The 72,089-nt window shown below is 46.6% G+C and overlaps 2 protein-coding genes across 3 annotated transcripts; both read left to right on the forward strand.

Moving 5' to 3' along the window:
* Positions 1 to 2,458: 2,458 nt before the first annotated feature.
* LOC119170746 (fatty-acid amide hydrolase 2-A) lies at positions 2,459 to 27,742 on the forward strand. Its single transcript, XM_075886789.1, has 7 exons — positions 2,459 to 2,686; positions 11,954 to 12,173; positions 17,329 to 17,538; positions 22,797 to 22,916; positions 25,443 to 25,597; positions 26,564 to 26,659; positions 26,927 to 27,742. The coding sequence occupies exons 1-7, from the start codon at positions 2,498 to 2,500 to the stop codon at positions 27,524 to 27,526; spliced, it is 1,590 nt and encodes a 529-aa protein (XP_075742904.1). The 5' UTR covers positions 2,459 to 2,497; the 3' UTR covers positions 27,527 to 27,742.
* A 1,706-nt stretch (positions 27,743 to 29,448) lies between these two features.
* On the forward strand, positions 29,449 to 57,878 carry LOC119170745 (fatty-acid amide hydrolase 2-A). Of its 2 annotated transcripts, XM_075886787.1 has the most exons (7): positions 29,454 to 29,808; positions 31,591 to 31,810; positions 43,980 to 44,189; positions 48,887 to 49,006; positions 51,830 to 51,984; positions 55,172 to 55,267; positions 56,530 to 57,878. In XM_075886787.1, the coding sequence occupies exons 1-7, from the start codon at positions 29,620 to 29,622 to the stop codon at positions 57,127 to 57,129; spliced, it is 1,590 nt and encodes a 529-aa protein (XP_075742902.1). In that variant the 5' UTR covers positions 29,454 to 29,619; the 3' UTR covers positions 57,130 to 57,878. The 2 variants fall into 2 exon arrangements, with proteins under 2 accessions (XP_075742903.1, XP_075742902.1); XM_075886788.1 differs by lacking the exon at positions 43,980 to 44,189 and having other exon boundaries at positions 29,449 to 29,808.
* Positions 57,879 to 72,089: the final 14,211 nt, after the last annotated feature.

Consider the following 72,089-nt stretch of genomic DNA (forward strand, 5'->3'; position numbering starts at 1 on the left):
GATTTAAATTCGAGTCGCCGGTTCTGGGAAGGCAGCGCCGCCTGGTGGTGATTGCGGGAACTCAGCCTAACGGTCGGCTCTCTTTGATCCCGGCGGCAAAGCGCAGGCACAGAAAATAAAGGAGGCTATGGACAGACCATCATGCTCTTTACTGGCTGTCCACAATAAAAAAAAAACTTGTCGGGACGACTTGGCCGCTGCATTCTCCGGTTACAATCATATGACTTTGACGTCATCTACAAGACTGGAAGTCAACACCAAGATGCCGACGCTTTGTCACGATGTGCTTTGCCGCAGTCTTCGGCGCACGTCACATCCCCTTGTCAAATTGGCTATATGGAAGACGCCTCGTCGATATCATCCATTTCTTCCCTACCTTCATCCACCCGTCCGTCAGTACTTACCACTCACCACTGAACTCATCCCTCATTGCACTGACCTCATCGGTCGGCTTACCGGCGGTTCATCTTCCCCAAATGCCAGGCTCCGGAAACAACTTCGACTATTCAAGTTGGAGGTCGATGTGTTATATCGATACATTTTTCACCCAGAAGGCCACCGATGGGTTCCCGTCGTACCAGGCGCACTACGCACTGAAGTTCAGCGCACTTCCCACGACGACCCGACGTCAGGCCATTTGCGTTACTAGAAAACATACGAGCGCATCCGCATTCGATTCTTCTGGCCAGGTCTTTCCACGACGGTAGCTAAATGTATTGCCTCATGCGCACTTTGCCAACACTGCAAGCGGCCCACTACTGCTCCAGTCGGGACGCTACAACCACTTCCTTGACCAGCAGAGCCAGTCTCTGTCGTCGGAATCGACCTTTTTGGGCCCCTCCCAGCTATATCAGACGGCAAGAGATGGATCGTCAACGCGGTTGATCACTTGACCCGGTACGCTGAGATGGCCTCGACCACTTCAGGAACTGCTTCCGAAGTAGCAACTTTCTTCTTGAATGTTATTTACCTATGTCACGGAGCCCCTCGTGTTCTTTTGAGCGACCAGGGCAAGGCATTTCTTTCAAGCACCCTCAGTGAAGTTCGTCAAGCATCAAAAACAGTTCATAAAACAACATCTAGCTATCACTCACAAACCAATGGCCTAACGGAAAGATTTAATCGCACGCTGTGTGACATGCTGTCCGTGTATATTCGACCGGATCATCGCAGTTGGGATGCAATACTTCCCTTTGTCACGTATGCATGTAATACGTCAGGTCAACGAACCACAGGCTATTCTTCATTTACGCTTACGGACGCCAACCGACATCACCACTCGACGTTTCGTTCTTTTCTGGCCCGTAAACTCTTCACCATTCGTTTGCGATCAGTTTCTTTCCCGTGTTGCTCAATGCCGTCGTCTTGCCCGTGTGAACACCGAAGCTTGCCAAGAAGATCGCAAACATCATTACGATGCCACCTACCGCGTCCTTCTCTACCACCCTGGCGACGATGTACTTCTGTGGACTCCAGCACGAATGCCTGGCATGTGCGAGAAGCTTGAGTCGCGCTATCTTGGCCCCTACAAAGTTGTCGAACAGACCTCACCGATGAACTACCGTATCACACCTGTTCATGCCCCCGCTGACCAACGCTGCTGCGGGACAGCGATTGTGCACGTTTCGCGTTTCAAGCCCTATCGTATGCGTTCCACAGCGTAATTCGCAGCCAGGCTGGCCGCTTCGGTCGACGGGGGAAATTAGTGTAAGAATTCATTGGAGTTCATCTTCCTCATCTGTCAATAACCATCATCAGTCTTCTTTTCGTTCTTCTTCATCATGGGCGCCATCTTGCTGTTTTGCTTGAATAAAGCGTCAGCTGAACCGTGGTATTTCGAAATATATATATATATATATATATATATATACATAGAGAGAGAAAGAGAGAGATTGAATAAAGTGTCTACGGTACGCAAAGACTGTCTTCGATTTTAGTGAGCTGCGCTTGAAACAATACCAGCTGCAGTTAGGATGCGTACACTGAGCGCAGTGCAGGTAGAATTGTTAGTAAAAGGGCTCTCAACACTTTGGTCATCTTTTCTGCTACATCGGGGCTAAAAAGTTCGTCCGTCTATTTTTGAGACTCCCTATAGGCGTTGTGTGACCCTGTATTGCGCGTTATCTACGAGACAGTGAGTGTAACCAGGGGCTCCAGAACTCCAGAACATTGGGGGCAGTGGGGGCCGTCCGTCGCCCCCACAGATTAGAAACCAAGGGGCATGCCCCCCCCCCCGCGCGCACCACTGAAAGCTGCTACGACCCCTCCTCCCCTCCTTTTCCAGCCTTTGTGCGAAGGTATATATATATATATATATATATATATATATATACTTTCCCACAAACACAAACGTCGCGCCCACACTTCAGATATACTTCCGGAGTCTCTGAGTGTGGCTGATAAGGAATAGCCTTCGAACACAACCTAAGCGAGATAGCTCGAAGTGGGAAGCGTGTATATAGGCGGGCATATTCTTGTATACAGCGTTGTTCGTGCAATGGCTACCGTATTAGTAAGTTGTCGTGAGCTGTTACGGGAGTTGGGCACATTCTTGCGGTGCATTGTGGCCAGGGTTGTGTTTGCTTTGTGGTTCTTCTGGAAAAACCCTCTACAACTTCCACCTGTAACCGACAAGCTGCTTCTTCGTTCGGCGGCGTCTCTTGCTGCCGACATTAGAAATGGCAAGGTAAAGTGGCTTGAAAACTTGCCTTGCGTTCAAAACTGTTTCGTATTATAGGCCATGAAATAAGTGCACAGACGAGACATCACGCTCGCTCAAAAAAAAAAAAAAAACTAGTCCACAATTTAACACTGTTTAAAGGGCTGCTTCTTTCTGATGGCTGCCGAAGCACTAAGCGTGAGTTTGTTCGCACAGTTAAAACTACGCCTATGTAAATGTAAAATGTTTTTTTAGTGTATAGCGCAATGCAGCACAGCAACTGTGGTTTGCAAAAGTGCTTGCTTTGGGGCGCGTGTAGGTGCTTGCTATTAATAGTGGTGTAACATGAAGGCAAAAAAAAAAAAACCCGGACACACAGTAACACAGACCATGGGCGCCTTTCTTTTTTTCTACGAGCAACTTTGATGGTCTGTCGTGGTAAAACAATGACTAGGCTCCTCCGTTGCTGACCCGATCATCGCGGGTTCAATCTCTGCTGGTGTGGTCGCATATCGACGGAGGCGCAATGGTAGAGGCCCGTCTACTAAGGACACCAGATGGTCAAGATTTCCAAAGTCCTCCACTACGACGTCTCAGATAACCTTATGGTTGTTGTGGGATATAATATCACAGATATTATTGTCGACAACTTTAATGTAAAGTTGGCCAAATACAGTACATACTGCTCCAAACGCGCAGGTGCCAAAGTGACATCCGGCAGGCTACAGAGCACTCAGACATAGCAACCATTGTGAGCAGTGCAACTGAACAGGACACACGAGAAGGGCGAGACGTATGTTCTTCCTCGTGTGTTCTGTTTAGTTGCGCTGCTCACAATGGTTTCTATGTCAAAACAACAACTCACCGTATAGTAAATTCGTTTAAAAAGGACATAACAGTATGACTATAAAAATGCAAGTTCCACGGCAAACAACATTGTAGAACCTTGGACCACATGCGTAAGATTTGCAATGGTCAGAAACATTTGCAATGTATTTGTTCGAATTGTTAGCGTGCTCCCTCATTCTGTCATTGACGCAGTGGCGAATTTGTCTGCTTGCCACACGACTTCGAGGTTTCATAGACCACGCCGGTGGTGCAACGCACATACCAATTGATCATCATGGCAGCCTTTCAAATGGCGGCTCATGATGATCAAATGGCCTCGAACAACTGACCCTAAATCACATTTGTCCAACGTTTTATGGCACTGTGCAAATATGCACCGATTGGTCAGCCACAAAGCATACCCCCGCGACAGCCTTTTCCATCCCACAAAAAGTTATCGCTCGACGTATCAAAGTAGACCACACAACCAAAGTAACTGGTGCACACGTTGTTGCTGTCTAGGAGGTCATACATTATCTTTCAACAGAGAGATGATATTTTGTGATATCAAACCTGTTATTCAAACCATCGGCTGCATGAGGCTCGCATTATACTTTATCTAGAGCAACCGCACAGCTTCTCGACGTTACTACAAATATTGGCTGTCGTATCACTCTTCATTGGATAGCTGCTCAGAGTGGCTTAATGTGGAATGAAGAAATGGACGCTGAAATTATAATAACTGCAAATAATGGCTCGTGAATGCGCATTGTGTTTTTGCGATTAGGCATTGACGCATTGCTTTGGCACGTAATGGGCAACTGCACATTCGAATACTGGAACGAACCAGGACGTTGGCAATGGTGACTGTATGAAAAGAACCTGTATATTAGCTTCTGTTTGACTCAGGAACTAAAGCGAAACATCGCAACAGACACTGCCATCATCAGCCTGACTACGCCCACTGTAGGGCAAAGGCCTCTCCCATGATCAGCCAATCAACCCAGTCTTGTGCTTTCTGCTGCCACGTTATACCTGCGAAATCTTTCACCTCATCGGCCCACCTAACTTGTTTTTTCCCGCTGGGAATTCATTGCGTTACCCTTAACGATCAGCGGTCATCTGTTGCTCTCTACTTTGCTCTCTACTTGTCTCTTGAGGTGACACGTATCAGGTTACTTTCCATCGCTCGCTACATTGCCCACCAGATACATTTATGCCCAAGTAATTAACTTCAGTGACAAAGGTCTCATTTGTTCTCACTGTTAGGTAAAAGAAGCTCTGGAACATATATTTTACGTCATAGCACACCATTTACTGATGAGGTGTCGTTAAATCCTTGACATGATGTGAACAGCGCAAATGTTTTTATAGGAGCGGCAACAGGAGCGTTCTTACAAGCCACTCGACTAGATACACGCGTTAGAGTTCCCCAGACGTGACGGGACTATTTTCCCCTTCCTGGCTTGCCATCACCATACATCCCTCCTTTGATGCGCAGCATCTCTTGCTGGGGTGCATGTCTCACAGCGTCAGTGTCCACACTCACACTACTCATGCACAACTTAATTCTTTCCTCTCCTAAGCTGCCCTTCTTTCGCCTCGCAACGCCGACGCAGGCAGCGTCTGCTAGAGAGTTTTTTGATTAAAAAAAAACTGACTGCTCGCCAAGCATAATCGTCAACTAGCCATACTCTTTTTATAGTCACTGGATCTTGAGCTCCAAGCTAGTGCGGGTGGGAGATTTCTCCTGTGCGTTTTAGGCATCGAAAATTTGCACCGTGAGCGGTGAACAAAAGCAGGCTGCCGGTCTTTGTATGCAGTCGGAGTCTTCTGTTTCTCACTGTTCATTAGCAGCAACTGGCACGTTCCAGTAGGAAACACGGGTCCATCACTGCGTGTTTTTCGCCTCCCCAAGTGTCTCTCCTGCGCAGCACCGTGACGAGTGCCAGCGTTAACGTCGCCACAAGAGTAAGCGTTAGCGCCCGCCGTTTCGCATCTACACATAGTACTATTTAGTGGAAGAGGGCGTAGTTTTTGCTTCTCTGTCCCCCTTACCCATTGCTGAGTAGCAGGATAGAGCAAACTGTGACTTAAACCCTTCTCTCTGCCCTCTTGTAAATAAACTCACTCCATTTCTCTCTCTTTCTTTTTTTGCTAAGATGATTGATTGATATGTGGAGTTTAACGTTCCAAAACCACCTTATGCTTATAACTTATAAGAGACGCCATAGTGGAGGGCTCCGAAAATTTCGACCGCCTGGAGTTCTTTAACGTGCACCCAAATCTGAGCACACGGACCTACAACCTTTCCGCCTCCATTGGAAATGCAGCCGCCGCAGCCGAGACTCGAGCCCGCGACCTGTGGGTCAGCAGCCGAGTACCTTAGCCACTAGACCACCGCGGCGGGGCGTTTTTTTTGCTAACTACCCACTTAACAAGAGAACCACGACAGCATACAGACGTAGACAAATGAATGGATGAATGGATAGATAGACAGATATATATATATATATATATATATATATATATATATATATATATATATATATATATATATATATATTGACACGTGTTTATATGAAAAAGAACGGTGATAGGAATGTTTCATAGATTCCAGCTAGTGGGTCAGGTGGTTGTTCGGGGACGACAACGAAGCAGGCATCTTGCTGTACAGCTGATCCTGAATACGCTCTTTTCGCTGCCGTAAGCTGCTGTCATCTTTTGTTCGCGTTGCACTGCGACACTGGTGGAGGAGCTGGGCCGTGACACTACTTGATGCTTCACACTCCTAGTGGGAGCCGTTCATCCAGCCCGGACGTGCCTACTGCAACCCCTGTCCATTGATTCAGTCGTCGGCTACGAGGTATTCCTCCAGACTGCAACCCCTCGCAGAAAACCTCTACCGGACATCTAGAAATGGCTAACACCAGCCCCCAGCCTGTACTTCTCGGCACCAGTCCTCCCGCTCCATCCCAGGTAACGTTTTTTCAATCACTGGAGCCTAAACGCTTTGGTGGTGGCGCACACGAAGATGTAGAAGACTGGTTAGACCACTATGACCGTGTTGCGAAGATCAACCACTGGTCTGCTCAGGAAAAGCTCGGCCGGACCTACTTCTATCTCGATGACAGCGCTCGTACTTGGTACGAGAACAGAGAAGGCAACCTGTCCACATGGACCGACTTTCACCAGAAGATGGTTGAAACTTTTGCCAATGTCGACAGACGTGACCGCGCCCACCAACTACTAGAGCTAAGGGTCCAAAAACCCAATGAAACGGTCGCCATGTTCGCCGAAGACATGACACGTTTATTTCGGAGGGCTGACCCGCAGATGACTGAAGATAAGAAGTTGCGCTACCTCATGCGTGGCGTGAAAGAGCAGCTGTTCGCCGGACTTCTGCGCAACCCGCCAACCACTGTAGAAAACTTCATCAAAGAAGTGTCGGCTATCGAGCGGGCCCTTCACCAACGCTGCCGACAATATGACCGCTTGTGCAGCAGTCCCCAAACTCAGGCCGCCGCTTTGACGTTTGACAGTCATAGCTCCTTACGTGACATGATTAGGGAGATTGTTCGTGAAGAATTGCAAAGGCTGGGGACTCCAGTAGTGGACACACCCATGGCATCTGTCGCTCAAGTCGTCCGTGACGAAATCCGCCAAGCATTCTCGACAGCTGATCCTGCCCCCGAACAACGTCCCATGACGTACGCCGCCGCCCTTCGAAGCTCCCCACCCGCTCCGCCTTCATACTACCCCCCACCTGCAACTGTTCCTTGGTCACCACCACAGGGGGAGACATCGTGGCGCCCATCCATCCAGCCCCCATACGACCAGTCGTCTTCTGGCTTGCCATGGTCTTCGTCGCGTGAGGAGTCATCACGGCAACCACAGCTTCGCCGAACAGACACCTGGCGCACTGCCGACAGGCGTCCACTTTGTTTCAACTGCGGAGGTGTAGGCCACATAGCCCGCTATTGCTGGCACCGCGCCGATCCGTCTCGCCCTCTCAGGCCACGGTATGACATACGACATGCCAACGAGTACGTATCCCGCCGTGGAGATGTCGGTTCTCAAGGACCTCCGGTACCTCGACACCTATTCGACGGCCGCCGTAACAATGATGACGAGGCTATACCTGATTACGAGCCGGTCTTCCGACATCGACCACGCTCTCCTTCTCCTGCCCAGTCACCTTCGTTGCAGCGCCGCACTTTTGCCGACACCAGAGGAGCGAGGTCACCCAGCCCACACCGGGGAAACTGAAGGCGGCGACCTCAGGGGGTAAGGTTGCAGGCTGTCAAGACGAAGAAAAAAAGCCCCCATTACTCCGACCTCAGGACGCTGTAAAGCCGACAAGACGTAATACCGACGAAACTGTGACCCCAGGCCTTACCATTCTTGTGGATGGACAGCAAGTCAAAGCTTTAGTCGACACCGGGGCTGACTTCTCTGTTATCAGTGATGACCTTGCCGTACGCCTCAAGAAAGTAAAGACAGCGTGGACGGGACCTCACTTAAGGACAGCAGGCGGCCAATTACTGATGCCTGTCGGAATGTGCACAGCAAGGCTCGACATCGGTGGCTCTACTTTCGTGGCGACGTTCGTCGTTCTCGCTTCATGCTGTAAAGACATGATTATCGGAATGGATTTCTTGAGAGAACATGGCGCCGTGATCAACATCCCTGACAGTGTCATTACATTTCACAACAACAGCCCTACTTTAGTGGATTGTTCAGAGCCGAGACATACGTCTTGTTCAGGGCCTTTGCGTCTGACGGATGACGATGTGGTCGTCCCGCCACGATCGTGTACGCTTGTTTCGGTGGCAGGGGATGAGCCGTTTGACGGCGACGGCATTGCTGACCAAATAAGCTCACTGATATTTAGCCATGGTATTTCAGTTGCTCGAGGTCTTGTCACTGTCACTGCTGGACGCACAAACTTGCTGCTCACTAACTTCAGCACTGAGCGCCGACATCTCCCGAAGGGTACAGCCGTCGCTTACTTTGACACTACTGCAGAAATCCAAGGCAGTTTATCGGGCCTAGACGAAGCACCTCAAGAAGAATCACTACCCAATCTTGACGTTGGTACTACGTTGTCAAGGGACGAACGAACGAGACTTCTTGAGCTGCTAGCCGAATTCAAGGACTGCTTTTCATCGACATCACGGGTCGGTCGAACGCCGCTAACAAAACATCGAATAATTACCCACGACGCTGCAAGGCCTATACACCAGAATCCTTATCGTGTGGCTCCAAAGGAACGGGAAGTGATACAGCAACAAGTCGCTAAAATGCTTGAAGATGATGTGATTCAGCCATCACAGAGCCCGTGGGCATCGCCTGTAGTATTAGTTAAGAAAAAGGACGGTACCCTGCGTTTTTGCGTGGATTACAGGAAGCTGAATCAAGTGACTAAGAAAGATGTGTATCCGCTTCCACGTATTGATGACTCCCTCGATAGGCTTCGAAACGCTCGCTACTTTTTTTCAATGGACCTCAGAAGTGGATATTGGCAGATCGAGGTAGACCCAAGAGATCGTGAAAAAACCGCTTTTGTGACGCCGGATGGTTTATATGAATTTAAAGTTCTACCGTTCGGTCTGTGCTCAGCGCCCGCTACTTTTCAAAGGCTCATGGACACTGTACTTTCAGGGTTAAAATGGAAGACCTGTTTAGTTTATCTAGACGACGTCATAGTGTTTTCCCCGACATTTGACGAGCATCTCAAGAGGCTAGAACTTGTTTTACGAGCCATACGCTCCGCAGGCCTTACATTGAAACCAGAGAAATGCCACTTTTGTTTTGAAGAACTGCTGTTTCTTGGTCATGTCGTCAGCTGTACCGGCGTTCGACCTGATCCCGAAAAACTTGCGGCCGTGACACAGTTCCCAGTACCGTCCGATAAGAAAGCTGTCAGGCGCTTTCTGGGCCTATGCGCCTACTATCGCCGGTTCATCGCCGACTTCGCACGGATTGCGTCGCCGTTAACTCGCCTTACTAGAGACGACGCCACCTTTGAGTGGAATCACGAACAGCAAGCAGCGTTTAATGACCTCCGCCAACGTCTTCAAACACCTCCAGTGCTTGCTCACTTCGACGAACAAGCGCCAACAATGCTTCACACTGACGCAAGCAATGTAGGCCTAGGAGCTGTGCTTGTGCAGTGGCAAGAAGACACGGAACGAGTGATCGCCTACGCAAGCAGGACGCTAACACGCGCCGAGGCCAATTATTCAACAACTGAGAAAGAATGCCTCGCCGTGGTCTGGGCAGTTATGAAATTTTGCCCGTACTTGTATGGCCGCCCTTTCAAAGTTATAAGTGACCATCATTCCCTGTGTTGGTTGACTAATTTAAGAGATCCAACCGGCCGATTAGCACGGTGGAGTCTGAAGTTACAAGAGTTTGATATGACGGTCATACACAAGTCTGGGAAGCGCCATACGGACGCCGACTGCCTGTCTCGATCACCAGTACAGTCAGCTTCTCTTTCTGACGACGACGATATGGCCTTCCTTGGTGTTCTCGACGCGTCCACGATTGCTCAACAACAACGAAGTGACCCTGAATTGCTTGATTTGATTAATTACATGGACGGACGTTCTTCGAGGGCACCGAAAGTCTTTGCAAGGACATTATCGTCGTTTTACTTACGCAATGGCGTCCTCTACAAGAGAAAGTTTTCGTCCATCGGAGCTCCCTATTTGCTCGTTATTCCTGCACCCCTTCGAACTGAAGTGCTCCAAGCATGTCACAATGAGCCGACGTCTGGCCATTTAGGCTACACTCGCACATTGGCAAGAGTACAGCAGGGATACTACTGGCCACGACTCACAGCAGCCGTCAAGCACCACGTTCACACTTGCATCGATTGCCAGCGACGCAAGTCACCTCCAAAGAGACCCGCCGGTCAGCTGCAACCAGTTCAGGTTCCATGTACACCGTTTGAACAGGTAGGAATGGATATTTTAGGACCCCTTCCTACTTCTACTGCAGGGAATCGCTGGGTTATAGTCGCAACAGACTACCTAACCAGGTATGCCGAAACAAAAGCTATCCAAAAGAGCACCGCCGTGGAAGTGGCGAGATTTTTCATAGAAAATATTGTGCTACGCCACGGTGCTCCGACTATCGTGATCACGGACCGCGGAACAGCATTTACGGCAGCTATTTTAGACCACGTCCTCATGCATAGTGGAACAACTCACCGTAAGACCACTGCGTACCACCCGCAAACAAATGGACTAACGGAGCGCCTCAACAAGACGATTGAAGACATGCTGTCGATGTACGTGGATGTCTAACATAAGAATTGAGACGAGATTGTACCCTATATCACGTTCGCATACAATACGGCTAAACAAGAGACGACTCGCATGACTCCATTCAGCTTGGTTCATGGACGGGAGGTACGGACTATGCTGGATGCGATGTTGCCACATCAATGGGACGCTACCGACACAGGCGCTGACGTGTTCACTGAACGCGCGGAAGAAGCTAGACAGCTCGCCCGCTTACGGATCCACCAGCGACAAGACTACGACGCAGGCCGCTACAATGCTCGCCATAGAATTGTAACGTACAAAATCGGTGACAGAGTGTGGGTTTGGACACCCGTACGAAAACGTGGACTGTCCGAGAAGCTGCTAAGGCGATATTTCGGGCCATACCGAGTATCGCGCCAGCTAAGTGACGTCACCTACGAGGTTGTCTCCGACAGTCCCCAATGCCCGAGGCGTCGCCAGCACCAGCCTGAACTTGTTCATGTAGTGCGTATAAAGCCGTATGTGAGTGACTGACTGCACGTTCAAAAAAATACTGTGCGTCTGAATCAGCATCGGGGCGATGCTCTTATAAGGAGGGGCAAGTGACACGTGTTTATATGAAAAAGAACGGTGATAGGAGTGTTTCATAGATTCCAGCTAGTGGGTCAGGTGGTTGTTCGGGGACGACAACGAAGCAGGCATCTTGCTGTACAGCTGATCCTGAATACGCTCTTTTCGCTGCCGTAAGCTGCTGTCATCTTTTGTTCGCGTTGCACTGCGACAATATATATATATATATATATATATATATATATATATATATATATATATATATATATATATATATATATATATATATATATATATATATATATATATATATATATATCAATGGCAAATGTGACTTTCGTCTGCAAGTGTTATTCTCATAATGCCGCCTGATATCGAGTACGCTTCCTTTGGCCTAACTTAACACGCTACATCAGGTCTACTCCCCTCTTTCGTACGTTTACTGTCTGTGTTGTGCTGTTGATGTGCCGATAGGAGGGGGGGATGGACACCTTGTCAGAAATTTAGCAGCTGCTTATCACAAGAGAAATGCATTGGATGATTTATTATCTGGATAAACAACGGAAACAAGTGAAGAATGGTAGCAATTATAGAACCGTCCTGTCCCTCGTTCATGCAGGTGAAGAGCGTGGACCTTGTGTCGGCATACATAAGACGCATCCGGAAGGTGCAGGCCATTATCAACGCTGTCGTCGAGGAGAGATTCGAAGAGGCCCTCAAGGATGCCGCGGAGGTGGATAAGCTGGTGGCATCAGGAAGCATGAGCGCGAGCCAAATGATCGAAGAAAAGCCTCTTCTGGGACTGCCGTTCACTTCCAAAAACAGCATTGCCATCAGAGGTTACTTGGCAATTCCGGAAAACCAAGAACGCATTCATTGCTAGCGAGACCATAACGGCAATCGCTATGTTTGCAGGGGCTGGTAGAGGCCATATATGGAGTACTGCTATTCTTTACGTGTGGTAAAGCGTTACAGGCTAGGGAAGTTGAACAATCCACAGGGAGTTCCATTAAACTGACCGCGCTGTTGGCTTTATGTTACCACTAAAAAACCGCCGAAATCAACCAGCCACTTTTTTCTTTTTAAGTAGTATTCAGGAGTTTGTGTTCCAGACTAGTAGCAAGAAAAAAAAAGGGGGGGGGGGAGGGTGAACGGGAGTATTGCACCCGTTAAATAAATACCTCGGAAATTCTTAGATGCGTGCAACAGTGACAATGATGGTCACTGCTTAACTATTTTCTATTCATATTGCGTTTGAACAAAGGGGATACGTTGTGCCATTGTATAGTGACATTTGTTTGCATAAAACCGTTTGTGGCCACATGGTATGGTTCGCGTAACTCAAATTGAAGTGTTTTTTTTTCTATGCGTACTCATCAAAAATAGAAAAAGGAGACTGCAAGCACACGATGTTGTGTGCTTCAGTTTCATCTTATTCTTCGATGCCTGGGCTGGTATGTTTAGGCAGACTTTGTAAAAAATCTGCAGCTAAATAGTTCCTAATTAGGCACACATGTAACTGCGATTGCGAAACCTTTTTGTAAAAACGTTATACGGAAAGACATAGCGTAAGAAAAAATCACAGCATATCCACGGAGTGAATGATGATGAGTGGGGCGAAGCGTCCGTCAGCCCATCCGTGCTTCTATCCGTCTATTCATTCTAGCTTCCGTCCGTCCGCGCGACCATCCGCGCGTCCATCTATGCGTCCGTCCGTCTGTCCGCGCGTTCGTTCGTGAGTCCATCCATTCATCTTTCTGTGTGTCTACCTTTCTGGTCGTGCATCCACCCGTCCGTACGCCCGCGCGCCTATCCATCCGTCCGTCAGTCTGCCAGTCTGTTTGTCCGTCCGTTCATCCGTGCATCGATCTAGTGAACACTCCAAGTAGCGCCACCTCCCATTTCGCATCCCCTGTGGCACATACCCGCTATAGAGCGGGTATGTGCCACGGGTGGTTACGTACTCCCGCTACATAGAAGGGATAAACATACCCACACCTTAAGGAGCTTCGCCCCTAAAATTAACAATCTGTTATCACATCCGAGATCGATGGCAAATGCTCAACGCGTGTAGGCAAGGAATGTCAAGATGTCATATTATACTACGCCAAACTTGCCTAACTCGCAATTCTGCTTCAGAATAACATAATTTGTGACATTTTCGGCAGAGCTGATTTGTAGTACCAGCGCAGTGCGGAGCTTGTGCCTGTAATATCTAGCATTCAAAGCTGACTATTATCAGTCAATATAGAAACCGGGGGGCGGGGGGGGGGGGGCTGGCCATAAACTGTGAAAAGATAAGACAACCACCCGTATTTAGCATGAAGCCACAAGGATTCGTGCGGATTTCTGAGAAAAAAAAAGCTTCTTAGTTGCTGAAAAATTCGTCCTGGTCGGCGGATCCAACGCCACTACTAAGCAACTTAGTCGAAAAAACTATGCCCCAGATACCTCAATTTATGTAGGTCAATCGTTCAGAAATCAATGAAAATTTTATTCTGTTCAACAAACATCGTATCCATGTCTTCTAAGCATCAATCTTCTTGCTTGGCGTCATTGTGTTAGCTTCAACGTTAATTTGATCATGCATTACCACAGGCAATAGCAGCAGCATAACAGGCTGAAAGTGGTGCGCCTCGTCGAACAATTTTGACGTTCCAGTGTGTGTGTGTTTCCGCTTCACTCCCTCCCTCTCTCATATTTCTTCCCTAATTTTCTGTCTCCCATTTTCTACGCAGGAAACCGGATACTTGCTTTCTAGTTAACCTCCCTGCCTTTCCGCATCTGCCATCTCTGTATATAATCATACAAGAAAACGTATATTTACAGATATTTACAACGATTACACGCGATGACAATGCCTGGCGCACTGGCGGGCTGGAACCAGTCTATATCCACTTCGTAGTCTTCTCTTTTAGCCAGGGACCCTCTACCGCTTTATGCCCCAATCCCACTACTGCCTTGTGGCACTACCCCGCGGCGTTAAAGCGCCGACCCGGCGCTTGTCACGAAAGGGGAGTGTTGGGTGACACATAAGGCTTCAGTCTTACGACGTGCACAACAGTGGATGGTGGTGGCATTGAGTGCGCTTCGTCGACGACTCGCTGTATCTCGTAGGTGAGGTTGCTGATCTTGCGAAGGACTTTGTATGGTCCGTCATAGCGAAATAAAAGTTTTTCGGAGAGGCCGATGTGACGACATGGGGTCCACAAGAGTACGAGAGAACCTGGTGCATACGAAACTTCACGGTGGTGACGATCGTATCGATCTTTCTGAGAGGCTTGAGAAAGCATGAGTCGTTTTCGGGCAATCTGTCGTGCTGCGTCGGCTCGCTCTATGGCATCGCGGACGTATGTGACAGGGGAGCTTGAACCAGCGGGAAGGAGTGTATCAAGAGGCAGAGAGGGTTCCCGTCCATAAAGAAGGTAGAACGGGGAATAGCCTGCGGTGTCATGTCTGGAGGAGTTGTAAGCGAAGGTGACGTAGGGTAACGTTGCGTCCCAGTCACGGTGGTCTGGAGAAACATACATTGACAACATGTCCGTGATAGTGCGATTCAGGCGCTCTGTATGTCCATTAGTTTGTGGATGGTATGCCGTTGTGAACTTGTGGTTCGTGGAACAGGAACGTACGATATCCTGGACGACGCGAGATAAAAAGTATCGGCCTTGGTCAGTAACGAGCTGTCGAGGAGCGCCGTGATGCAATATGATGTGCAATATGAAGAGTGTGATATTTCTGAACTGTCGGCTCAGCAACCTACTCCGCATGTCAACTTGCTCACTGCGCCCAACCTGTCAAGCATTGACATTGCCAAAATGATAGCGCCAGATCTTTCGCCCTCCGAAGCACAAGACCTCCACCGTCTGTTGACATCCTATGCGGACATATTCGATCTTGACAACCGCCCTTTAGGCCAGACATCAGTTGTGACCCATCACATCAACACCGGCGATGCCAACCCAATTCATCGCCACCCTTACCGCGTCTCCGCCGCCGAACGCTCTGTCATCCAGAAAGAGGTCGAGAAAATGCTCGCCAAAGGCGTCGTCGAACACTCATCTAGTCCGTGGGCATCCCCGGTAGTGCTTGTCAAGAAGAAGGACAACACATGCCGGTTTTGCGTCGACTATAGACATCTCAACAAGGTCACTAAGAAGGACGTTTACCCTTTACCAAGAATAGATGACGCCCTTGACTGCCTTCATGGCGCAAAGTTTTTCTCGTCCATTGACCTTCGATCTGGTTATTGGCAGATCGCTGTTGACCCACGGGACCGAGAAAAAACAGCATTTGTAACCCCCGATGGGTTATATCAATTTAAAGTAATGCCGTTTGGGCTTTGTAATGCGCCGGCCACCTTTGAGCGCATGATGGACTCCCTTCTGCGCGGCTTCAAATGGTCCACTTGCTTATGCTACTTGGATGATATAATTGTTTTTTCACCGACGTTCGCAAGCCATCTAGAGCGACTGTCCAGTATTCTCCAAGTATTTCGCAACGCTGGTCTCCAGCTGAACTCTTCCAAATGCCGTTTCGGCCGTCGCGAAATAACTGTACTTGGTCACCTCGTTAACGCATCTGGGGTACAGCCCGATCCGGACAAAATTCGCGCATTGACTCAATTTCCCGTGCCCTCTTCTCATAAAAATGTCCGGAGCTTCCTTGGTTTGTGCTCCTATTTTCGCCGCTTCATCCGAAATTTCGCCGATATTGCGCGGCCTCTCACCGAGCTTCTTAAAAAAGACGTCCCATTTACTTGGAATTCGCCTCAGAGTGCTGCATTTTCGGCGCTCATTGCAGCCCTCACGACTACGCCAATATTAGCCCACTTCGATCAGACTGCCCCGACAGAAGTTCGTACGGACGCGAGTGGCCACGGAATTGGTGCTGTTTTAGCTCAGCGTCAGCATGGACGTGACTGTGTCATCGCCTACGTCAGCCGCCTTTTATCCCTGCCGAGAGGAACTATTCAATCACCGAAAGAGAGTGTCTTGCTCTTGTTTGGGCTGTCGCTAAATTTCGCCCGTACCTCTTCGGCCGCAGTTTTACTGTTGTAACTGATCACCATGCACTCTGCTGGCTTTCCTCGCTAAAGGATCCCACGGGACGTCTCGGTCGTTGGTCTCTACGCCTCCAAGAATACACCTTCTCGGTCGTGTATAAATCTGGTCACCTCCATCAAGACGCCGACTGCTTGTCACGGTATCCAGTGGATCCACCAGACGCCACAGAGAGAGCTACGGAGGCTTGCGTGTTATCAATATCAGACTTTCTTGATATCGCTTCTGAGCAACGCCGCGACCCGGATTTACTTCCCATCATAGAAAGCCTGAGTTCCGCTACTCCACCCACTTCTCTGAACTTGTATTTCCTTCATGAAGGAGTTCTCTACCGCCACAACATGCGCCTTAACGGCCCTGACCGCCTTCTCGTCGTGCCTTCCCATTTGCGTGTAGATGTTCTCCGACAGCTTCACGATGAACCTGCCGCTGGTCACCTGGGAGTCACTCGCACTTATGATCGCGTCCGGCGCCGTTTTTTCTGGCCACGCCTATATCGCTCTGTGCAAAAGTATGTTGCCAGCTGCGACCTTTGTCAACGTCGAAAACGACCAACATCGCTTCCAGCTGGCCTTCTTAACCCTATTGAGATCCCTGCTGAACCATTCTACCGCGTAGGGCTCGACCTTCTCGGGCCATTTCCCACTTCTGCATCCGGGAACAAATGGGTTGCCGTGGCGACCGACTACGCGACACGTTATGCGATCACCCGCGCTCTTCCAACCAGCTGCGCTACCGATGTCGCCGACTTTCTTCTACATGACAATATAATAGTAGTGGGTACGGATGTAGTGGGTACGTAATCAGGTACACAGATAACATGTACGTACCTGATTCATAACATTTTCATAGAACAACAACTGATTTGTAAAGAGGGTCGTGGTATTTCTGAAATATTAGTTGAAGCTGTACGCCTTCGTTCTCGTCCCAGGCATGCGACATGACGCGGGCTCCCTCTTTTGGCTTGGGCGGCGCGCTGTGGAGGACGCCCCGAGCGTGGCGTCCTTGAGGCAAGCCGGCGCCATCCCACTGGCGCTGACCAACGTGCCCGAGCTGTGCATGTGGAGCGAGTCGTACAACTTGGTCGACGGCTGCACGCGGAACCCGCACGACACCCGCCGAAGCCCCGGTGGAAGCAGCGGTATATGACTTGCACGTATCTGCTATAGGCAACTGCGGGTCACGGCATTCATCTGTAAGCTTCATGTGTGTGTTTCGTCTTGTCATGAGCAGCTTTCACCTTTCTTCTATCTCATCATTCTAAAAGCAGATCTTGCGTTCTCTTTCGATGAAAGAAAGACTAGTGAATTTAAGGGCTCACTTTGTTTACACAATATTATTGAGAAGTGACACACAATCATGCCAAGGAGAGTAAAGGGGATGTTGTTAGAAACAATTGTCATGCAAATGTGAAGAAAAAAAAAAGGACGAAAACTTAGCTTTCCATTGGCAGGATCCTTTAAATTCGAAGGTCGCATGTTCGTCCCCTGCCCAGGGCAAGTTATTTTTCGTCCACTTTCCTTTCTTCACATTTGTATTACAATTACTTCAATAACGTCCTCAATACCCTCCTTGGCATTATTGTTTGTTAGTTTTGATTTGTTTTAGATAAATGTCGGCCAACATGAGCGTTCTCGGTGTTTTCCGTAAGTTAGACGTATAAGGAAGGAGAAAGTATCGCCAAATCATCCCCCCCCCCCAGCCTACACTCTGGTGTAGTCTGAAAGCCAACGAGGGTCGTGATGGAAGAAAAGTGAAATAGGCAAAAAATTGAACATGTGGCAGCACACACCAGGTTCCATAAAGAACACGCACACAGGGGTTCCTGGTGTCCGTTGCTGTATGTTATAATGTCTTACTATCTAGCCCACGAATACATTTAAACAAGAAATCGAGAGATGTGGTCTTCACAGCTGACGGCATATGGTTCACGGCTTTTAATGAATAGAACGCTAAATTGAGGTGTTCTTGGGTCCATGACCACCATTATCGCCTACAACGTGCGTGGTCATAACTTGCACTTTCTTCGAGGGACAGGTGTGCCCAACTATAGGTGGGGCAGAGTTGATGGCATCAGATGTTAAAAACGACTGCAGTGCCGTACTTGTTTCTCTCGCTGAATGATACTCTCTTTTTCTTTCCCAGTATTTGTACTAAATATTAAAAGAAAATTGAAGTGAATAGTTCTGTATCAAGGTAAGCGTTATACTAAATATATCTCACATCGGGGAACAACTTCGCTTTTAACAGGGGTCAATGAACTGTTACGATAACGAATGTAAAGAAATTTATCAAGAAGTTTATTCAAAAGCTTTGAGTAGCTAGGATTGTTGTGGCACCTCGTGGAGCATATCTCAACCACGTGTTTTTACATGCCCTCCGAGATTCGCCGACGTGCGGGTGCTATTACCAGACACCTAAGGACAACCTTCGGAATTTTCAGATGCGAAGCAGCTTATGGCGGAGTTCAATCCGGTGTGCGGCGTGACTCCCATTACTGCGCATGCGCTTCTCCTCCCCCTGTATCTTTTCTCCTAAGTTACCCCTCTCCCCTATAATGACGTCCACACCCATTGAGCGCATGCGCCTCGCCTCACCCTCTCTCTTTTATTACGTTTCCCCTCTCTCTCCTCTAGAAAGCGCGTTCGGGCCTGCGAAAGTGGCTGTGTAAGAGGCCCTGACATCCCCATCTCCCTCCCCCATTGAATTTCTCAGCATTCACGTTATGGCGTCGGGGAACGAGATTCTATGGACGAGCGATGAGCCCACGTGCTCCCGCGCTACGGGCTACAACAAGAGTTCGGGATGAGTAGCAGCAACAGGAACTACGTTGGTTTCATGGTGTGCTCTCCTTGCAAGGCCGCGTTAACATTGGGCAAGATACCCCTGATAAACGGAACTTAGAGTCGACCCATGCACTGCTCGCATGCTACCCGTGGTTACCTTTAGTGGGAGATAGTGTAACTCTTTTGCTGTTTCCTAGGGTTAAGTGTTCACTATTTTCTGGTATGGGAAAATTGTAAGCGGTCCCTCCTAACACTGTGCATTGTTACACAAACCTTACTACAACAGATGAACCTGGGTATGTTACTATACGCGTGAAGAATGGCGTGGATATGGTAAAAAGGACACTATTGCAGGTTGTTTTACATAAATATGAAAGGACTTTTGTAGGCCCGCAGAAGTAGGCAGAAGGAAGCACAAAGAGCGCTTCGAAGAATGTGCCATGACGTGCAGTTTGTGGTATATGGCTTCAACACGGCAACTTGCATCTACACTACTAGGGCATTGAAACTTGAAATTTAAGGGCTAGAAGTGCAGATAGTTTCGTCTACACTGTCTTCAGCTATTATCACATCGGCCTAATTTTCATTTTAACACTTATACCAGGGCCCGCAATACCTTTGGTGGCTTGATTTGTCGCAACACAATGGGGAAACCTCGAGTAACTACTCGTACTACTCAATGTGTACTGAAAGATTTGATGCCGTAGTTGTTTCCGTAGGTACTACAGTTAGATCTTGGTCTCTATTGAATGCGAAGCATTTTTAGCAAACTTCCGCGACTTTGAATTTATCTGTTAACTTGGCGAGAACCAAAATTATCATGGGAAAGTATGATGGTTTGACGAATATGACTTGCTGGTCAAGACATGTATAATGTCACAATGCCGTCGCGTATGTCGTCAAACACTTCCCGCCAGGCAGTGGCGCAATATGACGGGCGGGTATGTGCCGCTGGTATGCGGGTATGTACCACAGGTGATTGACAGTTAGTATTCACCCAGAAATGACGAGAACACACATGGGAAATTTTAACGCGTGAGCGTTAAGGAATACCTGACATCCATAGCGTCGACTCGATGAATGCAAAGAATAAATGTCAGGGTCGCAGCTGGAATTGAACCCAAGCATTCCGCGTGGTAATGAAGCATTTTACCACAGCGCTACGCCAAATCTCGAAACCACTTTTCACATAGACGCTAATCTTCGTAAAACGTCAATAGCGGTTGCAGTGCTGCCAACCCAATTTTATAAGCATTACATATGTACTCCTTTGATACAGCCATCACGTCGGGTTAACGTCAATTGTGGTTAGTTGCCATGCGCTCAAGATGTTTATTTAGCAGTGTTCAGGTTCAGCATCGTCGCTAGCATCAGCGCTTCATATAAGCTTCTAACGTTGCTAATACGCATGTTACAGTTATAAGCTTCTAACGTTGCTAATACGCATGTTACAGTTGGCATCGTTGCACAAACTACTGGTTCTATAAACATCCGCAACTCTTCAACATATATCTGTGTGTGCAACATTTGTACATATATTTAGCGTCATTTCATGACCAGTCACTCATTAAAAAATATACAACACGATCACCTTCCATCCGCATTCTTCGCATAACGTCTATTCTCAGGGACGTGGGATCTGCCGAATTCTTTTTATACAAGAAAACGCTCCACTTGTTATAATATAATGGCTGAGGTGTCATTTTATACAAAAGTGCAACTTCTAGGTGGAAACAGCGAAGCCAAAATGACATTGTCATGCTGTTAAGTTCCAAGAAAGCAGTAACAGATCCCATTATGAACGGTTGAATCCGGTTGTCATGTGCATACTTTGTCGAGTGCTAAGCACCAAACTCTGCAGAATGTGCCTATTTGTTTTCTATTCCTGGTAGATGAAATTTTATTTTATTTATTTATTTCATTTACAGATTATTGCAGGCCCAAAAGGCGGCCCTAGCAGGGGGCAATGTACAAAGAAACGCATTTTAAACAACACGAAACCTGTGCAAACGTTCCAAAATGTTAATAATAACAAACACAAAACAACACTAAACTATATAAAACAAACACAAACATAAAAAGAAGGTAGGCGCAACCGTACAATTCTTCAGAAGGAATAATGCGAAATGTTGACACCAAAAGTAGCCAAAAACCAAAAGTAAACACCTAAGTATACAGTGAAACGTAAGATGTTCACATATTTCAAGATAAAGCCAGATTAGTAAGAGCGCGTGATATGTAGATACTCACATACACGTGAAAAAAAGAAATAAACACTTTCCCGAAGGTGCTGTTATAGTTTATTAGACTGTGGGTCAGGAAGCACGAGATACCCAATTAATGAGATAACCAAATGATGATAACCAATTAATGAAATAACCAATTATTATAGCATATGTATGACTGTAGGGTCAAATGATGAATGTGTACTAGGAGGCGTAAAAGCGAATGCTACTTAATGTTTGTGTCTTGCTTCTGTGTTAATATTCATCTGGATATTCTCTTTCGACACGAGTCATGCGTTGGCGCAGTCTTCGTGATGGAGACAAGGTAAAGCCGCAGGCGATATCTGGGGCTGTTACTCTACTTCAAAAAAAAAAAACTGCCACAATATTTTTAAAATGCAAGAATGACTATATAAAGATCGTAGCTTCTTCGTAAAAAATTATCAAGTTGAAATCAATGTGAAAGCTCCAGAAATTAGGGCGCAGTAGTAATTATCCTATTTTTCGGCAACGTTGGCGTTCAAAACGCTCATCCTGCTCACCATCCATGGTGGGAAATAACACTTTCATTTGAGATGTAGTGGTGACCTCTCTCCGGCTGCTTTCCTTAATCCTCACTTTTAATTTTCTTTCCAGCCTCCTTATACTATACACGACTGTGTTACTACTTTGTACCCTTCCTCATCTACTCCTCTCAACCTCGTATCACCTTTCTCAAAACCTCCCCCTTATTTTCCTTTTTCACCCCTTGCTATATTAGAATACGCTAGGTTATACTAGAACATAAATTGCGATGTTATGAAATATTCTCTACCCTCTTCCTCACCCTCAATTCCCGTTCCTGCCACCTTGATATACCTAAATATCTGGCTATGCTACACATGATCCTGTCTGCGTCACGCTAAGCGGAACATGAGGTCACAGGAGGTGACCCCAGATGATTGTTATGTGGGGTTTAACGTTCCAAAACCACCAAATTATTATGAGAAACGCCGTAGTGGAGGGCTCCAGAAATTTTGACCACCTGGGGTTCTTCAACGTGCACCCTAATCTGAGCTCACGGGCCTACAACATTTCCGCCTCCACCAGAAATGCAGCCGCCGTAGCCGGTATTTGATCCCGCGACCAGCGGGTCAATCCGAGTACTTTAGCCACTAGACCACCGCGGCGGAGTGACCCCAGATGACATGAAACCACATAGGACGATAGCCCATGATCACTAAAGTGCTCCGCATTAGAACAACACAGGATACATCTAGACCAAACAAAATCGTACAGTATCGCTCATTATCCAAAGAACGATGCATAAGTCCGGAAATATATTCAGCCTTTTGCATCCAAGGAGCATGAGGTGCTGATTCACCGCTCATTTTTTTCTCAATCCATAGGTGGAGAGGGAAGTCTCCTGGCAGCGGCTGGATCCCTTATTGGCCTCGGAACAGACATCGTGGGAAGCGTGCGAATACCATCTGCCTACTGCGGAATCTTCGGCCACAAGCCAACCGCCGGTGATAAATGCAAATCATGTGTTCGTTGCGATATAAAAAACTGAGTCACGCCTTCTTATCTCAAGCACTAGCTGAAGGGTACAGTGTTGTGCATATGAGGGCAAAATTGCACAACAAGCAGGGTTGCCCGATAAAAAGACGTAAAATATCCTAAAATTGGGAACATTAGCCAAAAAGTGCTCATTATCAACGTTGCTGGGATCGAACCATCAATTATACTCAGTTGCATAATCATTGCTGATGTTGAAATTCAAGGTGTTAAACGAAGTAATGCATAATTTCAAGAGACGCGAACAATCACTTTGTTATCTTGTAGTAAATGTCATTAAGTTCAAAAATCCCATGATGTGCAGTACTTTCGAATGCCCTCTTCCTTTTCAATTACGATTTTAAGGCCCCTTACTTATTTGTTGTTTGCAAAATGAAGCATCATTGAAAATATTCTACAAGTCCCAGCCACGTATTCGAAAGGTTTTTTTTTCTTTTGTGCAGTGAAAGTACCAAGCAATTTATTTCGAGAACCGGAAATGCGCACTAGCTTTTGTGTTTTGACACCTCATGTGCTGGTAACTCCTTGGAACACCTCGGAAACACTTAAAACCACAAACGGTGAGAAGTCACCGGGCACTGATAACTTTGCTTGAATGGAGGCAGCAAAAAAGTAGCTCTAAAGAAGCCACAGTGCTTACTCTGCCACCAGTGGGAGAAAAACAGATGAACTGGAGCAAAGTGGCCAAACCTGGACACTCTGATTTTACTGTCATCAAGTCCCGTTTCTCACCTGCACCGTTCGACAGTGTATGTTGGCGCACGGGCATTTTGTGGTATACGCTTGCCACCCGAAGTGGGAATAATACAACTGGTGATCTCAAAAAAAAAAAAAGGCATGAAGTTTCTTCTAGTACGCTGGTCACACGGGCATCCGTGGACTTCTTTTTAAGTCCCTCGATTTCGCGACAGCGGAGATGCGGTCCGTGTCACACAGTATTCTTTATGTCATGGGAGTTAAACGAAGCTTTTCGCAAAGGAAGCTTGGTGATCTTCCTTAGCGGTGGAAGGGAGTACTCTTGTCCCCAGAGATCTGTAGTTACGAAAATGACTTCAAACGAGAAACATCACTTTAATGAATTATATTTCTAGTAAAAGTTTTCCACTGCATTATTCGCTCATAACGTGCGTGTAACAAAAAAAGAAATAGGCATGCAACTGTACCTACTCTACATAGCATGCCTGGCATACGCCACCGTGTCGCCATTAAAAAAAAGTTTCTCCGAGTCCATTTCAGTCATCTTATCTGTGCAAACTGTGCTGTTTGCATTTCTACTGCTCGTTCGGCTCTTTTTGTGGGGCACCTTATTTTACTTTAACACTGCCAAAATCCATAAAGGTTGACGCAGGTTTGCTTTCTTCTTCGACACCAGTAGCCGTGCCAGCACTGCACGCGAACTGTTGTGTGACCCATCCGCAACAAGGGCTTCTGTACACTGAACGTGATACCTGTGTTCATCCGACATTGTAAACAACATTGTGATCGACGTGGTAGCGCAACTTCGAAAAGCTCGTCGAAAAAAAATCTGTGTGTTAGACTATTGGCGTACGTAGAGAAAACGCGTACAAAAACAAACGTACAGTGTTGCCAGCATACTGCCAACTTGCTTGCAGGAGTACGCGTCTGTGAGAGAAGCCAAAACATTTTTGTTGTTTCGGTGCAAATAAATTATAGTTTACATTATCACACGTATGATTAAAAATGTTTTCAGATGTATTAAACGCCAAACGTTGCATGCGGAGAAGGTACTGCAGCGCCTGATGGGCCTCTTGTGGCTTCTGTCGAAAGCTTGTAAAATTGCCGTGACGTAGGCGTAACTCGATGTGCGTTGAATTCCATTGGGGAGTTTTACATTGGTGGAGTTTAAGGGTATTTGGTGTTGGCGTGTGACAAGGACATAAGTAGCGCAAAGCTTTGTACATCGAAAGATACTATGATCTGTCAGCGTGCCTGCATAGCCGAGTGGTTAAGACCCTCACCATGGGATTGTGAGCACGCGTGCACGAATCGCGCTTTATGAGGAACTTTTTTGCCACTGCTTGTTTTTTTCTTGTGTCTTTCTTTCTCTGCGCATACCTGCACTTTTCTTTCCTTCTTCGTCCTCCTTTTCAGTCTCACATCTCTCCTTCACTTTGTTCTTCCCCGTTGCTATAAGCCGGACAAATCGGAGCACGTGTGTGAGAGCGAAGTAGCAGATGAAGAGGAGGATGAAGGCAGGACGTGCTGGATCTGGAAGAGTTTTGGTGCTAAAAACCAATCTTGTGCGCAAAAAAGTTCGCTTTTTGAAACTTCCAAAACCTTAGCACTACGCACCTCATTTAATTTCGAAGTTCACTCGTAGCATTACGTCGTTGCTTCATCTATAACTCGTTCATTGGAAAACACCATTGCAGTTTTAGAGAACGAATTGAAATGAGCAGGTGATCGCAACGCTCTACTCATTTTCATGATCTCCAATCTGATAATGCTACTCGCAGGAGTGGTGCCAAACACTGGTCTCATTCCAGAGTTTGGGGAAAACGTGGCACAGTTCAACTGCGTGGGACCAATGACCAGGTATGCAGAGGACTTGCCGCTCATGCTGAACGTTCTGACAGGAACTGCGGTGGAAAGGCTTAGGCTAAATGAACAGGTACGGAAACTTTTTACTATTTTTTATGACGAGTGAAGGGAAATTAGTAGGGTTTATGCAACAAAAAATAAATTTAATCATTTATATAAATTGCATGTCAAAATTTAGCAGCCTTCGGAGCGAGGAACCCTGTTAAAAATTCACGATTTTTTTTTGCAGCTACTCATTTCTTCGAATTTTCATTTTATGCAGGTCTTGAATGATGAAGTACACCCAATGTTTGGCCATAATTTGTGTTATGTAGACTTATACTTCAGCGTTCACAAACGAGCTGGCTAAAGTTTAGCGTTTTTGGTCAAACACTTATATGCTTATAAAGGGGCGAGCAACAAGATAGTCTGACAACAGTGGCGCACCCACGATCCGTGAAGTAAACATTGATATCTGGGGTTTAACGTCCCAAAACCACCATTTGATTATGAGAGACGCCGTAGTGGAGGGCTCCGGAAATTTTGACCACCTGGGGTTTCGTGAAGTAAACAGCTCCTTGCTGTGCGGGCGTCTGATTTACGGCAAACGATTTCGTTCCGTGGTCAGTCCTGCGTATGCAATAGTCATGTAAGCTTTCTTCAGCTCAGCATTTCAGTTAATCGCGTAGCAGCAGCTGAAACTTTGGCAGCGCACAACGACTCCACTTTGTCCAGCTAAATATGTTGACGCAGCTCATTCGAGGCCTGATTTCGCACTGAAGTATTGCTGGAGATTGATTGATTAATCGATTGATATGCTGGGTTTAACGTCCCAAAACCACCGTATGATAATGAGAGATGCCGTAGTGTAAGACTGGAATTTTCGAACAACTTTGGTTCTTTAAATATATTGTTAGAGAGTATTTTTTGATATATGCATAGACACAATAGGCTTTCTATATGTATACATGTATTTTTTTTGCGAAAACCACAAATTATAGGGTAACCGCGTCATGGCCCTTTGAAACCATTGTTGCAATTTCGCTTGGTTTTCCAGGTCAATCTCAAGTCTTTGAAGTTGTATTACATGGACACAGAAGGGAGCCTCTACATTAGCCGCGTGACCTCTGATATGCGCCTGGCAGTTCGACAGGTTAGTACTTTCATAAAACATTCGTGCAAACACTTCAACCATTTGCATAAAAGCAAAAACACAAAGACGTGTATTTTATTTGGGGTGGGGAGCGATAGAGCAAATATCTGTAGTCAGATTATCAGAATTCATGTGGCATAGCCACCTGACTGAGCATACATTTATGAGACTGTTTCGCGTGTATGTAAACATCAATTTTCACGCTATAACGCTTCAATTATTTCTAGACCGTTATCGCATCGTTTTTTGTCTCTTTGCAATGAACAGGTTACCCAGCACTTCAGCGTTGAGCACGGCCTTGAAGCGAATCTGCTGCAGTTGCCGGAGATGCGATTCTGCATGGACGAGTGGTTCAAGGTTATAGCTCTCAAGAATCCCACGCCACTGGCCGAGACTTTCAGGCCTGGCGGTTTTAACACGCTAGCCGAACTGCTGCGCCACCTCGTGGGTGCTGGCCGGCACACACTCGCGGCGTTGGTCGCGTCGAAAGTGGCTCCACTTCACCCCTTTCGTTCGGAGCGAGAGGCTCAAGCCTTCATTGCGTCCATAGAAAACGCCCGCGATCGGTTCGAGGAGATGCTGGGGGAGGATGGAGTTCTCGTTCTGCCTGCTTCCACGAGTGCTGCGCCGTTTCACAATCAGGAATTTCTGTTTTTAGATTCAACAGGCATGACGGCTCTGTTCAGTTTGTTCAAAGTGCCCGTGACAGTGTGTCCCGTAATGCGATCACCGGGCGATCTGCCCTTGTGCGTCCAGATCGTTGCCAAGAGAGGAAACGACCGGCTTTGCCTTGCTGTTGCCAGAGAAATAGAGAAACGCTTTGGTGGGTGGATTGATCCTGCGGCAAAACTTCGACGAAGACCTTGAAAACTGAGCGAAGGACCCATTTATTATGGCTGAGCAAACCCTCGAAGAATAATCATGGTCAAATGGTTTTGCGCGTTGTGCCACGTAAAGTGAACAACGTCGAAACTCAGTTGCCACGTTCGCATATGACTTATCACGAGGACTTGTTCAAATATTCGTAGCATATTTTTACTAGAGGCTATATGGCAATAAAACATTGAATTCTGCTGTGAATAATTTTAGTGATGTGTCTGAAAAGAAAATTGTCCCTTTTTATGCATAACGATTAGTTGTGCCTGCAACACTTCTGCGATGATGACTATATAGGTAAAATGGCGTAGCCTTTTGTAGATTCACAGAACCAGAGCACCTATGCAGTGGACTTGACACAGCATGAGAGGAGCAGGCTTTCTCGAACATGCGTGCGATTGAACTGAAAATGCACATTTAAACGTTCGAACATAATGAGTCATTTCTTTCGAAAAAAAATTAGCAGCATGCATCGGATCATTCTTCTCATTTTCTCAAACCCGAAATATTGGCATGGTTTGATTGTGCGCAGAACCGCAACATTGAGCCGTGCACTGAGCAATTATACATCTGCGCTCACAGTAATCAGCTCTCGGTACTGCTCCTTAGCAATGACGTTGCTTTCACCTATGCTTGAAAGTGTGTTAAAAAGAAACTAGCTGGTTAGCCTGTTTGGACACTCGTCGCACGCATTGTATGACCATCGAGCGTCCGCTATATGCGGCAGAGATAGAGAAAGGCTGAAATTAATCTGAAACCACGGCCATACGCGAGACGCGCAGGCATTGGCAGAGAATCTTGAACAGCGAGGAAAATGATTTCGAGGTTTTGCTGTTTGTTCGTGCGTGCGTTCCTGGACATGTGTGCGTTCATGCGCGCATTTTGCGTGCAGTTTTGGCCGAAATTATTATAGGGGCCGCGCTTCCTGCGCCTCAGTTTTGATAAGTTTCGATGACGGTTTTAATATACCGTTATGAATGTCTCTAATCACGCGCAACTTTCGTCATTTATAAAACAAGTCGGTATGCCAAAAACAGGCACTCGCTACATCTTTCCAGCATAAGTAACGGGTCTTAAGTAAATAATTAGGTACATTTATGGGGTTTCGTAAATAAGTCTTCGCACTGTCATTTTAGTTCCGCAAAAAAACTTCCGTCTCGACCTAAAGCACGTGTGTGAAACGACTGTGACGTGCCTGTCATAAAGCTTTTACAAAAAGTCTGCATTCTCGAAAAAACAAAAAACAATGCGCCGTATACCACGCACATGATGAGACAATATTGCATGACCAATAATAATAGTTTGACATGCATCTATCGTACGTCACGATATGAATATCATAGCATGCATGGTTCATACGCCATGATATCTTTCAAAGGACGATTGATACCATGCTAGTAGATTGTTTCACTACCTTGCTGTGCACTAAAATGGGCATTCAATGACTTGTGTCTATGACATGCCACCTGTCAAGCAACCAATTCATATGTCCCAAACGGGGTGGATGGATCTACCATTGTAAAAGTTACATACGCGCACTTTCTGCCCTGATGATGGTAAGGCTGAGGAGGTTCATGCACCTGCCCCTTTCCCCCCTGCAGAAAAAAGTTTTCTATATACAAGTGCGTACATGCAAATGCATACATGTAAATGCACGTTCCGAGGCTGCCGCCACCTCGGTAGATGGACGTTTTAGTGTCAACTGCCATTTTCGTAGATGTCGTCTGACGCCGCTACAGCACCCCAGCGGATGACGTCACCTGCAATCCTCCAACATGCGCTTCAATGCACAAAGCCAGATAAGGGAGCGAGTAGCTCAGGGCGTAGCAGGCATTATTACTAAACTGGTTATCGTAGCCGCGAACGTCTTGTCTGCTACATTTTAGCACAAGCAGATCGTCCGCTTCATTTTCGAGCTCCGTGTATACATTTGTATCACCCTCGTGGGCCACACTATCTGCGATGTTGTGAGGGTTGCTGATAGGAAATCGACACTCTCCGTGCACAGCCCGAGCGAGAAAGATAGTTATAAGTGGGGTATGTTTGTTTAGGCTGCTATTTTCTCGGTGAACGTTCTTCGCAAAATGGCTACCATCTTTGGAAGTTGTCGTGAACTGTTACTGGAGCTGGTCGTATACCTGTGGTGCACATCAACAAGGCTGGTGTTCGCTTTGTGGTTCTACTGGAAAAAGCCTGTACCACTGCCGCCTGTCACCGACAAGCTTCTGCTGCGTTCCGCTACATCCCTTGCTGCCGACATCAGAAACGGCAAGGTGAGGTGACTCTTATATACTCAACGACAACTTTTCTTGGCATCGGAGCGAAGGCTATACAGAGCCAAATCGCGGGCATCCTACCACCAGCGAAGGTAGTTCCAAAGTAGCACCCGTATTTTCAACGTCAAATATAAATGCGTCTCCTTTATTTTCTACGTGGAGTTATTTCAGACAAGACGCAGCTCACACCTGTAAGACAGTCGCATTCCTTTTAATATATTTGCTGTGACTTCAAGTTTTTGAACACATGAAAAAGTCCCGCCTTTTAACGTGCACCTCAAACGCTAAGCGGCGTCTGCGTCTACATGAAACGCTGATGGTTGGCCCCCTTCACTTTCCATAGGGTTACGAGACGCGCGACAAAACGGTCTGCTTCGCGTAGTGCTACATGTGCAGAAGCTCCGCCTCCGTAGCTTTCCATTCAGTGCCAAGTAAAGTTGTCGCCAAATATCGACCTTTTTTACGGAGAGGAGGATTTCCTCCTTTCTGGGCTGTTACATGAGAGTACCAAAGCTGACGTCACAACATCGGCAGTGCATTTTCTAGGGGGTCATGCGCACTAACAACAGCCAAGAAAGGACTATGGCGGCACCCAGGGAGCCTTGAGTGTAAAGGTCTTGCTTGCTTCCGAAAATGTTCGTTGTTGTAGATCACGAAGTGGCTGCAGAAACTAGGCATAACGCTTAAGCTTGAAAAATCAACCTGCCAAGTAGGCATTCCAGTTCAGGCTTGTTTTTTTTAATCTGATTCTTTTGGCAGTCGATAAAGTCTACAAGAGCGTGGGCATAAATCAAGAGTGAAAATAATGCCGTTGACAGCGCAACGTGTTTTTGGATGCATAGGCGACCCCTGCGCTGTCGCGAAACTCTAATGCGGTGAAATACGCTTACAAATCAAAAACCTGTTCCACCCTATCCCAAAATTACCTCTACATTATGTCATCGGCTATCTCGTTTGTTTCCGGCAACTTTTGTTCTCTGCGGCATTTGATGTTTTACGCCGGAAATTGGGATAACTATTGATTAACTCACAAAACACTGTTGCGCTCTGGATTCCTTGCAGACTCCACCTACCTTCGAAGCAGCAATCTATTGAGGAGCTTGAAACTTCACCTACACACTACGCATAGTCTGCTCCTAAATGCAAACAAATATTCGGACGCTATCCAGTAATTTTCACACAGACAACCACAAACTCATCTATGAGCTTCGCAAAGTTCAAACGAAATGAAAGAAAAAAAATTATGGTTCAGTAAATATTAAGTGCTTTTAACTGCTTCAAGAACATTACAGTGTAACTTCCGATCACTTTTTTGAAGTCCTGCACACCCTTTCGACAGCATAACGGCATAATGTACCTTAAGCATATTTTTTCCCAAATGATAAGTTTTAACATACCATCCTTATATCACACTCGTCATGGCAACGTCACCATTAGGGCCGAATGCCGCATACCTACACGATGTCACATTTAGAATAGCGAAGCTTGAATGAAGTGCAATTGCGCCAGAAGTGCGAGAACCGAGTGTTAAAAAGTTAGTGCATTTGAGATGCATTTTGCGCACAAAAAAACACAAACGAATCTGCACCTTCTTTTCTTCTTGTTCCTGTTTTTTTGCGCGAAATGTCATCCATAACGTGCGACATCATACGTGATATAGACCTTTTGTAGCTGACGATTACACAAGACCAGTTACATTCATTGCTGAATTCAAATAATTGTTCAAGCATTGTAACAAATTTTGCAATCCCAAAACTTTTCCGTTCGTCGTCCTTGTAGGTCAGAAGCGTGGACCTTCTCGCTGCCTACATCAGGCGCATCCGGGAGGTGCAGCCCATCGTCAACGCTGTCGTTGAGGAGAGATTCGAAGAGGCTCTGAAAGATGCCGAGGAGGTCGATAGACTCGTTGCATCGCAAACCATGAGCGTGATTCAAATGAGCAAAGAAAAGCCACTGCTGGGGCTGCCGTTCACCTCCAAGAATAGCATTGCGATCAAAGGTTAGTTACGGATTTCTGAGAACGCATGACTTGCGTATTCATTCCTGGTGATTCCATGACGGCCGATGTTAAAGGGGCCCTGAAACAGTTCAAGTAACCGTGGAATGGATTCAGAGAAAAAAAAGACCTATTGCCTTAACTGAAGAATTGCGCTACAGTTGCTGCGGAGAACGAAGTTTTAGGAAGGGGACAAGAAATGAAGTGGACAGTACAAGCGCTATCAACTGAACATTATTGAATGAACTTGGAAGAAAGAAGGCGTCCCAGAAAGATAAAAATCGGATTAAGAAGAGGGTGGGGCCCGCCAATCTTACTCCATGGTTTTAAAGTTCTACACGTGTGGTGACTACGATCACCAGATGTGGTGCTGATTCGAAGATGTTATCCGAGTATGCTTATTAGCTTGCTATTTCTGGCTTCTGATAAATTTTATATCTGTGAAAGTTAGTGCAATGAAGCTGGAACTGTACATTTGCTTCCTCGGTCTGATATGTGAAAGGCTTCCCAAATTTCACGTGTAGTCTTAATTTTTAATTTGGCCAGAATTGTAGTTTTTTTTTACATATTGGGCTGCACCCGCACTCTCTGCAGTGCATAGAGAGGTTGCCTGTGATCGCTGTCTGCTGACATGCATAGCGATGCTCTTTGAGCTACTCGTTGATGCATCTTCTCGATTGCCCAGTGTATTGCTGCCGCATGTTATTGGGGTGGAGTATGCGATGTTTACTTCACATTCAATGTATTTTGGAGCATGACGTGCATGGGATTCCTCTTTCTTCCCATCGAGGTCGTTCACTTTTTGGCACATTCTTGGAATTTTACTGAAGCTGAGAACACAACATTCAGCTGATGTCTCGCTTCTATTTTCTTCAGTTTATGAGATGCTTTGTGAAACGTATGGGATCACTATACAGGCTTTTTGTCATGCTTGTTGGGTGCTTAGTTTTTGTTCCGTTTCATCTTTTAGAAATTTTTCTCCAACTTATACCAGCAGACCGTTGGGTAGCCACTTTCTCGTCGGCGATGTATGTGAAAGTTAAAGCGGTCATCGCATCTGTGTGCGCAGGATCTTCACACTGACCGTGTCATGAGCATCGGCCCTCGTTACTAGGAAGCACATCCGTCAGTTTCAGCTCCATCGCACTAATTCCCACAGAAACCAAATTCATCATAAGCCAGAAATAGCAAGTTAAAGATAATCGGATAATAGCTTCGAATCGGTACCACATCTGGTAATCGTAATCACCTCACGTGTAGAATCTGAAGAGCGTGGAGCAAGATTTGCGGGCTCCACCCTCTTCCTAAAACGATTTTTCTCTCTCCGGGAAGCCTTCTAAGTTCATGTCACGAAACGCAAGAAAAGCTAAAAAGCTTCTAGTGAATGTCCAAAAAGAGTAGTCCAAAAGTATATAAGAAGTCTTGTTCAGATGTTATTTAAACCTAAGCAGCTTAAAAACCTTCTGTAGCTGTGCTAACGCAACATTCTTATACGGCTAAAAAACTTATAGCAAGAATTCTAAAAAAAACGTCTTTCTAGATTTTAAAGAACCTTTGTAAACGTTGAATATACTTATATTATTAGAAGCCTTGTAAACATTTTCCAAAGATTCTAAAAAGACTTTTGCAAGATTTTTTCACACCTTTTTTTGACATTGATTTTTCATGCAAACCAGCTTGTTGAGCGTTTTCCGTGGTTTATTTGTTGCTCATGTCAGCGTTTTACAATCGGTGCGTTTAGCTGTTCACTGATGAGAGTAAAAAGTAGAGATAGCTGTGATAACCGGATAGTCCTGAGCCATGCCGGTCGCTGGACCGAATCACACACACGTACGTTGGCGGGTTCCACACTGACTGGCTGGTCATGTGCGCCGTATTTATTTCCTTGCAACATCGACGCCCCCGGGCGCCGGAACGGCAAACTAATCTTATCACATCCCTCCCCCTTTATTAATGATTGGAAACAATTGTTTAAGGTGCGTAGCGCGATACTGGTCGTCGAATTCTGGTACTTCGACGCAGGACAGGAGTACTGGGTGCTGTGACAGCAAGTTTCGGTTCCCTCGCCACGTCTTCCCTGGGATCTTGCCTAGACTCTGTGTCGTGAAGACGATCAGGAGATAGCTGCCTCTGACCTGCGTCCACGCCTGGAGCAAGACCAGTTAGCTGCGTCTGACCCACGTCCAAGCTTGGAGCAAGACCGGTAGATACTGGGCTGCCTGATTTGTGGTTGTCTGCACTCAGTTCCTCAGGGGCCTGGCGGATGTGATCCAGATGTCGAGTTAAGCGTCGTCCGTCTTCCAGTAGAACATTCATGGACGAAGTGCGTTGTTCGGTGACGACTGCAGGGAGCCACGCAGGTCCCGGACGGAAGTTCCTTGCGAACACCTGGTCACCCGGGTGGCCCCAAACCCTGGGTCTTGTTCCTTCGTCGCATCTGATTTTCTGCTTAAGTTGCTTCTGTCGCACCTTGGTCCTGAGGTCTGGGTGTAGCAGGTCCAACGCAGTCCTCAGCTTCCGCCCCAACAACAGCTCCGACGGACAGCAACCCGTGACCTCGTGAGGCGTTGACCTGTATGTCAGGAGCATGCGGGCAATTTGAGTGCGAATATCTCCAGGGCCAGCCTTCCGCAACTTGTTTTTGACAGTCTGCACGGCCCGCTCTGCAGCACCATTTGACGCTGGATGATACGGCGGCACCAGCATTCGCCTCACCCCGTTTTTCTTGAGGAATGTGGAGTAAAGCTCACTGGTAAATGCTGGCCCATTATCCAACACGACCACATCTGGAAGGCCTTGGTTTGCGAACATACTACGCATGCAGAAATAGTTGCTTCAGCCGAGGGTGTAGAGACCGGGAACACTTCAATCCACTTCGAAAACGCATCGACTGCGATAAAAAAATAGGTGTTCCTGTAAGGACCGGCATAGTCCACATGCAGCCGTGATCACGGTTTCTCCGCGAACGGCCAGGGCATGACAGGCACTGGTCGTGACACTCTTTGATGCTCCTGGCAAATACGGCACCTTTGAATGGTTATCGCTATATCGTTATCCAGGCTAGGCCACCACACATGGCTACGCGCAACTGCCTTCATTTTGGACAGTCCTGGATGACTCTCATGCAGCAGCTGGAGGACTTCCTTTGGCAAGGATTTTGGAACAATGACTCTGTTGACCCACAATAGACAGTTCCCTTGCACGCTCATCTCATGAAAGCGCGTCTCGTAGGGTCTTCCCTCTGACCCTAGGTTTATCTGGCAGCCTGACCACAACGCTGCTCTTACTTGTGACAGCACCGGGTCTCTGGAGGTGGCTGCTGCAACAGCATTTGACGACAGCCCCCCTGGGTATACTCCTTTCAGCATTAACACTTCGGCAGAGCAGTCAACAACAAATTCGGCAGTTGGCAGAGGTAGCCGGCTTAACCCATCGGCATGTGCAATTTGTGAACCCGGCCTATACTTCAGGTCGTAACTGTACCCCGACAACAGCAAGGCCCACCTTAGCACTCTCGGAGAACAGGATTCGGGAACTGGCTTGTCTGCTGCGAGCAAGCCGAGCAGCGGTTTGTGATCTGTGACGGCTTCGAATTGCCGGCCCCATAAGTACTGCCTGAACTTTGTAACGCCAAATACAAGGCTGAATGCCTCCTTATCTAATTGGCTGTAGTTTTTCTCCGCGGTTGCCAGGCTGCGAGAGGCAAAACCAATGGGGCGCCCTTCTCCAGATGACTCTCGTTGCGCCAGTACTGCTCCAATCCCGAAGGGAGATACATCAGTGACAAGCACAGTTGGCTTTCCTGGGTCAAAGTGTGGCAATATAGCAGCATAGGCCAATAGCTCCTTGCTTTTCATCGCCTGCTTTTCATCAGTTTCCCAGCGCCATGGTGTTCCCGACGCCAACAAACTATTGAGCGGCTGTAATACGGCAGAAAGGTTCGGCAAAAACCTTCTGTAAAAATTAACCAACCCGAGGTAACTCTGAAGTTCCTTGACCGCTCGGGGTGCGGGGGCTTCCAGCACTGCTTCAGTCTTAGCCGGATTTGGACGCAGCTCAGCCGCACTAATGATATGGCCCAAGTACTGGACTTCTGGTTTCATGAATTCGCATTTGGATAACTTCAGTCACAGTCCCGCGGTCTTCAGGCGATCCAACACTCGGCCCAAATTTTCCCAATGCTCTTTGTCACTTGTTCCTGTGACCAGAATATCATCAAAGTACACTACGACATGGTCAAGGTCGTGCAACAGATTTTCCATCTCTCGCTGAAATATAGCTGGAGCTGATGAAACCCCGAACGGTAGCCTTGTGAATTGGTATAACCCCTTCGGAGTGTTAATGGTGACTAGCTCTTGGCACTCCTCATCGAGTGGAACTTGCTGGTAGGCATCTTGCAAGTCAAGCTTTGTGAACTTCTTGCCCCCTGTAAGTGACGCAAAAAGTTCCTCAATCCTAGGAATAGGGTAGGACTCGACGACTGTCACCGCGTTTATGGTAGTCTTGAAATCGCCGCAGACCCGAACCCGGCCGTCGCGCTTCAATACAGGAACGATGGGCGCGGCCCACTGGGAAGTTTTCACCGGTTTGATAACGCCTTCCCGTTCCATCCTCTGTAGTTCTTCAAAAACCCTATCGCGCAAAGCAAATGGCATCGGACGTGCCTTGACAAAACGTGGCTTCGCCCCCTTTTGTACGGATATAGACGCTGTAACGCCGTGAAACGTGCCAAGCTGCTACGAAAAAACTTCGTGATATTGGCTTACCAGACTTCACGACGTTGACACCCTCCGACTGAGCGATGCCTAGCTTGAAGGCCTTCATCCAGCTTCGTACAAACAGCGTAGGACACGCCCCTTTCACGACAAATAGTGGTAGCTGGCGCTCCTTGTTGCCAAGTTTGACCATTGCTTCCAGCTTTCCCTGGACGCGTTTCATGTCACCGAAAAAACTTCTCAGCTGCACACTCGATGGTTCCAACGGCACCGACGGAAAAAGCTCGGCAAACTTGCCATCATCAATGGTTGACACACTAGCGCCGGTGTCCAACTCCATATCGAGCATTGTGCCATTAACTTCAACCGCTATGCGCATTGGCTCCGAATTAGCCGTGTGAAGCGTCCACAAGTCGAAAACTTCGGGCTCTTCAGCAGAGACGGGCAGGTCGCCCAGGTTGTTCACGTGACTAGACTGGCTCCGGTCGAAATTTCTACTTCCCGGCTGAACTCTGCAAACTCTTGCAAGGTGCCCTTTTTGGCGGCAGTTGTGACAGATCGTGCTGCCGTGCTTACACCGACGCGCAGAATGACCTCCCCCGCAACGGAAGCAACAGCTATCATTTTTCCCCGAGGTGACAACGTTCGCTTGCTCCGGAGCTTCGTGAGATAGTAGCTGTGCTTGCTGACAGCTCTATGTGCGTGAATCTTTACGCGCAGCCTCCATAGCTACGACGGTGTCCTTTGCAGTTTCGAAGGTTAAACACGTCGTTTCCAGCAGCCGTGTTTGCATGGTTACGTCATTGATTCCGCTGACTATCTGGTCACGCAACATGCGCTCTCGAAATGTTGCGAAATTACAGTCTTCGGCTAATTTCTTCAACGAGGCAATGTAGTCACTTATGGTCTCCCCCTCTTTTCGATGTCTTGAGAAAAACTTAAAACTTGCCACTACTTCTGATACAAGAGGGGCGTAGTGCTCGCCAAGTGTGGTAAAAATTTCGGCCAGTCCTGCTTGGGCGGGCCTGCTTGGTGCTAGGAGGCCTCGTAGCAGAGAATAAGTCTCTGGACCGCAGCATGTCAAAAATACGGCTGTCTGCTTGTCGCTCGGGATGTCGTTCGCGATGAAGTACAGCTCCGCCCACTCACGGTATTCCGCCCACTCCGATGTACTCGGGTCGAACGGATCCAGCTTCCCGACGACAGGCATGACGACGTGTGATTGTGCTGTGCCCGTCCGGTTCGTCAGTCGACCTCGTCGCCACTTGTGATAACCGGATAGTCCTGAGCCATGCCGGTCGCTGTACCGAATCACACACAAGTACGTTGGCGGGTTCCACACTGACTGGCTGGTCATGTGCGCCGTATTTATTTCCTTGCAACATCGACGCCCCCGGGTGCCGGAACGGGAAACTAATCTTATCGCAATAGCAACATAATTTAGCATCAAATTATTGCTGGCACTATTCTAATCAGCAAAATTGGTGCCATATTTGTTGAAGTAATTAATTAGCGACTGCCGTCTATCATTACGATAATATGTTTTACATGGAGACAAGATGGGATTTCAAACGTCAATCAATATTGTTTCTGGTGTTGCCTGGAATGCATTGTACTGCACATCTAAAAGTAAATGCGAAATTTCAACAAATCTTGTCGCATACTTGTAACCTTTATTATACATAACAATGACTCAATACTTTGTCACAAAACAAGTATGCTTTATAGTAACTAGCCCCGCCGTGGTGGTCTAGTGGCTAAGGTACTCGACTGCTGACCAGCGGGTCGCGGGATCGAATCCCGGCTGCGGCGGCTGCATTTCTGATGGAGGCGGTAATGTTGTAGGCCCGTGTGCTCAGATTTGGGTGCACGTTAAAGAACCCCAGGTGGTCGAAATTTCCGGAGCCCTTCACTACGGCGTCTCTCATAATCATAGTGTGGTTTTGGGACGTTAAACCCTACATATCAATCAATCAATTTATAGTAACTATAATTATACAAAGCAATTGAGGGGTTGGCCAGATACTTGGTCCTGGAACCAGCAAATATACAAAAGGCACAAACTGTTCTCTTCGAGCAGACTTCTATCAGTGCAACAAAATTTAGCGGGCTAGCTTAGTAAACATATTGACCCAGTAGCAAATATAAGAAGGTAGACCATTTGTTACAGCCAAAAAGCAGCAGTCAAAAAATTGATTTTTTTCCCACCCTGTGCGCCTAAACTTAGGCATGTTAGAGCCATGAGTAGTCGAAATTAATTGGTTTCACCACAAATCTGTGTTTAACAATCAAACTGTGCTTTTGGCAACACCTCGAATTATAATTCTATCCCAAAATACTCGCACAATGTTAAACATGGTTAGGTATCACTGTAATATATTTTATATGGTTAGGTATTGGTAAAGTTAGGTATGATTAAGTATGACAGTAGAAAATCACTTTATTGCATCTATGACATTAAATTCGAGAAGACAATGAAATAAGGTTACAATAATAATAAAACAAAATATTCAGTCAATATGACAGTGAAACTAAACCAATGATCTGCTACAGTCTTATTGCAATGCAAGAGGTTAAATTTTAAGTGACGAACAGGAGATTACACAAAAATTAAACATGACATAAAACCTTAGAAAGCAGCACTGACACATTCAGAGACGTGCTTTCTGCTTGTAATAAAATTCAGCCCTAAGAACAGAAAACTGCCTTTGCAAATTAGTTATTTTTTCAGGGGGACACAAAGTAAGACAATATTGCTGTCAGCAGCCCAATCAACTAAGAATACCGAAATTTTGGTGCCTACAATAAGTGGGTATGTTTGCATAACAGTTTGTGGTAGTAGTCTTTCTGCACACTCCCACTTGGAAAAATTCTTCGAGCATGTCTATGCTCTGAGATCTTCTACTTGGGAAGTTTATTGTGCTTTTCATGATTAAGCATTAGAGGCAGTGAGGATCGGCAAAACATGACTCCATGATGGGACGAGCAGTCAGAGCTTGCAATCACTAGCTGGTAGTAAAAAGGTAACCATTATAATGCTTGTCTATATCATCGACCCATGGCCAGATTATATGCGGCACCCTAGGGAGTAAGTACTAGCTGTGTGCTACTGCTCACTGTCCTGCATACATAATGAGGCAAGCCACAACTAAACTTTCCAGCTGGATATCTGAGCACAGGCATGCCAAAAATTATTTGGACCTATGTAGAAATGTGAGTGGCTCAAATTTTTAATACATGCATGGCCACCTGCTGCAGTCACTAATAAGTTCATTACTGATTCTTATTCAAGGCCACGGCTGACAGCGATAATTATTGTTGCACATTGTGTTCCCCTGAACACTTAGCTATCTGCAAAGGTAGCTTTTACACACACCCAACACACAGCACTGACTTTTTTGAAGAAAAACAAAAGGCTTAACATTGAACATCCTGAACATGCGAGCTACTTGAATACAGTAACGAGGTGGCTTAATGAAGTTTCCTTTCCATAGGAAACAGAAGCCATGCGTAAGTGCTGTACATTCAGTAGCCAACTTTTCCACGAGTCACCATTGGTGACAGGCTTGTCCGGAATTCTTCCATACTCAGTTCGCACGAGGTGCATGCATAGGCTGCTATGGAAACACCGAAAAAACAATTTAGGGACATGTGTCTCTTAGAAAAACTGAATTTGTCAGTATGTTTAAAATGATTTGGAATAGTGTGTCTTAAAACAAGCAGGATGTACACAAACTAGAGATGTTACAAGCAAAACTTTCTTGATGTTTTTGGCGAAAACAGTTGCAATTTTATTAGAGAACATGTAATTTGCACATTGCAGATATGTCAAAGATGTGTCAAAACAATGCTTGAATTGCTCTCGTGCATAGTGCATTGAAAGCAAGTTCAATGATACCAGAGTACATACATGATGGTATGCACTTTCATCAAGTATCCATTGCAGGTAACCTATATTATTGAACATGAATTGGATTTCAAATGCAACTATTGTAGCTTTTCTCAGGCTGCTCGCACTTGGACGATTATACTTATTTCAGAAATTGGTGTCACCAAATTACTATTGTGTGCTGCCAAATTATGGTGATCAGTTTCATTGATTCTGGTTGGCTAAAATGGCAGTACCCCTCACTCAAGCATCACAGATTGTCTAATGAAAAAAAAAAAAACATACGGGACACATACCTTGAACCACACACCATCCCAATAAAAAATGCAAGCTTCTGCAACAATCTCCGGGAACCAGAATCTCGGATGCTTATTGACCATGGTTTAGCAATAAGATTTGATGAAGCTAATTACCAAATTTGTATAATTTCTTCAGTGCCAATAGCTTGAAGACTTGCAGTCTCTATCTTTTATTCTCAAATAAATGCGGTGTCCAATTTTACATTTTAACAGCAATACGTGCATGACTTATGCATGCTTACCATGATTTATAACATTATCGCGAGTTTTGATTAATAAAATATTATTTCTGCACATACCACAGATTCCGTAAACATCTGTAGCGCATGCCTTGAAAGTTTACTTTATCCATTATACTGTTAAGCTTGCATTAATCAGAAAATTTCATTGGAGGTGGCGCTATAGCCTATTCCTAATGTTTATACACGTGAAGTGTTTATCAAAGTTTCAACACCAAGGTTGGGAGAGGTGCATAAAATACTTATAGAACCAAAACAAATACATAGTGGAAACAAGCAGAGTAAAATCAATGGTGCTCGAACACGTGGACTTAAGACTGAATTAGTGCTCGCACAGTAAGGTAAAGCAATTTGGCAACGTTTAGCCATAAAATATTTGTTCTGAAATACAGTTCAGGATAAACGAATGACTTAAAATGCACGGCTTCAGGCCGCATGAGGCAACCTATGTTGCTGGTGTATACCGAAAGTTGGAATTTTACTAAACGAGCTGCATGAACACTTAAGTGTAAGTGCAACCTTTGCGAGCCCTACCTGAGACGATGCAACACGCTACATACGAACACGCATCAACTCGAGCATCACGGTAGTTTATAAAAACGCGTGCCGGCGAGGATGCACACACCGGCATACATTCGGCCACTCGAATGGAAAAAACTTCTCTGATAGCAGTCATAACGTATAACGATAGTGTAGCTGTTCAAAATGGAACGTACAGCAGATGAACCTGCCTCAGACACGTTCACTTCAATAGCGCACAATTTGAACAGGCATCAACGCGTACAGCTAACAAATGCCCCAGAATGAATAAACCAAAAAATAGTGGTGACTCGCGAGCAGCCCCCCCCCCCCCCCCCCCCCAACACCACTGCCAACAGAGGTGGACAGCCTCTGCTCTGCTCGAATCACCCGCCGAATTCTCGCTTAGCGTGCATGCTTCACACTCCACACAAAAGAAATAAAAAACTTGTCCGCACTTATCTTCGCACAATTTAGCCTTTACACTGCTGAAGTACTACAGGAAATCTGTGTCTCACGTAAACATAAGCTCACTTATCGTGCACATTGTAGGAAAAACATGGTGAACGCAGCGATAACAAAGCGCCGACAGCAGCAGTGTGGCACATAGCTGGCAAATGCTCCACAATACAAACCCACACGCCTTCGCTTTAGTATAGCGCATCTTCGTAATCAGCAGCACTGGCAGAACACCAAATACGAACGCAAAGTGGAAGCACACAATTAACACACGAGAGAAATCGACTCAAACACGCTCCTTTGAGAGGCGACTGAGCGGCGAGTAAACACGTCCAGTCAAGTAAAATTGTTCTAGCGGCACAGGCGCACCCCGCATTTGCGCATCCTAATTTCTTAATGCTGACTAAACAGCTCAGTTATTACATTTGAATGTGTAAAAAATAGGCGAAATTGTATACTACATAAATATGTAGAGCGAATATTATTTTGATTGAAAAGAAGAAATAAATGTAGAAAACACCTTGCATATATTGCATGGACAATCGAGACTTACTCCGCGAATTCTACCAATAGTGCTAGAAAATGAACTTTAGTAAATGGTTTGCAAAAGACTTCTTGTAAAGAACATTTTTAAACGTCTTCTAGAAAACCTACTTTGAAAAACTTTTATTTAACGTCAAGTATTATACTTAGATATCCGCATACCTTTCTAGTCGTTTCGAGAAGTTTATACGACATTTTGTGTTTCTTGTGCAAGTTCGTTCAATAAACTTCAGTGTATAGTTTGCGCTTGTACTGTCCACTTCACTTATTCTCTTCTCTATTACTTCGTTCTCCGCAGCAACTGTAGCACGATTCTTCAGTCATAAAAAAAACAAAACCCAACTAGCCCAATCCTAACTTCGCCAAGGCCTATTGCCACACAATTTTAACGACACAAAAGTTTCAAGAACTCGTCGAGCACGAGTTACAAAGATTTGTCGCACGCTGCAACCGCATTCTCTTTTCTCTCGTCCCGACGAAAGCGCTGGAAGCTAAGCAGGGACAGATTGCATGGGCAAACAAAATACATCACACGCACCTAGTGACCTTGAGCGCGTTCTTTTTTTTTAATACGGGGCTTTTTCAGTGTGATCACTGAAAAGTCCCGCATTGGGGAGACGCCATATTAGAACTATCACACCAATGAATCGACGTTCACACTCAAAAAGCCCGCTTGCTCTTTAGCTAACTTTTTTCCCGCAATCTTTCTTCGGGAGGCTGAGTAAATGAATCGTGGCACGAGAACCTCGAGAACTGCAGGGCACATAGATAGAAAAATTCCGACGACTCGCACAGAAACGTGAATGCAAAATGGGCAACACTGCCAACAGTTGATATTGCTTTATTTTATGTTTGTATCTCAATAGGGGGGATACGCGATATGAAACACAATTCCCAAGTATTTTTCGCACGAAAATGTTTGATGCAGTAACGCAAAGTTCATGTAATTCAATTTGAAAGGTTAGTATATATGGAAGTTTTGTCATTAGATGTGGAAAAAAACACAGGCTAGACAGAAAGCACGCGTGTACACGTGCCTGCGTGTCTTTACCCTCCTAACTCCTCCACACAAACACATATATTGGCGCTCTTTATCATATCTACGCGATGTTTAAACAGCCGCGCATGTCCATAGTGGCAATAGGGTTCTTTTTTGGATAATCTTTTTTTTTATTTTTGTCCTTAGAAACCTGTCCTGGTAGTTGCGAGGTGATGCAGATGGGTGTAATGCATCAGATTTTAGAAGTTCCGCAATGCCACCTGCTTGTCAAATTTTGTTTGAATTTGTGCAAGTAAGTCGGTTGGAAATAAATGAAACTATCATTCTCAAGAGACATCGAGTCTTTGCCCTCCTCCCATTAGCCTCCTTGTTTTGCATGGCCATGTTAATACTAACTTGATTCTGCATTACCGTGAGGTTAAAGCTGCTGCGTTCACGACAGCATGTACCTGGAGCGCATTGTTTTTATGTGAGGACGACTCGTTTTACCAAGCGCGTTCTCGCCGCAGGTATGCGACATGACGCGGGCTCCCTCTTCTGGCATGGCCGGCGCGCCGTGGAAGATGCCCCGAGCGTGGCTTCCCTGAGAAAAGCCGGCGCCATCCCACTGGCGCTGACGAACGTGCCCGAGCTCTGTATGTGGGGCGAGTCGCACAACTTGGTCGACGGCTGCACGCGCAACCCGCACGACACGCGCCGAAACCCCGGTGGAAGCAGCGGTATGTGTTTTGTAACCGTCATCCTGGACAACACGTGGCACATGGCGTCCGCCTATAAAGCACATATAGTTTGAGCATTATTTGACAACTCATGTGTGCCCTTAATACTTCTATTTTCTTTCTAACAAAAAAAAAACGGCGCTTTTCTTTGTTCTCAATTACATTGAAACTGCTTCAAATACCATCTCTTATACTTTCCTTGGCATAATTGTTTGTCAGTTCTCATTAATATTGTGTCTAACAAAGCAAATGAACCCCTAAGTAGAGCTTCCTTCCCGCCATTCATAGCCAGGGTCTCGTTCTGGCAGACCTCATGCCGTCAGGTGGTATGCGAGAGATCATGGGGCAGCTGCAAGCTCGTGATGAGATCACGTGCTACGTGATGCCAACAGAGAAAAAAAAATGAGTTTTTCACACTCAATGGCAACAGGCGGCGATGACTGACGCTCCCTTGTTTAAATGCACATAAATACCCCATAAAGTGAACGGGAGAATAGCCGCCCTGGTAGCTCAGTTGGTAGAACATCGGACGCGTTATTCGAAGGCCGCAGGTTCGGTCCCTGACCACGTCAAACTATCATTTCGTCCACTTTTCTTTTTTTACATTTACATCGAAATTACTTCAAATAACATCCCCTCTAGTTTCTTTGGCATAATTGTCTCTTAGTTCTGAATAATACAGGGTCTAACAAAAAAAGAGTTCTTAAGTATGTCTTTTCTTTGTGGATGGTAGGGGCCCACACACGAGTTCTGCCCTCTATCCTCCTTGTCTTTTTTATGCAGTTTTTTTCTCATGGTGCTGTCAAATAAACTAGCCCAACGACAACCAGTCAGAAAGTTATTTTCTATTCTCGTGGTTCTAAAAGCAGATGGAAGCGATATACGCTTCAGGAGACACTCGCTAACCCGTTGCGCTTTCGATACATTATGTTCAGGTTACCCTTGTATATTTTAGTGCTTTGGTGTCCGTGTTTCAACGCCTTACTTTACTTTCTTCCATGAACAATCCCTGTCATTCTATATAGGGAGGCAGAAAGAGAGTGGAAAGTGTCACCGAAGTGCCAAAGCCTCCCTCCTGCACACCAAGTGCCACCTGGTGTAGTCCAAAAGCAAACGAGCTTTTTAATGGATGATTAAAGAAATATAAAGTGATAACATACATCTAGATCAAAACGGCATATGTTAAGAATTGATTGAACGAAATATCAGGCGTCCTTGGCTGCACTGGCGAATCCTGGAGAGGGAGAGGGAGGGTTTGTCGGCAATCGTTGAAACCGCTTCTCTCCCCACCCCTCCACCGAAGATTTTCAATACTGCATGTGTATACGGTAACGCATTCATACGAACGCACCCACGGACATGCATAAAAAGCAGTTGAGCCCCACTTCTCCCTAACCACCTGGAAAACATTTTCTGGTTACACCCTTGTTCGGCCGCTATTAACATCGAAAAATTACATGACCATAACCCCATTTCTGGGAGCGACAGGCAAAAAAAAAAAAAACTCACAGCATATCCATGGAGTGAATGATGATGAGTGGGGCGAAGCATCTGTCAGCCCGTCCGTGCTTCGGTCCGTCCATCCGTTCGTTCTTGCTTCCCTCCGTCCGCGCGACCACCCGTCCGTCAATCCATGCGTCCGTCCGTCAATCCATGCGTCCGTCCGTCAATCCATGCGTCCGTCCGTCAATCCATGCGTCCGTCCGTCAATCCATGCGTCCGTCCGTCAATCCATGCGTCCGTCCGTCAATCCATGCGTCCGTCCGTCAATCCATGCGTCCGTCCGTCAATCCATGCGTCCGTCCGTCAATCCATGCGTCCGTCCGTCAATCCATGCGTCCGTGCGTCAGTCGATGCGTACATCCGCCAGTCAATTCGTCCGTCCGTCTGTCCACGCATCTGTCCACGCGTCCGTCCGCCTGTCCGTGCGTCCTTCCATCCGTCTGTCCGTACATGCGTCCATCTATTCAACACTTCAAGTACCACCATCTCCCATCTCGCATCCCCTGTGGCACATATCCGCCCTAAGTGGGTATGTGCCACCGGTGGCTACGTTCATACATACATACATACATACATACATACATACATACATACATACATACATACATACATACATACATACATACATACATACATACATACATACATACATACATACATACATACGGAGGAGGAGGAGGAGGAGCGACAGACTCACGCCATAAGGAGCTTCACTCCTAAACGTAGGGAATACCCGGTGCCATCGTTCGATGATTAGAAAGGGTGGTCAAAGCAGATCGTGCTTAACGTTAGGGTTGTGTATCCGTCTTAATGTGTGGCGAGTGGAGAAATACCAGCTGCTGGCGCGTGGACAACGCCGGTTGCTTTACATAGCCCAACTAACCTCCGTATTCAGAAATGCTCCCTGACTTGAACTTGACTTGAAACCGCCTTCAGTGCAGCGCGTTTAAAACGCATCTGTGCGTTTGTGCTGCCTTGAAACCGCCTAGAGACAGTGAGTTCGATACGCGTTTGTGCTGCATTGAAGTCAGTGGCAAGTCAAGTTCAAGTCAAGCAGCGTTTCTGAATACGGGGGTAAGAAATGCATTCGCGTTTATTATATATTGTGTGGTTCTGGGTGGAGGCTGACAAAAAACTTCTCAGAGAGACGATACCGAGACACAAAAGAACACGTCTTTACTTGTCGATGCCTCGGCCGCAAAAAGGATGATTATATCTTCCTGCTGATGGCGTTCGATGGTGTGTCAGCGCCTGCTGAGCACGAGCTGCAATTGCCATCGTTCATCGTTTTCTTCTTCTATTGTCGGCACACCCACAGCCGCCACTCCTGCAACATGTATCATCAGCCTACTAAGACCCTTCGTGCATAGTAGTCCCCCCAGATGACCACGGACTTCCGTGACATGATGCTCTGTATCGACTGAGCACAGATATTCATTTATATAGTCATTAACGTTAGCTACTCATGCAACATGCTATTATTCACTATCAACATATTAGGGACAGCACATACTTGTCTATCAATAAAAGTATATCAGGTCCACCATCTAGCACGCCTTAAGGACGACGGCACCCGGAAGAAACCAAATGTAACATGTTACACTGAAGCCCAAATTAAGCAGCTCAGATTGTCAACAGCTTTAAAAAATGCACTATTAAAAATCCGACACGCGGGGCTTGTCTGTTCGAAGAGGAAAAATTGAAGAAAAGGTGGTTACCTGGGAGACCATTTTGATGGAAAGAGTTAAACAGTCGCACGTTTACTGTTGCTTAACAATGCCAACAGCAACATGGGTATTAGCTACACCCAGAAGCTGAAAGAGAATATGTAGCGCATGTGCCAGCGAGGATGGCGGCGCTAGACACTACTAGATAAATGACCTTCAGTGGATGGCGCGTCACTACAATCATGCGACAATTGTTTTTAACTCAATATGACGGCTTTATGATAGGAGTACGTATGTACTGTTTATAAGATTGGATAACCAGCACTGCAACTGGGGTTTAACGTAGCAAAACCACCATATGATTATGAGAGACGCCATAGTGGAGGTCTCCTGAAGTTTTGACCACTTGGGTTTTTTAACGTGACCCATATCTGAGCACACGGGCTGAACACGTGCACAACAAAAAACGAAACAACCGACTTTATGTGTAATCAGCTCCGTCCATCGGTCTGTCCGTTTGTCCATGCATCTATGCAACCCTCCATCCGTGCATCCGTCCGCGTGTCCGGCCTTCGTCACATCCGTGCATACGCTCACCTGTCCCTCCGTCCATCTGTCCGTCCTTTATAGAAGTCGGTTACTTCAACGTAGACATTATAGACCTTAGGGCTTGGTAGCTTCGCCCACCCATCTTTATTCACTTCGTGGAGGTGCAACTATTTTTCTAAACCCTCTCGAATTGAAATTACCAATGTCTCTTTGGGCCATTATTTGGTTAATTTATATAAACTGTCATTCACATTCAGTGCATTGGGCTTTGCAGTTCATTTTAACACGAAGGTATGGCTCTACCGTAGGTGCACATATGTAATGTTCATAAAATTGTACAGTCATCCGTGCATCCGTAAATGATGCTTCGCGAACATTCCGCTTTACTTGAAAAGCAGTTGTGAGACTTCGCTTGACTATGGGGTAGAATACTTGGTTGCCATGCAGAATTCTGGGGCTCAATTCCTGCTGGAGCCCTGAAATTTTTTCTTTACAATCTTCGGGTCAATGCAGCTAATGTCAGCTTTTTCTTAACGCTCACGCTTGAAATTACCAATGTGTGTTTTCGCGGTTCCTAGGTAGGTATGAAGAGTCAATCGCTTGAGGCACATCTACATGCCAGTGGCACATATCCGCCCACGAGCATGTACCATTATCTGATAAAAGTGTTTGACGACGTACGTGACGGGATTGTGACATTAGTCATGTCCTGACCTACAAGTCGTATTCATCAAACTATCTTACCCTCTCAAACTAAAAGCACCCAGATGTAGGTGGCTATTAGACAGATAGATAGATAGATAGATAGATAGATGCCAAAAGTCTTTCCCGTACGCAAAGAAATGCTTTGCATTTAAAAGCAAACTAAGTATCTGATTGTCCGAAGAAGTGAATATAAGGCTGGAATCGTAGACTGTGTCGTCGTATTCAATGAGCACAGGGTAGTGTTTCACCACTAAATATTCTCACAAACCACAGGCGGAGAGGGAAGTCTTCTTGCGGCGGCTGGATCCCTGCTTGGCCTCGGCACTGATGCTGCGGGAAGCGTGCGAATACCATCCGCCTACTGTGGAGTCTTCGGTCACAAGCCAACAGCTGGTGATAACTGCAAATCAAGTTTTAGATGTGAAGAAGTGTAGGGTCGAGCTCAATCCGGTGTGTGGCGTGACCACCCTTACTGCTCATGCGCGCCTGCTTCCCCCATTCTTCCTCTCTTACGTTCGCCCCTCTCCGACCTCTCAGCACCGACGCACGGCCTCTGCTAACCTATGCTCGCCCTGCTCTCTTTCCTCTAGGCATTCCTCAACGCGACATTTACAGACCAATTGTGCATGCACGTCATCTTACCCTATTTCTCTTCTCCTGCACTCCCCCTCTTTCACCTCGCAACGCCGACGCACGCAACGTCTGCTAGTGAGGGTCCTATTCGAAAAAGGAAAGGGGAAGAAAACCATTTGTTTGCAGCACGAAGCCACAGCGTACAGATTTTTCGAAAAAAAAGAGCCTCTTAAATGCCGAAAAATTTGTCCTGATCTGGGGTTTGAACCCGAGACGAATGCCTATGCGAGGTGGTCGCTCTGCCTATTGAGCTAAGCAGGAAGCTAGCTATTGACAGCGGGAAATAAATCGAAAACTCGACGCACATGGACACAATAATGAAAATGAGATCTGCGGAAACGTGCAAGGTGTTGGAAGGGTTAAGAAAGAGGCAAAAGACAACTACCTGTTTGTAGGATGAAGCCGCAAGGAAATCCATACGGATTTCTTGAAAAGCTCCGTCACAGATCAGGACGAATTTTTCAGCAACCAAGAGGCTTTTTTTCCCAAGTAATCCGTGAAAATTTCCTTGTGGCTTCGTTCTACAAACGGGTCGTTGTCTTCTTCCCCTTTCTTGACTCTTCCGCCACCTTGCGGTTTTCCGCCGAACTCATTTGCGTTCATTGAGAAAACCAGCTGCTCGCACGGCACAACCGTTCATTGGCCACCGGTATATTTAGGCACAGGATCTTGATCTAAACGGTAGTGCTGGTGAGAGATTTCTCCTGTACAGAGAAGCATGAACTGCTGGACGAGTTGGTAACTCATTTTAACTGAGTGCGCAAAAATAATTCAAGTACAAAAGGAAGACACCTGTACACAGCATACTGTCCAGGTGCCTTCCAGACGTTGAACCAAAAAATTCGCAGCATGCACGTTAACTAAAAGCGAACTGCGAATTTATGTTTCCAAGCGGAGTGTTCTGTCTCTCATTTCCCATTAGCAGTGATTGGCATGTTAAAGTAGGAAAGACTGGTTCATCACTGCGTGTTTTGGGCCTTCCCAGGCTTTTTCTCCTACGCAATGCCCCGATGAGCGTCAGCGTAAACATCGCCGCCCGTGTAAGCGTTAGCACCCGCTCCTTCGTGTCTACGCATGGTTCCCTTTAGCGGGAAATTGGGTAATTTGTTTTGGTTTAACAGCTGGTTCGTCTTTTCTTGTACCCGCTGAAGTTGTTTAGTGGTGCAGTGTCTTGCCCGTGCCCTCTAGGTTACGCGTCAAGGTCTATGTGTCGCGCCACCCGTACTGTGGTTCCTGTTTTGTCCCAATCTCATTGATAAACCACTCCCAACTAGCCCAATACACCCATCTTTGATATCTCTCATGTACTATTACAACATTGTGTTGTGGCACGCAGTACCCCCTACCTCAATCAATAGGGCCATCCTTTTGAGGTTCCTAATTTGTGACGATTGAACTTGAAATGACGAAAGACCAAACTTGCAAGCGGAGGAAAGTTGTTATCAAAAAAACATGGTTGATGCGTCTTTTTAGGGACTGGTATTTCGCGAAAGTGGAAGTGTCGTCGCAGGGGCAGTTGAGCATTCATTGCGCATTATTTCCCCACAAAGGGCGAAGAATTTAATGCTGCAGTAACAAATTGCAATGTCCCGCGAAGAACTGCAAGCAGCTCGAAACTTGCAGTGCACACTTCATGTAGACAGCATGCGCGAAATGAGCATACACAGGACGAGCGAGGACCAACAACTGTCACAACTTGGCACTCGAAGCACACTGTTGAAACAGAAATAAACAGGCACTGAATGAACGCATAGTTATACACAGGACAAGCCCGTGCAACGGTCACAATCCTTATATACTTTTTCGTGTGCGAGCAGCGTGCTCTTCTTTCGTAAACGTGGCTGCGGCAGCGAGCGAAATGACATTTGTGCTATCTTATACTCTAACTTCAAAACAAACTTGCAGTGGAAGCACAAGAGGCACAAAGAGCCCGAATCCCGAGATAAGTGCGCGCGTGCTAGTGAGCCACTACGTTGGCGAAGATTTATACGTACTTGAAACACGCGACGGATAGGCGCGCGCATACAGCGAAGCGCGGGGTGGCGCGGCATGGAACCCGCATGCTCAATGCGCTCCCGTAGTGCCATCGCGCTACTAATGACGGAAACGCGCAGAAGTTGCCGAGCTGTGAGGATTGCCAGCGGTATATGGTGAATATGAATGGCTTGACGTTATAACCTGTTAAAGAATGGTCGTTCTGTGGCGTAATGGTTAGAGTCGCGAGCTGAGAAGCGCGAAGTCGCCGATTCAACACCCCGCTGCGAAATTTTTTTTCTCGTTTTTTTTTGCAATCTGTTAGTAAATATTGTACAGCGTCTTGCCCGTGGCAGAAATACGTCCCGGAGCCGTGGTGGACCCCGGCACAAATATCTTTCGCGGGTGAAGTTTCAGAACCTTACAATAGAGAACAGTAGCATTGTGAAGCTCTCATAATTTCAACGACTGTCGTAGAGCAATAACGTTGCTTGATTCACAACTTTTAGGTTAGAAAAGAAGCTTTGCAGTTGTGAAGAGCATTTGTAAATCGGTGTAAATTATGCGCTTACCGCAATTATGTGACCTGTGATCTTGTGCTGCCCTCAGGAGTGGTGCCAAACACTGGCCTGATGCCAGAGCTAGGAGAAAATGTGGCGCAGTTCAACTGCGTGGGACCCATGACGCGGTTTGCGGAGGACTTGCTGCTCATGCTGAACGTTCTGGCAGGAAGTGATACCAACAAGTTAAGACTGAACGAACAAGTATGTCCGGTTGTATACGTGTTTTTCTATTGAATTGTGAACGAAGAAGTGCGGAAAGAAGAAGCCACCTAATTCATTAACTCATGCAAAACATTTTTCGTCTCAGACAGCAGATATTCATCATATAAGCAACACAGCCTTACTTTTTTGTGCAGCAAACTTCTCCGAAGTTTTTTAGTCATCCTTTGATTGATTGATTGATTGATTGATTGGTGTTTGGTTGAACGTCCCAAGGCCACCATATGATTGTTAGAGATGCCGTAGTGAAGGTCTCCGGAAATTTGGACCACCCGCGGTTCCTAAACGCACGCCCAAGTCATAGCACACTGGCCTACACCATTTTCGCCTCCATGGGAAATGCAGCCGCCGCAGCCGGTATTCGGTCCCGCGAACTACGGGTCAGCAGCCGAGTAACTTTTAGTCATATTTTACGTGTGCTTTAAAAATTACTTAAGGAATATTTACGGGTTTGCTTGCTACGCTGTTGGCGCATTATTGCACACAAAGTGAAAAATGATGTCAACGTGATTACCTATCCAAATTATAGTTTGTCTGTGCTTGGTGTGGTGACATTTTGTTCTATATCTTATGATAATCATTTCCTAGTAGTGCAAACAGTCAGTGTCTTTGTACTACGCCGAGTGAAACAAGCATGCCATGAAAATGGCGGAGCTTGCGCTTATTCGCGTAACGTTTGAAACAGTGAGAGTGGGAGGTTTCAAAATGTAACCTAGTTGCCTTGCTTGGCTTTCGCTAGCAGATGCTAGGTAGCTTCGAGGTCATTGCGGTGTTTTAGATGGGTGATCATAGGTTTCTATGTTTGTAGGTCGCTTCTCAGCGCAAGAAGATTAGAGTTAAGCCGCAGACAGCCACAGACACGTCATGGATGTCCAAACTCCAGGGAGAACAACTCGCCCTAAAACCTATAGTTCGCACCGCCAATAAATCCGCGGGCGCGTCATCGTTCGCGTACATCTTCCATCGCTTTGGGGTCTTCAGACAGGCGGCGTCGCCTTTCCTGTTCACTGGTATTCCCTCGTTGTGTGCACCGCTGAACCAATCTGAAACTGGTGGCTGCGGTGTTTATCACTGCGGTAATTCAGACATCCTACTTAATTTTTTCTTAATTACTGGGTACATCTGTATAGAAAAGTTAATTGGTGTTTGGCACCCTTCGGTTGGCTTATTTATTTTAGGTGGACCAGTGGTGAGCAGTGGTATTTGCCCAATTTCTGTGCGGAACGTACCCGTTAATAATAACAATATTAACGTGATGGCGTTAAAGAGCTCGTTTCATTGAAATGCAGCAGTGGCGTGATCATCAGTGTCGTTCGTTGTGAATGAAAAATCAAAAACGATGCGAATAGATTAAATAAAAAAAACCTGGGTCAGAGTGGGAACTAAACTCGGGTAGTTTTGGTACGAGTGGAAATAGAACATGGGTGTGTGTGTGACAAGCGGATGTTCTACCACACAGCCATGCCTGTATTGTCAATTTAGTGAAAATGAATTCCTCTGCTTGGAATTGCAGTGAAAGTAACTTTCATGCTTGACAAACACACGCGTCCTGTATACATGCTTCACAACGCACGAAGAGATATTGCAGTAATAATGCGTGGTACAAGCGTACACTGTGATTGGGCGTGAGAACATGCGATAACTATAATGATTTAATTGTTTAAAGTCGATAATCCACTACAAAAGGCACACGTTACTGCGCCTTGTCTCCTAAGGCCCCGTTGAGGGTACATAGAAAGTTAGAAAAGATGTCAAGTGTTTGAAGTATGGACTAGGAACTGGATATCACTATCGAGTTCAACTCTCGGCAAAGTGCCGCAATTTTTGGCGCTCATTTCTGCACACAAACATCGAGTAAGAATGCAAAAATTGCAATAAAACACAAAAGAATATGATCAATGATTAGTAACGTGAAAAACGAATTACCTGAGTGGTAAAGGGCTGACTATGTCAGCTAAATGTTTGCATGCTTCAACACTGTAGACAAAAAAAAACGGTGCTTTAGGGCCCTGATTTGCTGAGTTAAAGATCCAGCTCATGATGATTTCGGGTGAATGTTGGTTTAGCGTACGAGTTGCCTATCAAAGGAAGCGTGTCCAGTGAGAGGGTAAAGATGCCCTAACGATTCAACGCGCTGAAGACAACGAAAAGGGAAACTAGTAAGCTGAAGACTATGACGATAGAAACTAGGTGTGAGATTGGCCGCTTATCTCCATGCTTCACTGGAAATGTCGTCAAAAGACAATAGTATTTTTGTCTGAAGAGAGAAAGAGGGAGAATAAAACATGTATTTGCGACCAAGGAAGGTATGTCAGTGAGTGGGATCCTTAGTCCGGGATCCCATTAGCATGGGCCGCTGTCCTCGCTCGTCTCACGAGGACTTCTTGGTTCCTCGGATCCGAGCTGGACAGAGCTGCCACCCACTCTAAGGTTTTGTGTTGTGCTCTGGGTTGTAGAGGTGGATTGTGTGGACATTCCCATATCATGTGGTACAGGGTGGCTGTTTTATTGACGTAGAAGCTGCACTGTGGTGCGTATGTGTCGAGATCTATCTTGGACAGTATGTATGGATTGGGTAAGACAAAGTCTGCAGGCGACGCCACGCTACCTGAGATGCTTTACTGAGCTTTGGCCCCGGGGGCGGAAGTTTCCGCCATTCGAGTCTTTGATGTTCTAGAATATTTGTGTATGTTAGGAGCGGGTCCCTATAAAATAAATAAAAAATATTTGTCTGAAGGTGCTGCTTGAGATATGGACGCCATCTGACAGCATGTCAGGAAGCAAACAAAAGCTTGTGTAGAACGCGGAGCCACAGGTAGGTGGCAGCACCGTGTCTTCGTGAAGCGTAGGATGCGCCCTCTTTTACGTTCATAGCGTAGGATTGTCAGCGCAGCGTAATAAGCCTAGCGGTTTATAGAATTAAGTATTTATGCATTTTAGATATAGGAAAACACTTTACCTGCTACCTTTACCAGTGTGTATTTCGCCTTGAACTGTATGAAATACGGGCTGGAACTTATTATTCGGTACGGGGCCTTTTGCCATGTTTCGATGACTTATGAAATTAAGACATAATGTTTATTAAAAATACTGTCATACGTCGCTCAAACAATACTTAGAGCTGACTGAAATTTTTCTAGACTGAAAATAATTTATTTCTGTTTTCCAGGTAAATCTTAAGGCCCTCAAGCTATATTATATGGACACTGAAGGAAGTCTCTACCTTAGCCGTGTGATAACCAATATGCGGCTAGCCGTGAGACGGGTCAGTATTTTCATAAAATCATCTGAAAGGCACAACAATTACTTCTTTAGAGCCAAGGGAACAACAATATTGTATTTTGACAGGTGTGTGTTATAGTGATAGAACATTTCAATGCACTAAGATAGGCAGAGCTCGCCTTTATTACGCATCTAAAAGGGCACCATTCAATGAAGCTGGGTCACGTGTGTTTGAACTTGAAGTTTCGTGTTCGCAAGCTCAAGTAAGGCGTTTAAAAGACAATAAGCTTGAAGTCGTTTCATTAGATAAGACTGCGTCCTATATATGAAGTCAATTTGAACGTACATGCTCAGTAAAGGCTAAGCTGCTGCTTTGTATATGCCTGTCTTGCTAGAAGAACACTTACCACAACCAGGAATGACCCACGTAATCAGCACTTAGGCGCGAATGAATGATGAGAGAGAAGGAGGTCATGTGTTGGGTGCATTCATTTTTGCTGAACTCTTCTCGCAACTTCTAAGCAGACACAGAGTCTGGCACACTTTCTTATTTACTACGACTCCACCCACGTGAGGTATTTATCATCTGCAACTTTACGAGGAGAACTTGCGGTGAGTTGCGGTTGAATATTGGCTGGCAGTGTCGATTCCTGTTTCTAGCTTTGCAAGTTGCTTTCACTGTACGTTTCCTTTTATCAGTGACACGACATGAAATGAAAATAGTGTGTACATGCCCCAGGGCTGAACAGGATGATGTAAACTTCTGTCGCTTGATGTGCACTTATACGTTCTGCAACTTTTCGTTCACGCGTCTGCTCATCTTCATAGCACACTATGTAGCCAAACAGGAAGTGACCCTGATAATGCATCCTCTCGGTCAAGGAGAATTCTTTTAGAAGTCGTGACATGCAGTTGAAGGCAGATTTCCACTTTCTTGTACACTGCCACAAATCTCTCTAAGAAAGTGTAGTTCGAACAATTCATGGCTTTATGTCAAAGTTTTGTGGTCCGTATGTCCCTGTAGCGATAAAACTGGGCCACATCATTACTATTGTTAGTCAAAACCTAGCAGTAATATTCACCCACAACCATTGCTGTCCCACCAAAAAAAATTTGTGCGTATGTGCCATCCAATCAAATTTGCCCATTCTCGTTACGTCAAGCATCTATGGCGTATTTAAGGTAGGTAACGTTCCCAAAGAGGCACACGCTGGCATAGAAACTTCCTGCTAAATTTCAGTGGACTTGCGGCATCACTGCTCTAAATGGTCTAAGGAGCGTTTCTTGTCTCTTTTAAATCAACAGGTCACGAAGTACCTCACAACGGCGCACAGACTACAAGCACATCAGCTGTGCCTGCCCGAGATGCGTTTCGGTATGTACGAGTGGTTCAAGGTTATTGCCATCAAAGATCCTACGCCACTGGCCCAGATATTCAGGCCCGGTGGCTTTCACACGCTAGTTGAACTGCTCCGACACCTCGTGGGTGCTGGCCGGCACACACTCGCTGCACTGGTTTCGTCTCAGATGGCTCCACTTCACCACTTCCGTTTGGAACAAAAGGCTGAAGAATTCGTCACTTCCATAGAGAACGCCAACGAACGGTTCGAAGAGACGTTGGGGGACGACGGAGTTCTTATCCTTCCAGCCGCTACGAGTGCCGCCCCGTATCAGAATCAGGAATTTCTATTTCCCGATTCTACAGGCATGACCGCTCTGTTCAATTTGTTCAAGGTACCAGCAACTGTGTGCCCTGTAATGCGATCGGCGGACAACTTGCCCTTGTGCGTCCAAGTTGTCGCCAAGAGGGGAAACGACCGGCTATGCCTGGCTGTCGCCAAGGAAATCGAGAAACGTTTTGGTGGGTGCATAGATCCTTCGGCAAAGCATGAAAGAAAAATGTGATGACCTCGTCAAGAGCCAGTTTTGACAGCTGTCCTTTCTGGCTAAGTTCTGTCTAAAGTAAGTACACCGGAATAGCGACAAACATGAACCCGTGTTCACAAAAACGTCTTAGACTGAACATGTTTGTAAAAAAAGCACTGCAGTTCATCCTGATGCTAGATGTAACAACAGAGATCTGCCTTGCCGAAAAATTTTGCGTTTAGTGAAGATGTGCAATAAATTACAAGCATTGTAATTACAATAATTACAAGTTACAAGCATTGCTGCAATTTCTCAGCAATGCTTGTAACTATACGCAGTTTCCTTTATCTATCTTTGTCTTGTATGTGCTTGAATTCTTATACATTTTTAGTTGACTTATGTTGCCTTCCTGATTTGCGCATCTGATACTTGTTTCTTTATTTTGTCTTTTTTCTTGTGTGTTATATATGTTGTACCCACCCCCTCTGTAATGCCCTACGGGCCCTGAGGGTATTCTAATAAATAAATAAATAAATTCAGCCCTTGTTTATAGTAAGAGTGCCTAGAGTGTAATCAATCTCATGCAGAGTATCGTACATTTTGTCCTGGTGAGTCAGGATTCACTTTAAAGAAGCTTATCAATTTTGCTAATAGCCTTATACGCCAGCGCCTAGAAAACGCTTTCACTGTATTTGTAAATAAAATTTACTGCCATCGAATCATGACCCTTGTAGCATACGTTGTGCGTATAGCGTAACGCCTGAATGAAGAAAATAGGTAGTTTTTAAGGTGCAATGTTCTTTGTGCTGACAACGCTGAACCGGCGATTGTTCTCAAAGTGCTTTGGATCTTGTCGATTGACACAAGGGTACTTTCATTGTAGAGGTAATAACTTTATGGAAGAGGTAAAATAGAGGACTCATGATGAGGGCTCACACCTGCATCAATATACCGCCTGATAAGATGGATAGTGAACCCCTTAAGGTCTAAAGTCTCATGAGTTCTTTCAAGATGCCAACAAACCTTAGTATTATGTGTCACAGGTCCCGTTAATTAGAGAGGCGATCACCGGGCTAATTCCAAGGGCCGAAGTATCGGCCCCCGAACCGCACCACGAAAGCGTGGACAATTCCGAAGTAGTCCTTTTCGGCACGCCAGCGGACGCCGGCTGTGGCCCAAAGAACAAGTCAGAGCCGAGAGTTGATAAACAAACAAAATTATATTCTCAATAATGGCAGATCGAAAACAATTCACAAGAATGCACACTCCACAATAGTTGCATACAATATGTCACCAATCCAACAACGTACTACACAGTACAATCAGCCACACTCGAAACAACGGACATAGACAACACTACACACTAAAGAGACTAAAGAGATAGAAAACGTATTCAGTCCAAAGTTCTTGCAACGAAAGTCTGGATGATACTCTTCCGAGAATCACTCACTCAAAGTCCAGCGTTGTTGTCGTTCCGCTGTCCCCGAAGTTTCTCTTCCAGGAAACCTCGCGTCTTCAATTGGCCACTCTCCAAGCTTCAAACTTCTTCGCCGGAACCCGTCGGCTTCACACACGCAGCTGTTGCCATGCGTCTTCGCTTGATAGCGGTAAACACACACACTCTTGCCTGTAGCTCGAGTCGTCACCCATCAGGTGGAAATCATCTTCTTCTCCTGCTTTGCCTCTACAGACAAAACCTTCGCCGACTACACGGCGGAATCCCTACGCGCTCTGGCGCTAACTTCCGCCTTCTCCTGATCTCTCGTCTCGGCTGCTCGATTAAATAACTTCCGCGCGAGATTCCAGAAAGTTCTCATCATTTCGTCGGCACGATGCGCAGCGAAGGCTGGGGAGAGAGCGAGACGGTTCGAAGGCAGTCCGCGACGGATGACGCAACCCGGCATCACCCTGCCCCTTTCCATCTAGAAAATTCGAGGGCTTGCTCGGGCACTGGTGAAAGGAGGTTCGTCGGCGAACCCACGCTTCCGAGAAGAGAGGCGCGCGCCCGGGGAGTCGTTGGATGTTTGTTTTCTTTTTTTATGGTTGACCTCGCGGCGTCACTCTGGCGCTTCGTCGCGAGAATTTGGCGGCGCGCCCTTTTTGAGCGCTCGTTTTGTGACACTGCCCCCCACTTTCAGAATATTATCTCATAATATTCAAAACCACACAAACGAGCGTGAGCAGTCACACTTAAAGACTGTAACATAGTCCGTTGCTAATGGCACGTCACATTTACAGTAGATCACTCAATACAAATGTACATTGCAATTCAATCTCACAACACATGAAATATAACCGCAGGTGCATGAGTACAACACTTCAACACATATTCCAGACAATACAAATGTACAAAGTTCTCTCATTACAACAATTACTATACTCACATCATTACTATACATCACATCACCGTACCAAACATTTTGACTCACTCGACATACAGTTGTGGCGCAGGAAAACAATCACAATAACTTAACATATAGCACTGTCAAACACATTCCAAATCGACTTCGACACCTATCCGGTGCATTTCGAGGGGCGCTTGCGCCCTTTTTTGCGGTGCTCTCTCGATCTCTTATTATTTTTGCTCGTTTTGTTCTGGCGAGCCCCTTCCAACGACGGTATCTGAGGCGGCGTCTCAGCCATCGTTGTCACTTCCGACATTGTTATCGGGTCATGACGCTCAACTGATCCTGCCTGGTAATTGACCCGCTTGTTCATGTCATGACATTGGGCCTGGCTGGCCGACTCCGTCATCTTTACACTGTCGGTCGCTTGAGGTCAAGCCGACGTAAGTCCAGCTGCCCAGCACGTAAACTCATTCAACACGATCATCTTCTCATTCACTGTCTCTTGCGCCACGGCTTCACCTTGGGTGCTAGTGAGATCCGTCACCGGATGCTCCTCCACTGTATCTCACGGTCGCTGGGTTGGCGAGGGCTCTATCTTAGGGTCTTCTCCCAATCATTCTGGATCATTCGGCCCTCGCGCCCCGTCGATGTTTCCGACGACGAGGTCGTACAGGGGGTTCGTCATGCATAGAGCAGTAACCTTTCCGCTGAAGTACGGGGTTTCAACCTCAATTTCTGCTTCGGGGAGCATCCGAACCGTACGGGCAATTAGGCAAACTGGTTTAGTTTCGCCTCTTAACTCACTTTCCCGTACCAAATTTCTCCTCACGATAACAGTGGAGCTACCGGTGTCTCTTAACACCGTAACCTTCTTGTCCGCAACTTTTCTAGGCAGCGTTGGCATTCCCTTTGTAACATCGGTTGGCTGTTTTGTCATTACAGCACCCACAATAAGGATTTTCTCCCCATTTTTCATTTCTAGGAATCCGTCGGTGACGGCATTATCATCGGATTTCGGTGCTGCTAGCACACAGGATACCTGGTGAGTTTGACTCGCTCCGTTACGACATGCGTCTGCTTTGTGCCCAGTCTGACCACACTTAAAACATTTTACTACCGTAGGGCTCGTAAAGTTAGTACGACAGTTGCTCGCGCGATGACCCACTTGGTTACACAGAAAACATCGCGGAACACTCTCCGGTGCACGCTTCTTTTGTTCGGGTGCCGAATTTTTTGAATCTTCGGGAACTCCTTCTTGACTTTGGCCAAATTAGTGCCACCTTGCGCTTCCAAGAATTGATCCGCTAATTCAAGCATGTCTTCAAGTGACTTAGCTCTCCTCTCTTTCAAGTACAGCGACAGGCTTGGGTGGCAACTAGTAAGAAATTGTTCTCTAATTAGGAGCTCTCTAAGTTCATCGTACTCCTGCGCTGTCCCTGAAAGTTCAATCCATCTGTCGAAATAATGGCAAAGTCGGGCGGCATACTGCGTAGCCGTCTCACCATCAGCTGGCTTTCCTGTCCGAAATCTGTCCCGGAATCCTTCCACAGTAAATCTAAATCGCTTCAGCAAAGCAGTTTTCACCTTTGCATAGTTGACTGCATCGGTCGGCGTCAGACTACCGTACACACTGAGCGCTTCACCACTCAAGCAAGTACTCAAAGCAGTTGCCCATTGATGTTCCGGCCAATTCTGGCTCCTCGCAATCGTCTCAAATCTGTGAAGGTACGCGTCAAGTTCGTCCTTCCTTTCATCAAACGCTACGAGCAGCTTGCTCGGGTTCAAGCGGAAGCCATGATTTTCCCGTTCGCTGCTTTCAACTCTAGCTTGGACCGGAGTTTCACTTCGCTGTTGTAAACGGAGCCGCTCGAGTTCGATCTCGTGCTGTCGCTGCCGTTCGCTTTCAGCCATCTCTGCTTCTCTTTCTTCTCTCGCTCTTTCAGCTGCCAACTTTTCTCTCTCCAACTCAGCTGCTTTTTCTTCCTTGGCCCTCTTAGCTGCCAACCTCTCTCGTTCCAATTCAGCTTCTTTTTCCGCTTTGGCTCTTTCGACCGCCAACCTTTCTTTTTCCAGCTCAGCTGCCTTTTCTTCTTTGGCCATCTCTTTTTCTTCTTTCTCCTTCTGGATGACCCACTTCCGTAGTTCGCGCCAGAAAGACCCATCTTCTCGCCAAGAGCTACCAACTTTTCGAGATCCATTGTGTCTCGCAAATAAAACCTCGCCGCGTGCAAAAAGTATCTGCCTAAATCAGTCTATCGGAACACTCTCCTGTACTCGTTACCGAGAACACTGAGCAACACACAAAATCGTTCCGATAGCACTATCAACAACTCGAGGCCATTTCTCACTACTTTGGACACACTGTGCACCAAAAGGTCCTGTCGCGGACGCCAGATTAATTGTCACAGGTCCCGTTAATTAGGGAGGCGATCGCCGGGCTAATTCCAAGGGCCGAAGTATCGGCCCCCGAACCGCACCACAAAAGCGTGGACAATTCAGAAGTGGTCCTTTTTGGCGCGCCAGCGGACGCCGGCTGTGGCCCAAAGAACAAGTCAGAGCCAAGAGTTGATAAACAAACAAAATTATATTCTCAATAATGGCAGATCGAAAACAATACACAAATATGCACACTCCACAATAGTTGAGTACAATATGTCACCAATCAAACAACGTACTACACAGTACAATCAGCCACACTTGAAACAACGGACACAGACAACAATACACACTACAATGCAGTCGCATGCATTGAACAATCAAGACACTTAAAGACTAAAGAGATAGAAAACCTACTCAGTCCAAAGTTCTTGGAACAAAAGTCTGGATGGTACTCTTCCGAGAATCACTCACTCAAAGTCCAGCATTGTTGTCGTTCCGCTGTCCCCGAAGTTTCTCTTCCAGGAAACCTCGCGTCTTCAATTGGCCACTCTCCAAGCTTCAAACTTCTTCGCCGGAACCCGTCGGCTTCACACACGCAGCTGTTGCCACGCGTCTTCACTCGATAGCAGTAAACACACACACTCTTGCCTGTAGCTCGAGTCGTCACCCATCAGGTGGAAATCATCTTCTTCTCCTGCTTTGTGTCTACGGACAGAACCTTCGCCGACTACACGGGGGAATCCCTACGCGCTCTGGCGCTAACTTCCGTCTTCTCCTGATCTCTCGTCTCGGCTGCTCGATTAAATACCTTCCGCGCGAGATTCCAGAAAGTTCTCATCATTTCGTCGGCGCGATGCGCAGCGAAGGCTGGGGGAAAGGTCGAGACGATACGAGGGCCGTCCGCGACAAATGACTCAACCCGGCATCACCACGCCCCTTTCCTTCTAGAAATTTCGAGAGCTTGCTCCGCCGCCGATGTGGGGTGAGGAGGTTCGTCGGCGAAGCCACGCTTCCGAGAGGAGAGGCGCGCGCCCGAGGAGTCGTTGGATGTTTGTTTTCTTTTTTTATGGTTGACATCGCGGCGTCACTTTGGCGCTTCATCTCGAGAATTTGGCGGCGCGCCCTTTTTGAGCGCTCGTTTTGTGACATTATGACATGTCACACAGCTTCATAGGCCCTCCTTGTGTTCAATTGTGCTGTTGGCAATTCCAAGGGACCATTGTCAGCCGTGGGGGTGTCGCAGTTGGGGTGCTCGAGAGCTGGCGCACCGGTCGCGGGTTCGACAGCGGCGGTCACATTTCGATGGAGGCGAAATTCTAGAGACTCGTGTATTGTGTGATGGCAGTCCACGTTGAGACCACCAAATGGTCGAAATTCTCGGAGCCGTCGCCTACGGTGTCTCCCATAATGATATCATGGTTCTGTTATGCCAAACACCTCAAATTATTATTACTAATTTCAAGTGTCCTTTACAAACAAACATTGGGCAGCTAAACGTCGAGAAATGCGCATGCGCATGCCCAGTCAAAAGCTTAGTGAATTGTTACGTGACTCATGCACACTGTGACATCTTCTCTTGAGCAAATGAACTAAGTACAGTCAACTGCTCATGCACCAGCGTCCTGGTAAAATCGCTTCGCTTTTAATATGTGGCTTTCTTCAGCGCTAGATTGGCACAGACGTTTTGTATGTATACCCTGAGCGGCCCTATTGCAGGGCCATTTATGCAGATTCCATGCAGGAAATCACTGCCGTAGCAGCAATTACCTGATCTATACATAGAGGAAATGCTCTATGGGCGGCACTCGTTCCACGTTTGAGCCAATCTTGTGATGTATATATTTGTCGCACATGGTCCCCAATACTTTGTCTTGATCACGAGATGTAGCACATTTAAGACTCTTTCCTTCAACTCTCTCCTGAAGACGCAATGCTCATTCGCAAAGAAACATTTCAAAGGTCGGTGAGTACGCTTGCATATTCCGTGAAATGCAATATACAAGGCCTTCCATGCGTTATGAAATTAAAAATAAGGACCTGCTAGTAAACAAGGTGTTTCAAAATTATGCCCGCAGTTTAAAAGAAAAAAACCTCGAAAACGTGATATTTGCTTGTTATGATCAAACTGTCCTGTATCGGCTTGCATTTAAGATGGTTGAACACATCATTCGGGACTATAAGAAAGCTCAAATATTTTCTTTTAATTAGTGGAGTTATGCTATTATGCCAAATAGGAGAATCGAAATTCTTCGCGCGAAAACGCCATCGCAGCTGTAAGATACAGAGAAGGCAGCCTCTAATATTTATTGTGGCGTAATGAAGTTCAGGCGACTTTAACGGCGGAAACAATACCAAAGCACCCACGAGAACAACAAGCAGACTACTATAACACCGTCACTGTTCAAGAGGACGATTACAGATGTGAAGTTTTCCCCCCTTCATTAGCGTATGTGCGTCATGCGTGCTATAACAGCAAGCGCAGCCAACGCACCCCCCCCCCCCCACGAAGATGGTGTTTCGTTGAGTGGCTGTGTGCTTCCGTCACGGTGCATGATGACCAGGAGAAGCCAAAGCCGCGGTTATCGCTTGTGTTGTCCCTAGCGAAAGGTGCATCATGGCACAGTCCCGTCGAGCATGCTTAGCGTGCACTTTATTAGATGAAGTGATTTGATTGATATGTGGGGTTTACGTCCTAAAACCACCATGTGACTGTGAGAGACGCCGTAGTGGAGGGCTCCAGAAATTTTGACCACCTGGGGTTCTTTAGCGTGCACCCAAGTCTGAGCACACGGGCATCAGCATTTGCGCCTCCATTGAAAATGCAGCCGCCGCAGCCGGGATTTGATCCCGCGACCAGCGGGTCAGCAGCCGAGTACCTTAGCCACTAGACCACCGCGAAGGGGCCTTTTTTTGCATGAAGTGCTCCCCCTATTTTCAGCTCCTTAAAAGTGAGTGTGAGTGACTTTATTCAGTTCTTGCAGCTTACTGGCCAGAGTACCGGTCTAGGTGTCAGTCGAGAGACCCTGTCCAAGGTCTCTTCGAATCGGTCGCGAAAGTTTGGGCAAAAAGTGCTTCAGCAGGTATTGCCAGCGAAATCAGCATGGGAAGTCATGGGAGCTGCAAATGAAGCGTGACTATGCGAAAAACCAACTGTGATTCAAAGTCATGCTATGTGGGGTGTAACGTCCCAAAACCACAATACGATTATGAGAGACGCCGTAGCGGTGGGCTCCGGAAATTTTGACCACCTGGGGTTCTTTAATGTGCACCCAAATCTGACCACACGGACCTACAGCATTTCCGCCTCCATCAGAAATGCAGCCGCCGCAGCCAATTGATTAAAAGTCGAAGCAATCACTATATGCTTTACAAATGGCATTTCTTTCCCCCGACATTATTACGTAGGTGTAATGAGCAAAGAATTTATTGCATTTTTGTATTATGTCTAAAATATCTTTTTCCTAGTGGCCTCTGGCCACACTATTATTACTCAGTGAAGCCCTTGCACTGCGCAGAGAGACGTAATTGTAAAACTCGTTTGCGATGACACACCTCCACACGCGCTTTCGTGTGGAGGTGTGTTCTTGCGTGCTTGCGTTCGCTGCTGTGCGCGGAATCGCGAGGTGCATTTTATCATTGGTAAACGTCTTGAGTACAGTGTCCAACGGGCAGCGGAACGATGCGTATTACAATGAACGCCGAGTGCTTTCGTCGATACTTGCGGAAATGATGTGCTGTGCAAGAATGCAGTGTAGCAACAAACATATACCTGGTGACCCACGTCTTCTAGACAAGAAACAAGGGCAATAACTCGGATTACAGGGACCCGCTCTCTGGATTTCGTGCCGAACGGTTGTGCTCCCATGATCTGCGACGACAGCGCAGCTCTGGCCGACTGACTCGCCCTACGCCATCTCCCGACGCCGACAAGAGCTCTCGCCGAGTGGTGCCCCGTCTTCGGACTCCTGTGACCGTGTCCAACTTTCCTATCTCCTCATTACTTCCGTCGTTTTCTGTCGTTCGCTGTCCCTGCGCCGTGCTCTCCCCTTCCTCTCTCTATCTCTTTACTTTTATGTTTAATCCTATCCTTTTAAACCTTCCTTCACCCCCCCCCCCCTTGTGAGCTACTGTCGAGGTGTCCTCCCCCTGAGTTACAGTTACGGGGCTCAGTTTTCTCTACTTTTCATTTAAAATCACTCACACACACACGGAATACAGTGCTCGCTCCTCTTTCATACATCAGTATTTCTGCGGCCTGGTTTCTTTCTTCAGCTTGCAGCGTCTACTTTTATTCGCGTTGTCAGTCAGCAGATTGCCAAGTCACGCTACAATTCGCGCTACAATTCGCATGTCTGCATTCGCATGCGTAGCGGTGATTTATTGGAACATAATGAGAAAAAGCATTACGCAAATTGTGTCCGCCGAATTTTTTGTGTGTATTACCAATGTGTACTGTGTAATATGTTACTGAACAAAACTCAAATATTGTTTCGGCATGACTAGGTGTCAATAGTTTCCGTTAAAACTAACAAACGCAATCGTTTTTTTAAGAACAGAAGGTTTTATTGTGCTAATTGAAGAAGAATACATGTGCATGATATACAGAAAGTGATATACAGAAATAGTTGCGCATGCTAAAGAATCTGTGCATGTGTGAAGCAAATAAGCAACGCTGCAGATATCACAGGTATACGAAGGCAGTTGCTTTATTATATATATCTGCAGAAGATGCTGATGTAGAAGATACGTTCGTGGCATCTGCAGATTTCTGTCTGCAGATGCCACGAACGCTCAATAAAAGTTCGAAGAATCAGTTTTCTTGTAAAGCCAAGGCAAAGTGAACTGTAGTACACTTAGGCACATCACTTTACAGTCAGGACTAGGTATTAGATGAGCTTGCATTATTTTGAAGCGCATGCAGTCGTGGAGGACTCGGCGGCGATAACCTTAGCGCGAGTTCTTAGTGATCAGGGGGTTTATGAAAAGTAATTTGAGATCAAATTTCGCGCTAGTGCACACAAAATTACGTCACGTTTTTTGCCAGCAACTGCGCCCCATCTGTTTTGTCATTTGTTTCGCCGGAAGTGTTCACCCTTCAAAGAGATGGTGCTAAGCCTCCTGAGCCACTGATCAGCCACCATTTTCTAAATGTATTGGCTTATATGGAGCCTTCGCCACCAGTTGTACCTGCCTTGGCATGTCTCTAAGAAGGTTCTTTGGCCTTTAGGATCACTAAGAGTTGATTATTTCATTCTGAGCTGAAAATCGTGGTCCACTAACGCACCTGAAGATCCTCATTGGAGGCTGCGTCTTAAAAATAAAGCAGCAACCTTCAAAACTGCTCTTAAAGCAAGTGGTGATATGAACACTATGCATATGTAAAAATAGCGTTCGTGAAATGCGCTGTTGAATCTGTTCACTCAGTACCCATGTTGGGTGCGAACGGTTAAGCCAGACAGGCCGAAAGCCACAGTACTGCCTTACACAGCACGGAAAAGAAGTAAATGAGTAATTAAACAAGCATGCCTATTTAGTCACACACATCTGCAGGCTCCATGCAGATGTAACTCTGCCGCAAGGGAAGGCGTGTCTCTAGCTGGAACAAGCGCAAATTTCACAGAATACTCTCACTCGCTCGCAAAGGGGAGCAATTGGAGAACGGTAAGTTTATCGGTGCCAATGTTTTTACCGCTTGGCCAATGGTCGGATTGACAGTTCATCCGCGTTACAAATGCAAGCAGCCAACCGCGAGTGGGAGATGAGAATGACATAGACTTTTATAGTTGAAGGAAGGCCCCATAACCACAGCTTTCGCTGAGTAAGTCATTGCATTCATGTATGCAACTGCCACAGCATGTTTTCACTTTGCTGAGACTCCGGCAAGACAGTCACGATTGGCTGCATGGATGCCCCTGCTTTCATCGATCCAAATATATTGTTATGAGACAATGTCCCACAAAAGCGGTTAGATAGGCGCGGAGAAAGACGACATGATTTTGGTGTAGGGCCCCCTTTGTGGGTATGCTCCAGGGTAAGAAGGATCATCATCTTCAGCTCTTGTTCTCCATCTTGGCTTGCGCGTTGGCGTGGTGTAAATATATCTTGAAACGCCTAGTATCGCGTGTACCCTCACGTAACAGTATAACATATAATATAACTTGAAAAATGTAGGATTTAAAGCTTGTCAAACATACCTAGATTGTCACGTATAATCCCGGTGCGTATAATCACTGTGGTATGCACCTGCCTGCAATTGGGGATCCACCGAGCAATACCTCTTCCACGACGCCGTGAACATGACCCGCTTCAAGAAGCTCTCTGCCGTTCTTCGATTCGTTTACTGGAAGAAACTCTATACAACGTGGCTCTCTGAAACAAATGTAATAATAATTGGCTCACTTTCCAGACCCGCCGCGGTGGTCTAGTGGCTAAGGTACTCGGCTGCTGACCCGCAGGTCGCGGGATCAAATCCCGGCTGCGGCAGCTGCATTTTCGATGGAGGCGGAAATGTTGTAGGCCCGTGGGCTCAGACTTCGGTGCATGGTAAAGAACCACAGATGGTCCAAATTTCCGGAGCCTTCCACCACGACGTCTCTCATAATCTTATGGTGGTTTTGGGAAGTTAAACCACACATATCAATCAATCAATCAATCAATCAATCAATCAATCAATCAATCAATCAATCAATATATCAATGGCCAACTTTCCAGCGGCATGGCTAGGAAAACGCGCCGTGGTGACAAGATCACGTGAAAATTAACGCAGTGAATCCAGTGCCACGGTAGCTCGATAGAAAACGCTTTTTCATTCAGCGGCCATGAAAGTGCAATCATCAGTAGCTTCTATTTCATGCGCCAAGTTTGCTGCCGCATTAGCCCGAGGTTGATAAGGTGTGATTGTTTAGTGAGTAAAGCGGCCCGCTCTATAGGCGCGCAGTTTCCTTGAATGGGCTCCTCGCCTCCGCTATCATCTTCTATCAGCTCAAGCTGGTAGAAGATCAGTGGGCGCGGTGGAGGCACGGTGAACGCACATTCATCAAACCCCTTTTTGTTCTTTGTACAGACCGTGCTTGCTAACTCCTTGATCCCCTTGTCAGGCGACACACGTGTCAACCGCACTGGGCCGGATGCGACGGAACGTATCTTCGACTGGCACATTGATACACAGAGGGATAACGCAGCTGACCTGGACATGCACATCTGTACTGCACCATTCGGAAGACTACTGGTGCCACTCTCGTCGACGTCATCGTGTGCATCTGGTATAAGAACAGTCGCCGTAGCTGACTGGGCCAGTGGGTGCGGTCGAGGCACGATGGACGCACATTCATCAAACCCCTTTTTGTTCTTTGTACAGAAAGTGCTTGCCATCACCTTGATCCCCTTGTCAGGCGACACACGTGTCAACCGCACTGGGCCGGATGTGACGGAACGTATCTTCGACTGGCACATTGATACACAGAGGGATAACGCAGCTGACCTGGACATGCGCATCTGTACTGCACCATTCGGAAAACTACTGGTGCCACTCTCGTCGACGTCATCGTGTGCATCTGGTATAAGAACAGTCGCCGTAGCTGACTGGGCCAGTGGCTGCGGTGGAGGCACAATGGACGCACATTCATCAAACCCCTTTTTGTTCTTTGTACAGACCGTGCTTGCCATCACCTTGATCCCCTTGTCAGGCGACACACGTGTCAACCGCACTGGGCCGGATGCGACGGAACGTATCTTCGACTGGCACATTGATACACAGAGGGATAACGCAGCTGACCTGGACATGCGCATCTGTACTGCACCATTCGGAAGACTACTGGTGCCACTCTCGTCGACGTCATCGTGTGCATCTGGTATAAGAACAGTCGCCGTAGCTGACTGGGCCAGTGGGTGCGGTGGAGGCACGATGGACGCACATTCATCAAACCCCTTTTTGTTCTTTGTACAGACAGTGCTTGCCATCACCTTGATCCCCTTGTCAGGCGACACACGTGTCAACCGCACTGGGCCGGATGTGACGGAACGTATCTTCGACTGGCACATCGATACACAGAGGGATAACGCAGCTGACCTGGACATGCGCATCTGTACTGCACCATTCGGAAGCCTACTGGTGCCACTCTCGTCGACGTCATCGTGTGCATCTCGTATAAGAACAGTCGCCGTAGCTGACTGGGCCAGTGGGCACGGTGGAGGCACGATGGACGCACATTCATCAAACCCCTTTTTGTTCCTTGTACAGACCGTGCTTGCCATCACCTTGATCCCCTCGTCAGGCGACACACTTGTAAACCGCACTGGGCCGGATGCGACGGAACGTATCTTCGACTGGCACATCGATACACAGAGGGATAACGCAGCTGACCTGGATATGCGCATCTGTACTGCACCATTCGGAAGACTACTGGCGCCACTCTCGTCGACGTCATCGTGTGCATCTGGTATAAGAACAGTCGCCGTAGCTGACTGGGCCAGTGGGCGTGGTGGAGGCACGATGGACGCACATTCATCAAACCCCTTTTTGTTCTTTGTACAGACCGTGCTTGCCATCACCTTGATCCCCTCGTCAGGCGACACACTTGTCAACCGTACTGGGCCGGATGCGACGTAACGTATCTTCGACTGGCACATCGATACACAGAGGGATAACGAAGCTGACCTGGATATGCGCATCTGTACTGCACCATTCGGAAGACTACTGGCGCCACTCTCGTCGACGTCATCGTGTGCATCTGGTATAAGAACAGTCGCCATAGCTGACTGGGCCAGTGGGCGCGGTGGAGGCACGATGGACGCACATTCATCAAATCCCTTTTTGTTCTTCGTACAGGTGAGAGACAACCGTTCAGTTTCCTGCTACAAAAGCAATAACGTGTGCCTCTTGCTTCTACCGTGCCCACGGTCACTGCTTTCAAATATGCTTGCCATATATCATTGTTTCGTTGACTTGTTGACCTGTTGTGGTGACGTAGAGGAAAACCCGGGTCCTAACACGGAAGAAATGCTCAGGTCGTTCATGAAGGATATGAAGGAAATTAAAATGACCCTGAGTACTAGTAGCCTGAAGTTGAACGAAACAACGCAAAAGCTGACATCAATTGAAAGGAAACTGGACGGCCTTTCGTCCACTGTGTGCGATTACACATCTAGAGTTGACGACCTGCAGCAGACGGTTGATCAACTAATTTTGAAGGTAGACGATTCAGAGAATAGAAGTAGAAGGAACAACCTTATTATATATGGTATTACGGAGCCTCGGGGAGAACAACTCGAGTCGTTGGAAGAAGTTACACAAAAAATACTTCGGGATACCTTGAGTGTTCAAGACGTTAAAGTTAAACGTATCCACCGACTGGGGAAGCCGAATCCGAGCAAGGACCGTCCGGTAATTTTCAAGTTAGTGGACGGGAGAGACAAGCCGAGAATACTGAAAAATTGCAGGAAACTTAAAGGTACCAACTATAGTATTTCCGAGGATTTTTCCCCTCGTATTCAGGCAATCTGGAAAAAACTATGGAAAGTTACGAAGGAAAATAAAGCGAGAGGTAAAAATGTTGCTCTTTTGTTTGATAAAGTAAAAATCAACACAAGACTGTTCAGATGGGATGAAGGAAGCAACATGATGGTTCAATTACACTCGGAATGACACGAGTCTTCCCTGCCTAATGATCGGGCATCTCAAAAAAAAACGACACAGCGCCATTGCCACCATGCGCCACCCAGAATACGTTTTCCATTATGAATATTATAGTAAGACGCATTTTACCTAAATCTGCTGATTTGGAGGGCCTTCTTCTAACGTATAACCTAGACATGACGGTAATAACTGAGACGTGGCTTCACAATAGCGTTTCTGATGAGAACATCGCACCAAGGTCGCATGAGATTATTCGCCACGACCGGGGGGCAAGGGGCGGTGGCGTCGCAGTTGTGCTGAAGAAAAACATTGAGTACACAGTGATATCCCACAATACCAACGTAGAAACGTTATGGATTCGTGTTCGCCTGTGTCAAAACAGTGTTTTCGTTGGTGAAATTTACAGACAGGCGGATGCAGATCTTTCAATTCTAGAAAAACTGCATGATTTCATGTATGAGCACTGTAAAAGCAACGCTAATGTCATCTTGTCCGGTGATCTCAACCTTCCAAAAATTAACTGGGACCTACTGTGTGTTCCGTCATCATGTCAGCATTCCGAGTTGATGCTTCATATTGCTTTTTCGTTTCTTCTGAACCAGCTTGTGGATCAGCCTACGCGTGTATCAGCTACTTCT

Source organism: Rhipicephalus microplus, chromosome 2 (assembly GCF_043290135.1).
Source record: "Rhipicephalus microplus isolate Deutch F79 chromosome 2, USDA_Rmic, whole genome shotgun sequence".
Lineage (NCBI taxonomy): Eukaryota > Metazoa > Arthropoda > Arachnida > Ixodida > Ixodidae > Rhipicephalus > Rhipicephalus microplus.

Coding starts and splice junctions, on each gene's coding strand:
- LOC119170746 (XM_075886789.1), top strand. CDS start 2,498: ATGGCTACCGTATTAGTAAGTTGTCGTGAGCTGTTACGGGAGTTGGGC. Junction 12,174..17,328: donor AAACAGCATTGCCATCAGAG/GTTACTTGGCAA, acceptor TTCTCGTCCCAG/GCATGCGACATGACGCGGGC. Junction 26,660..26,926: donor TGCGCCTGGCAGTTCGACAG/GTTAGTACTTTC, acceptor TGCAATGAACAG/GTTACCCAGCACTTCAGCGT.
- LOC119170745 (XM_075886787.1), top strand. CDS start 29,620: ATGGCTACCATCTTTGGAAGTTGTCGTGAACTGTTACTGGAGCTGGTC. Junction 31,811..43,979: donor GAATAGCATTGCGATCAAAG/GTTAGTTACGGA, acceptor TTCTCGCCGCAG/GTATGCGACATGACGCGGGC. Junction 44,190..48,886: donor AAACCCCGGTGGAAGCAGCG/GTATGTGTTTTG, acceptor CACAAACCACAG/GCGGAGAGGGAAGTCTTCTT.